This window comes from Maylandia zebra, linkage group LG7 (assembly GCF_041146795.1).
Source record: "Maylandia zebra isolate NMK-2024a linkage group LG7, Mzebra_GT3a, whole genome shotgun sequence".
In the NCBI taxonomy this organism is placed as follows: domain Eukaryota; kingdom Metazoa; phylum Chordata; class Actinopteri; order Cichliformes; family Cichlidae; genus Maylandia; species Maylandia zebra.
This window is the reverse complement of record NC_135173.1, coordinates 7395708-7467796: the sequence shown is the minus strand read 5'-3', so window position 1 is coordinate 7467796 and position 72089 is coordinate 7395708. Positions and strand designations below refer to the sequence as shown.

The window sequence follows — 72089 nt, the reverse complement described above, 5'->3', positions numbered from 1 at the left end:
CCCCAGTCTCCCTCGGAATGCTGTTGAAGCTCTGCCGGAGGTGTGCGTTGAAGATCTCACGGACTGGGGCCTCTGCTAGACGTTCCCAGCACACCCTCACTACGCGTTTAGGTGTACCAGGTCTGTCCAGTGTCCTCCCCCGCCACCTGATCCAACTCACCACCAGGTGGTGATCAGTTGACAGCTCAGCCCCTCTCTTTACCCGAGTGTCCAGAACATATGGTCGCAGGTCTGGTGATACGATTACAAAATCGATCATCGACCTACGGCCTAGAGCGTCCTGGTGCCACGTGCACTTATGGACACTCTTATGTTCGAACAGGGTGTTCGTTATGGACAAACTGTGATTGACTTAGGAGCAACTAAAGGCATAAAATACCAGGAATGTGCATCAGGAATAAGAAAATAAAGACCCATAAACACTAACGGTGTGTTCACACCGAACGCGATGGACGTGAACAAAACGCCCCAAACGCCCCTAATTTGACGCGTGCACATTCGCGTCTCAACGCGTGTCCAAGAAAAATCCATCGGCGTGAACCGGAAATGTGGGAGGAATGTGGGAGGAAGTTGTGCCAGACCGGTATCTTTGCAAGATGGCAGCTGTCGAGCTAGCGCTTGAAGAGAGAGTCTCCCTTCTCTATTTACTGTGGAGAGCAGAGCAGCAGCGTAAAAGACGTCCTCGCTGTACCTGGGTCCATCAGGTCCTCCAGAGGCGTGAGCAGTTTGGTGAGTTTCACCATTTGCTCCAGGAGCGCCTGGATGCTATCACCGTCGGCCAGTTTGAGGACCTGCTTTCCCACGTCGGTCCCAGCATCGCCCGCCTAGACACCTGTTACAGGCACTCAATCCCACCTGCAGAGCGCCTGTCCGTCTGCCTGAGGTTAGTAAAAGTGTTTTATTGATACCTGTGCTAATATGCTAAACCATCCATTTATACACTGCTAACATGGATGTGCTATGCTAACAGTGAATGCTGTCGGTGTTTACTGAAAGCAAACTGTTGTACAGAGACGACTGTTTATAATATTTCTAGTGATACTCAGAAGCTCTCATCAAGTCCCGATTTAATTCGATTAATGCTGTTATCAGTGTTTGCAATGATAGCATGGCTGTGGTGTCCTATCAATGTATGCGCTCGGTGTTTGCTGATATCAAACTGTAGCATTAGGACCACTGAGTTAACCTTTGTAGTGATACTCACTCCTTTTTATTTAGACCTGGTTTAATTCTGGGATAGTTGAATATTTGTATATAATCCCTGCAGCTGTCAGACTCTATAGCAGGGGTCACAGCCTTTATTAAAACAGAGTTAGATAAAACTGTGAACAGTTTGGTTCATCTCTAGTTACATGGTTCTATCTTGATAAGCTGTCTTATCACAGATTAATTTTTCAAAAATATTAATGATTTAAGCAAGGAAAGGGCTACATGTCAACATACAACTCTTTATTTCTATTAATGTCTTACTTCATTCCTACCTGATTGACATGTTTAGGAATTGTGAGTGATTGGCACACTGTAGTTGTAAAAGTTGCTACCAATCAAATTATGATATGTTAAAGTTAAAACAAAACACAACTGTTTTAGATATTATCTAATATACATTTTGTAATTATCCTTATAATTACAAAATGTTTTATGTAAGATTCATGTTTTGTAATTTAAATCTGACATCACAAAAGTGTTTTGGAGTTTGAATAATGTATTTTGTAACTGCAGTACACATAATACTGATTTTGAACAATTTTGTCCAGGTTCCTTGTCACCGGGGACTCCTTCACGACCAAGCGTTCAGTTACAGAGTCGGTGAGCCAGATCACCCCCCAGGCAGCGACGGCCATCTGGGACTGTCTAGTGGACGACTTCATGGATGTGCCTTCACCTGGAGACTGGCGGTCCATCACAGAGGGATTCCAGGAGCGCTGGAACTTCCCTCTGTGCTGTGCAGCTCTGGATGGGAAGCACGTCCAGACAAAGGCACCCCATATATCATATAGGAGACACACACATTGATATACACTAAATATTTATTTCATTTCTTTTTTGTGGTGCCCAAATTGATGCACCTGCTTGATTTTGTTTAAATAATTATTGCACACTTTCTGTAAATCCAGTAAACTTCTTTTCACTTCTCAAATATCACTGTGTGTGTCTCCTGTATGATATTTAACTAACATTTTTTATTGTAACAACCAACGATTTATACAGGAAAATGATGTCTATTAACAAGGTTGCCCAAACTTTTGCATCCCACTGTATCAGTATATTTTGTCATTAGTATAATATGAAATAAATTCTACATGTGTCAAGTCGTGTGCCAACATTTGCTGTGTAGTAGAACTGAGACATTAGTCATTATAAAAATGTATTTGAAATAATATTAAAATTCTCAAACAGAAAAACATTAAACATAAATATATAAAATATAAGAATTTACAGAGAGACAGGAATAAAAAGGACCAGCTGCTCTCCAGAGCAGGAACAAGGCTGAGGAGGAAATGCTCCATTGGAGACTGGTGTGGACTCTTCAGGGACACCAGGGTGGCCAGCTCCACCACCGATGGACCGTCCTGGGACCCTCATCTGCCTCGGAGCCGTCCTCCTCTGTGGGCCTGTAAAACAGCACAAAACACAAAGAAATGAGAAGGCTGCTACTGGATTTTAATTTCAACATTGAAAAGAAAAAAAAAACAGGATATAATCAGATTGGTTGTAGATTTTTTAGTCAAGCTGATCACAAGGCAATCCCACCGAGTAAAAAGCTATCAGTGCTTGCTGTACCTGTGGGACTGGGAAGCCAGGAGAAGCAACAGGGGATGCTCTGCTGCAGAATCAGTTGGTTCTATCAAGACAATATTAAATGTTAACAGGTTTAATACAATAATCATAGAGAAAGTATATACAGTGGTCCCTCATTTATTGCAGCAGGGGTTCTCAGAATAACTAGCCCCTGGCCACGCACTTTATACACTGTTTTCCACACACACACACACGAACATTGGTCACAGTTCTCACAATTGATTCTCAAAGTGCAAACCTTTGTAGATTGCAAAACGTAAAAGTATTAATATGCCGCGGTTTGTCTTCATCTGCCCGCCACTTTCGTGCGCCTTTTTCCCTCGCGGTGCAGGTGTGTATTTCCGAATGAGGGTCATAGTTATGGGTGTTTTTGTGCTGTTTTTTCTATTGAACGTGATGGTTATCAAAACCAAACGTGATAAATTTGGCAAGCGCAGGAGACACGGCACGGAGCAGATTTGTCAATCAGCCTGCAGAATGCAATGCTGTACGGTGCAATAAAAAATCAGTGAAAAAGCAAAGCAGTGACGGATGAACAGCGGGACCACTGTGTGCTTTGGCTGGATCTGCCCCCTTTGATCTAGGTAACAGCCACGTCACCAGGCTCCTGATTGGTTGTCGCGGCGCGATTTGACGCTGGAGTTCAGATTTTTCCAACTCGAGCGGTAGACGCAAAACGCGCATATGCACAAAATGCAACACAAAAACTGACGCACGTGTTTTTATTCGCGCGTCAAACGCGCCAGACGGGCTACACTGACGCGCGTTTCACGCGTTTTGGCGTTTTCCCGACGCAAATCTGCTTCCGAATTTTCGCGGGACCCGCAATCGCGTGTCATCGCGCCTTTCCATTGACTTTACATGTAAACCTGACGCTCTATTCCATCGCGTTCAGTGTGAACACACCGTTAGTTTGTTCTAAATGTCTGAGTCTGTCGGCGTTTTCAGTCAATAACAGAGCCTGACTTTAAATACTGACTACATCAGATTACATTTAAGCTTGAAATAAAGCTGAAAGTCTACTTTGAAGAACAGATCTGACTTTCAGTGGCTCACTCGACTCTGCGGTTTGTGGTGCATTCAAGAACCTCGGAGACCTCGCCCTCGGTTTGATTAAGCAATAGGCCCACGTGACCTGGTGACAGTCACAGTGTAACAGCTGCCTGCTCAGTGTAACCAAACATTGTGGTGTTATTTGTGTCTGATCTGTGATGAAGCTTCTGCTGTGGATATGTGATAAACATCAGGAGGCAGGTTCACTATAACCAAACCTCCAGACTCACAGTAAACATCATGGCAGTGTTATAAGATACAGCATCCACCGTGTAGAACAAACCTGATGACACCAACTAAAAAACTGAAAAACCAACCAGACATCAGGCTGACGTTGTCATGACGTCACAAAGACGTAATAAAATATCTGTGTTTTCGTGATGCTCTCACTTGTTATCTCCTGTATAACAGTGAGACAGCACTGCCACCATTAGCTCAAACTGGAGCATCGCAGTTAATAATTCTCAGCCTGAACACTGTTGGAACATCAGACCTCTTCGCACTTTGGACTCATTGTTATTCTGAATGTTTGTAGTTTCACTTTGATTCTGTTATGTTCTTCTCTCTGTGGTGATCCTTTGGTTTTCTTGGTGTTTCTGTGCCTCCATGTCTGTGTTTGCTTCAGTGTTTCCTCTGTGTGGCTTATGGAAGAAGCTTGATCTGTGTTTGGTGTTTCACTGACTGAACAGACAGCCTCAGGATTTGTAACACTGACAGCAAACACACGGGCAGGAAACTCAGGCTAAACTATCAGCAGCAACAAATGAGAACAATGTGAAGCTGTTGTGTCTCAGAAGATCCTCGTCTGTGCTTTCATGTGCCGTCCTTAGATTATTGACTATTATCAGTTTTCTTGTTTGACTAAAAAAAAATCTATTAATTCTGTCCAATATGCTGCTGCAATGTTTTTATGAATCTTTCAAAGCTTCTGCTTTGGCTCCCTGTCAGCTTCAGACTTCAGTTTAACGTCTTGGTTCTTATATTTATGGTCTTGTTTGTGTCATGTGTTCATTTTGATTTTTTCTGCTGGCTTTTTTTAAATTACTCTAAAGCAGGGGTCGGCAACCCACAGCTCCGGAGCCGCATGCGGCTCTTTAGTCTTTATTTTGCGGCTCCGGGTGGTTTGGGAAAATAAATTATAAGTATTTAGCTGAAGTGTATTTTATTTGTGTTTAGTTATTTTTTTTACTTGTAGTTCTAAATTGGAAGATTATTGTGATTTTGAAATATAAAAATAAAATTATATCTTATTATTTTTTCATTGCTCAAAATAAGCGTCACACTCGCGGAAGCCGGTGTACCGGCACAGACTTTAAGGCAGCGAGGCGTGATTGCGGGTCCCGCTCAGGTGCGTCCGACTCCCCTGCAGTGGCGCTGCAGACCACACCACGCCACACACATTAACCAGGTAAAATACATATTTAGGCAGAATTTTGCAAATATCTATTTTTTTTGGTCTTATATATATATATATATATATATATATATATATATATATATATATATATATATATATATATATATAAAGCTGACAAAACACAAGTTTGATTTTGCGCTCTCTACCAAAACCAGATTAACCCTTTCACACGTAGTGGTCACTACAGTGGGCAGCTATTCAAAGGCTGTTGTCTTGTATTTGTGTCAGTGTTGATGGTATAAACATCAGAATCAGAAGAATCAGAATCAGAAATCAGAATCAGAAAGGGTTTTATTGCCAAATGTTGAGCGGGTTTACAACATTAGGAAATTGCTGCGGTGCTTCAGTTCAAACATACTGTTATAAATACTGTTATAAATTTAGCTTAAATAGACATGAAAATAAAAATGAGAATAAGAATTAAAAGTGCTAAGTAGATAGATAGATATATACATGATATATACATGAGTGCAGGTGGTGATCAGTGCCAAACATGGAATGATGCAGTGAACACAGCGTAGGGTCATGTGTTAGTGGTGGGAACAGTCATACGGTTATTGTTCATGTGTCCAACAGCAGAGGGGAAGAAACTGTTCTTATGGCGAGAGGTTCTGGTGCGAATGGACCGGAGCCTCCTGCCTGAGGGGAGCAGGTCAAACAGACTATTGACATAAACCACTATTGGACACTGATGTGTGACTCCATACCCTGCCCCCATACCCGTCGTTTACTGTTACTATAGATGTATGGCGCATTTCATTTTAATTAATGTTATTTAACCCTGTCATGCATGAATTATGACAACCTCAATTAGGATTTAAGTATTTTTATTCATCTTTCCATGCCTAAAAGTATGAGTCCTTTGGATCTTTTTTATGTATTCTTGACTGAAGTCACTTAAAGCGCCCGCTCATGTTTGTAGCCTCATCATAACCTTGATCCCAGATGTTGTCAATCTTTAGATTATTTTCTTTCAGTAGAACCATTACTAGCTTTTCTAGAGCATCTCCACTTGTTGACTCCACATTACACACCTGAAGGAAGAGCTCCTTGATTTCCATGTCGTGCACATATCTGAACGAAACCTGCTTGGTGTGCAACACATCTGTGGTTTCATCCATCAGTATAGAAAAGATTTCACACTCTTGCATTTCTGTTTGAATGACACGTCTTACAGATGTGACCGAAGCTTTGATTATGTCGTTCAGACTTCTGTTTGAGAGGAGCGAGATGGGAGGTTGTTTTCCAGGTCCATGTTGATCTTTTATGTCATCAAGGTGTAATTTAATTACACTGGCATTCTTGCTGAACAACTCAACTAACTCTCAGAAATGTCATAGATTTTGGCTTTACAAGGTCCCATCATCTCCCCTGAAAGGCATACCCCGTCTTGCTAAAGAGTGATGTTATCAAATGAGACAAAATTTCCCTTTTTTTTTTCTTTTGCAGCTTGGGACACTTGGTCAGCTACTTCAAAAGCTGCAGATTTAACCCTTCTCTTTTCAAGGTTTTGGAACTTGTGCACTTTTCATTATTTAGGGAAAAAAGGACAGCTGAAACAATACATAACATCAGCACTTGGAAAATACTCTAGCCATGGATTATACTCATACCACTTCTTTTGAAATAATTCTCCCTCTTCATTCTTTGAATACGATGAGAGTTCTGGTTGTCAGGGTCCAATATTATCACACATTTGAATAAAGCCATTATCAAAATGTATGTGGATTATGCATGACATTGGCAGGATCAGTTGGGTATGCGAGTCCAAGTAGAGCTTTCAGAGCTAAGCCTGCGCTGTGAGGACCTGCAAGGAGGAGAGGAGGATGGCAGCAAAAAGGAAGAACCTGGATATAAGAAAGTATTTTTCAAAGAAATCTGTAAGTCACTTAAAGCCAAGTTCACTCATAAAATGTGTCCGTCTTAATAAAGTTACAGGCTATTCTAGGCTTTGGCCTACATCAGTCTAAAATTGTACCCATGAATAACGTGTTTTGGAAACTAACTGCACAACAGGCAGCACTATTAGTTCTCTCAGTCTCCCAGAGTAACATTTCTAATTTTGATTGAAACTGTCAGAGAAAACGGCAGCTTTGAACAGCCCGGATATTAGTTTACAGAGGCTGTTAAAATTATATGTCTAACGTTAAAATGTTGGTGACACAATAATTTCATCCTAATGGCACTGACATATTCATAGGGTTAATTTCTGAGACAAATATCATGAGGTAGTCATGATTTTGCAAATATCCCACCTTGTAGTGCAGTTTGCGCAAAGTGTTTTAAAAATGCACTCATCCTACAAACATTACCGATGAGTCAAGATCTGCACAAATTGACAGAAACACTGAAGCAGCTACTCATTTTATTCTTATTGTCATGTTCGTCCTATTTGTCAGGTGACAGAAGAACCAACACCAAGCTCAGAGAGTAATGGTGACTCAAGATCACAGGTGAAATTGGATGATAACTTGATGGTTCATGACTGTATTTGAAGCACATGTGTGACTGCATGTATGTGGAATGTCTCACTGTTATTTATCAGGTGACAGAGGCAGCTCTGCCATGTTGTAGCTCGGACAGAGGTGAAGAGGCAAGGTCACAGATGACTGACTGATGTTATGGTGCTATAGATTGACTAGTATTTATTATCATGACAATTGTTAGGCTGCTGATGTAAATTGAATCTGAATTGACACGTCTCACTTTTATATGGCACAAATCAATGTGTTATTTTATCAGGTGGCAATATGTGCTAGTGCAGTCGGAGGGTTAGGTAGTTCATGTTTAGAATAAAAAATCCCAACTCACTGATTTAATAGGGGCAATAGTGTGCCTAAAATGTTGCATAATTTTGCTGAGAGATCTTTTGTGATAATCTTAGATGAGTAGTTTTATGGACAAAAACCACCAGGTCACTCAGTGTTCCCCTAGTGCTAATGTAAGAGATGTTGGTGTATAAATGAACTAATGTTGTTAAGTCCTTAAAGTCATATTCTTTATGACAATATGGTCGAAGTAAACTAAAGTCTAAAATACTTAGTCATTTGTTTAATAAGAATTTAACATTTTATAATTCACATATAAAACTATGAATTGTAATTTTAAATGGTTTAAAAGCACGTAGAATAGCATATGTAGGCAAGTATATTTCTACTTTTCTTTTTTTTTTTTTTTTATCAAGAAGCAAAGACAAAAAGGAAAAAAGAAAGAAACAGGGCAGGGTTGAATCATCCGTCCCCACCAATGCCAAAACCAAATCTACACCCTTGGTCAGTAGAATCAGAGAAGTAGAAACAAATAAACACACAACTAGAACCCAACCATTCAGAGCGAGAGAGAGCAAGAAACTGATTCCAGCAGGTGATTTACTTCCTGCTTTGCTTCTAAAACTTGCTAAGCTCCGCCCACACAGGAAGTGTTGGAGCTGTCACACCTCTCACATGGTGAAAATCAGATGACCACTGAAGGTGTTATGATGATTTTGACTGTCATTTAGCCTTGCACCAGTATAGAGACGTACAGACACCTGATCTCCAACGTCTAGAAGCAGTGAGGCACCATTAGAGGTGCTCACACCACCAGATGTTTGATGTTCATATGCAATAAAAATGTGCTCTCCATTCCTGAACAACACACCACCTGCAGCAAGATTTCCATCTCCATATAAGCTCCAGTCAAAGTGGTAGACTCCTCTCACTGGTGCAGTGAAAATACCTGTGGGACATTTGTTTTTGTTAAATGGAAAATCAGCTGTCAGAAAATCTGGAACATCAGCCTGACATCAACATAGCTGAGAAGTGACATTCAGTGTTATTACCTGTGTGTGGATTGTAGGCATTTCCAATGTTTGTGACAACACGTTTGAAGACCAGAGTAATCTGAGTGTTAAAGGGTCCAGTTTCTCTATTGCCTTGATCGAGCAGAGAGGCTGAGAAAGCCACCTGTTTGACTGAGAGAGAGAGAAATGTCATTATTTTAACCTTTCTGTTTTAGAGTTAGACTCTTCCCAAAAAAAGTGACCATGACAAAAACTTGAATCTCCAATGAAAGAAATGTTTGACAGATGAAAGCATTTCATTGTCACAGAAGAAATAAAACTCTGTGACTGGAAACTGAAATTTGATTGAATCTATTTTTGAGGATCCCAAACTCGTCCGTTAGATCAGACAGGAAGTTATTTTATAGCTTCTGCCAAGTCAACAAACTGTGTTATTCAGTGTTTTAGTTGCATGTTGGTTTGTGCTTCAGATAAACATGAACTCAGTTTAATGTAATTCAGTAAATTAGATCCAGTAATGAACTTAATGTGTGTTCTGAAACTTGAAGTTTGAAGTGTGATGTTGAGCTGATCAGAGCAGTTTTTAGTTTGAGTGTCTAACATTAATCCATTCAGACATATATTTTAGAATTCAAGTCAATCATCCGTCCATTCTCTTCCACTTATCCTTGTCAGGGTTGCTGATCCCAGAAGTAGGCTACACCCTGGACAAGTCTGTCACAGGGCTAAGACATAAAGACGGACAGACAGACAGACATTTGCATTTACATTGCTTCCCACATTCACACATATGGGCAATTTAGAATTACCAGTTAACCTAACACCACTAACTGCATGTCTTTGGACTGTGGGACGAATCCGGAGTACCCTGAGAGAAGCGACACAAACACGGGGAAAACATGGAAATTCGGCACAGAAAGACAGAGCCAATCACCTCACCATGTCTGCAATATAAATGTCTGTTTTTCTATTTATATTTTCAGATTCCCTCACAGTACCTTGTAGCTGCTGCGTCAGCTTATCAGTCTGAATCTTCTGACTCTCCAGCTTTGCTGCTTGTTCTGAGAAAATGCAAAATGGAGGAAATCTTAGTGACAGCACACAGTGATTCACATGTTTTAATCTGTAAGAAACAAAGTAACTGACTTAGAGCTGGGCCATATCATACCGTTCAGGGTTTACCGGTATAATGTTAGGCAATTTGTTTTCATTGTTGTTTTCATACGCACATGACGGAAAAAGCATGGTGGCGACGGAGAATGACCAGGGCAAAAGCGGATCGTTAAATGAAACAGATGAACCAGAATTGGTTTGTAAAAATGGTGCAACTTCAGTGATGTGGAACTGGTTTGGCTTTTGTCCAGCATGACTAGTACAACTTTGATAAGCTATGAAGCCCCACCCTTGTCGGGCATTGCGGCTACCGTAGTCAGGAGCCTCGCGGACTCGGAGTAATCTGGGTCCTAAACTCCAATCATTCATGTCCCAAAGTCAAACGAACACCGCGGCATCACTGAAAGTTAAAAACACTCTAAATCCTTTCATATTTTTTAGAAAAAAAGTCGCTAAAGGGTCTGAAAACTCGCTAAATATAGCGACAAAGTCGCTAAGTTGGCAACACTGACTTTGATCACTGGAACATGTGCTCCATAGTGCAGCTGTGCTCTCTCGCCACAAGGGGGCTCCCCCCACACAGCTGACAGCCTTTCCAACATTTACAACTCCACAACTTTATTAGTTAAAAAAAAACATCAATGTATTTTGACTTAAACAAGCACCTTTTTATGTGCGGCAAAGCCATATAAAAATGTAACAGTGCAAATGCAAATTCCTTGCTGACAGTTTAACCAAAATCCTTTTTCAGTGGAAAGGGTGACATATCCTCAGCATAACCATGTATAATATCCACAAAATTTAAAAGGAGATTAAACACACACAATACGGTAATATTATGTTGAAGCACAGTACATATCACTCCACCAGGCTCCAGACTACGGCAGTCGTAATGCTCCGACAATCTATCAAGCGGTGCTGCTTCATAGCTTAGCAAAGTCGTACTAAAACATTTCTTTTTTTTTTTTTTTTTTTTTTTTAAGTTTCTTGACAGATTTTTGAGTGCCGTGTACCACATAAAATCGGTTTGGTAATAACGATGGCCCGCTTGCATGCTCTACCAAAAAATGTGCTCTGGTGTGTATCTGACAGATGAAAGCCAAACCAGTTCCACATCACTGAAGTTGCACCATTTTTACAAACCAATTCTGGTTCATCTGTTTCATTCAACAATCTGCTTTCGCCCTTCTCGTTCTCTGTCGCTGCTGTGCTTTTTCCTCCATGTGCGTATGAAAACAAAGGCACTGCGCATGTGCGTTTTACCCATATTCTATCACGATATATAATTTTCTTATCATTGCCTAATGATAAGAACGGTATGATATGGCCCAGCCCTACAGGCTAGATGAACTTTCTGTACATGAGTTAGTGAAACAACTGCATCAGTTGTGTTCTTGTATCTTGTAATACAACATACATCCTCTTTGCTGAACTAAGGCGTAACCATCAATATTAAGTCATGCTCATATACATATGTACTGTACTGGTCAGTTTTTGGTTTAAAAACTGGTTCATCCCAAAGACAGAACTCCTAAACACAAACTTAACAATGTGGTGTATGCTGTACAGTGTAGCGAGAAATGCTCAGACCTCTACATTGGAGAGACCAAACAGCCACTTCATAAATGAATGACACAACATAGAAGAGCCACCTCCATGGGACAAGATTCAGCAGTCCATCTGCATCTAAAGGTCAAAGGTCACTCTTTCGAGGATGCCAATGTTCACATTTTGGACAAAGAAGACAGATGGTTTGAAAGAGGAACGAAGCCATCTATGTCCACTGTGAACGACCATCTTTGAACAGAGGGTGGGGCTTATGACACCAACTGTCTGCCATCTACAGGGAGTGCAGAATTATTAGGCAAATGAGTATTTTGTCCACATCATCCTCTTCATGCATGTTGTCTTACTCCAAGCTGTATAGGCTCGAAAGCCTACTACCAATTAAGCATATTAGGTGATGTGCATCTCTGTAAAGAGAAGGGGTGTGGTCTAATGACATGAACACCCTATATCAGGTGTGTATAATTATTAGGCAACTTCCTTTCAGTTGGCAAAATGGGTCAAAAGAAGGACTTGACAGGCTCAGAAAAGTCAAAAATAGTGAGATATCTTGCAGAGGGATGCAGCAGTCTCAAAATTGCAAAGCTTCTGAAGCGTGATCATCAAACAATCAAGCGTTTCATTCAAAATAGTCAACAGGGTCGCAAGAAGCGTGTGGAAAAACCAAGGCGCAAAATAACTGCCCATGAACTGAGAAAAGTCAAGCGTGCAGCCGCCAAGATGCCACTTGCCACCAGTTTGGCCATATTTCAGAGCTGCAACATCACTGGAGTGCCCAAAAGCACAAGGTGTGCAATACTCAGAGACATGGCCAAGGTAAGAAAGGCTGAAAGACGACCACCACTGAACAAGACACACAAGCTGAAACGTCAAGACTGGGCCAAGAAATATCTCAAGACTGGTTTTTCTAAGGTTTTATGGACTGATGAAATGAGAGTGAGTCTTGATGGGCCAGATGGATGGGCCCGTGGCTGGATTGGTAAAGGGCAGAGAGCTCCAGTCCGACTCAGATGCCAGCAAGGTGGAGGTGGAGTACTGGTTTGGGCTGGTATCATCAAAGATGAGCTTGTGGGGCCTTTTCGGGTTGAGGATGGAGTCAAGATCAACTCCCAGTCCTACTGCCAGTTTCTGGAAGACACCTTCTTCAAGCAGTGGTACAGGAAGAAGTCTGCATCCTTCAAGAAAAACATGATTTTCATGCAGGACAATGCTCCATCACACGTGTCCAAGTACTCCACAGCGTGGCTGGCAAGAAAGGAAGAAAAACTAATGACATGGCCTCCTTGTTCACCTGATCTGAACCCCATTGAGAACCTGTGGTCCATCATCAAATGTGAGATTTACAAGGAGGGAAAACAGTACACCTCTCTGAACAGTGTCTGGGAGGCTGTGGTTGCTGCTGCACGCAATGTTGATGGTGAACAGATCAAAACACTGACAGAATCCATGGATGGCAGGCTTTTGAGTGTCCTTGCAAAGAAAGGTGGCTATATTGGTCGCTGATTTGTTTTTGTTTTGTTTTTGAATGTCAGAAATGTATATTTGTGAATGTGGAGATGTTATATTGGTTTCACTGGTAAAAATAAATAATTGAAATGGGTATATATTTGTTTTTTGTTAAGTTGCCTAATAATTATGCACAGTAATAGTCACCTGCACACACAGATATCCCCCTAAAATAGCTAAAACTAAAAACAAACTAAAAACTACTTCCAAAAACATTCAGCTTTGATATTAATGAGTTTTTTGAGTTCATTGAGAACATGGTTGTTGTTCAATAATAAAATTATTCCTCAAAAATACTACTTGCCTAATAATTCTGCACTCCCTGTATAATCCAGTTTTGAGATCTCTTCCCAGACGCCTTAACGCCCACTCACATCCTGGGCCATCTGACCTCAGGGAATCACATGATAGGGTGGGACTAGGTTTTACAGTGGGTTATCCCCAAACCTTGGCTGATTGTGACTTACACCCATTTTCACACCTTGGCTCATGTGAATAGGTAGAGGATCAACATGGGGTCCATGTCCCTCTTGGAGGGGGACACACCCACACACACCCAAATCTGAGACCCTCCACCATTTAATCCTAGAACTGAAGAAGCTTCTTGAATGAGAGGTGAAACGTCTTCAAGCAATGTACAGAAGTCCAGATGCTTTTCTTTCAAAGCCCTTTAGACTGTTTGGTTTGGAAGTGTTTGCCATGAAGAGGAGCTGTGAGCTGTTTCATTATAAACACATTCCAGTCAGTTCCTAATGTTGAGATGAAAAGAGATAGGTTTTTTTTTTTGGTTCTTCTAAAAAAATATTTAAATGTTTTGAAGTTTTATACTTTGGAATCAAACATGTAAAAAATCCCCAACATCTTTACATGCTCTTTAACAAATTTCATTTTTTTGAAGTCACATTGATGTATGAAACTGTACCTTGATTCTCTCTCTGTAGGACAGTGATCCGCTCATTCTGCACAGCCAATGAGGCGGTAAGCTCTCTCAGCACAGCATGGATGTCCTGAGGACAGGGTTGTTGGACTGCAGTCTCAGTCTCATCTGCTGAAAAAGAGCAGACCAGAAGCAAAAGTGGGAAAAACATGATGATCTTCATTCTGTCACGACAAAGCTGCTGTATAACTGTCATCTGTAAATCTGAGTGTTTTATAATGTGTGGGAAAGAGGCGTGAATGAGGAGGTTACTGCCCCACATGTCTCCTCATCCTCCACCTCACACACTGCATTCCACCAACAAGTACGAAGTGGACGACATCGATGAGGAGGGCAAAGAGCGGCACATGCTGAGCAGACGGCGGATCATCCCTCTGCCGCAGTGGAAAGCCAACCCGGAGACGGACCCTGAGGCGCTGTTCAGTAAGGACCAGCTGGTGCTGGCCCTTTACCCTCAGACCACCTGCTTCTACCGAGCGCTCATCCACACGCCGCCGCAAAGGCCTCAGGACGATTACTCGGTGCTGTTTGAGGACACGTCGTACCCTGACGGTTACTCACCGCCGCTCAACGTGGCGCAGCGCTACGTGGTCGCCTGCAAAGAGAACAAGAAGAAGTGAGCAGCAGCGGCGGGACCAAACGTCCATGTTTATAAGAACACATATTCCTCAGTCTGATGCTTGTATCCCTGGGACTGATGTTGTTTCTTGTCAGCTCTCATCAGAGTGGGATTTGTATTGATCAGCTGATCAGATGTTGAACAGCAAGAAGCACTCGAGGAAGAAGAAAAAAACATTTTTTTAATTTATTTTCAGCAAGTAAAAAAACTCATTCATGTTTTATTCAAACTGTCTTGTTTTTTACGTGTTCGTGTTTGTTGTTGTTTAAAGAAACTGTGCACAAAAAAAAAAAAAAAAAAAAAAGGAAGGGTATAGATAATGAAAGGTGTTAGATTGGCCAATTGGTCATGATCGACTCTGAGCTGGACCAATTACAGCCGAGGAGGTTGGATGCACCCTCCCCCTTGTTTAGCAATCACGTGATTGTCGCGCATTGCATGCCGGGAACTCGTGGCAAAACAATCCAAGTACCGCATCAAATGCAAGCGTTTGCAGCACCGCAAAACGTTCATTCTCCGGTTCCAATACCTTCTTGTTTTTTCTTTGCCGCACAAAAAGGAATGTACAAAACAAAAGGAGAGCAATGCCGGTCCGTACAAAGACAGACTCGACGAAAAGACAAAGAAAAGATACGAGGAAAAAATCAAAGGAGTGAAAGGGTCAGACCCTTACGAGCACACAGAGTGGACAAAAGATGTTAGCGTGCTGCCCAACTTTCACCACGCTCAGATTTATAATTACACGGTTCTTGGAGTGAGTGCACACACTCATGAAGTTTAGTAACTTCAGGTCACTGCAACAAGCCCAGGTACAGTTTACCGACGGATGGGTGCAGGACCTTGAAATGCACCGTGTAGAACGAAAGACCATCGTACGAACAAAGGTAAGTTTACCAGTCTCACAAATCGTCGTCATAAATACACATTCGTTAACCGTTTATTAATATAACCTTTGAGCTCAACGGTAATTAATTAGTAGTGGAAATAATTTCTGGTTCATCACAGAAATGTAGCAGTGACAATAATATTGTATGTTGTAATCGCACTGGACAATTAGTGATACAAAACAACTGTTTTACCCTGTGAATAAAAGTATATGTTTTTGTCAATGTACCATAATAACAGAAGCGAAACGCAATATTGTGTCAGTATTGTCCCAGTCCAGCCTTGGCCCCAGGTACATGTGTCTAACCGTTTTTCCCCACTCGGCGACACACCCGCCGGGGGTCAAACTCTGGTAATTGGTGATTCTGTTCTCAGACATGTGAAGCTAGAGACACCGGCAACCATAGTCAATTGTCTTCCAGTGGCCAGAGCAGGCGACAGTGAAGGAAATTTAAAACTGCTGGCTAAGGGTAAACGTAAATTCAGTAAAATCATAATTCACGTCGGCAGTAATGACACCCGGTTACGCCAATCGGAGGTCACTAAAATCAATATTGAATCGGTGTGTAACTTTGCCAAAACAATGTCGGACTCTGTAGTTTTCTCTGGTCCCCTCCCCAATCAGACCAGGAGTGACATGTTTAGCCGCATGTTCTCCTTAAATTGCTGGCTGTCTGAGTGGTGTCCCAGAAACGATGTGGGCTTCATAGATAATTGGCAAACCTTCTGGAGGAAACCTGGTCTTTTTAGGAGAGACGGCATCCATCCCACTTTGGATGGAGCAGCTCTCATTTCTAGAAATATGGACAAATTTATTAAACCCCCCAAAATATGACTATCCAGAGTTGGGACCAGGAAGCAGAGTTGCAGTCTTACAAGCTTCTCTGCAGCTTCTCTCCTCCTGCTACCCCCCCAAAAACCCATCTCCCTGTTAAGTTTTTTTATTTTAAAAGTTTAAAGTTTCAGTGACATCCTGACATGCTGAACATGTAAACTGATGTTGATGATTGCAGTTTAACTGCAGTCTGAAGCTGATGAGACATCTCACTGTATGTGTGCTGGTTGGTCTAATAATAGTGTTCATGCTGTGAGAACATTTGCTTATTGCTCTGTGGTGAAGTGTCAAAAAGCATAAGGCAGCTTTGTAGTCATCTGACTTATTTATCACTGAAACAAGTTCTTTGTGGTCACTCTGAGTTTCACAGCAGAGATGTGAAGATGAGGACATTTTCAAAAGCTGCTGTGGTTTATTAAAATGATCTCTTCATGAAAGTACCAATAACAGTTAAATAAATCAGCCTTTTTACAGCCATATTGCTAAGCTGATGAAAAAATTGACTTGATCCTGCTTGGTTGAGTCTAACTGATACACTCCTCTCTTCACTGCAGAAAACAACAAACATTAAACCACAGAAACAGCAGAGGGCATCGTTTAGTGTTGGAGAGAGAAGAGTTTCTGTCTTTGTCCTCTAAATTACTCAGAAACCAAATACCAACAACTGATGAAAAAAAAAAAATGTTCTTTTAGATTTTATATTAAAATATAATTTATTTATATTAAATAAAACATGACAAAATTGTCTTGAAACTCCAAAAGTTGATTCTGTTCATCTGGACGTAGCGTTTTGTGGGAGAAACATTTCGTCACTTGTCCAAGTAACTTCTTCAGTCTCAGCTGACTGCAGGTTTCCCCAAATCTTATAAACAGTAAATTTCCATAATGACTGAAACCAGCCCACTGAAGGAACAGGCTGGGAGGTCAGTTCCCTGATCATAAATATGCAAATTCTCATGACCATTGATCAACAACCACTGACTAAAACCCACTGATGAATGGCCATGAGTCCCATTCACAGAGAGTTGGGGAATGGCTGCAATCACAGCATTGTAAGATGGTGACAGATGTACCCTTAGGCCCCCTCCTCCATTCAGAGATGGTCTTTCCCTTTTCACGTATGAGTGACGAAATGTTTCTCCCACTGAAATCGCTACATCCAGATAAACAGAATCAACCTTTGGAGATTTACTTACCTGGATGATTGAGCATGCATCAAGAAATTGTCTTGAAGCTTTTCTTTCTTCTTCCTCTGTGAAACATTCATAGTGTCACACTTGATGTTGTCACACTCTGTTTCAGATGAAACAGAGCTGAAATGTTTTATTGTCTGAAACTACAAACTGATGTACTGGACTTCCTTCAGGATCCTGAACTCATCCTGCAAAACTACTCAGTGAAGTTAAAATGCACATGAATCACATTTAAAGTCTGCTGTCATCTACTGGTGAAACTGGGTATTACAGCACAGCTGATAACCTCTTTAACATCCAGCAGATCACCACTTAAAGATGGGTTAGAGTTTAACATCAGGTCAGGCTAATAGTTTGAAAAACTAGGACATGTCCCATTTCACATTTCTATTGTTGTACATTAAATAGACAAATTTCCATATAATAGATGAAACATGAGCCATAGCTACACCCACAACAGTCTGCTGGTGATGTTCAGAGGTTTACAGCCATGAACTGAAGTCACTTTATATCTCATCTGGTCCCAGGATCTCTCGGGAGGATGGAAAACATCACTGTGGTAAAGATCATGAGGAAAACTCTGCCACTGTGACCTGACTATGGATAAACAGAGTCAATACATCAATACATCCTCACTGTAGTGCTGGAGGCACTACAGTAAGCTTATAAAATTTATTATGTCTTTAAGACCTACCTGTGATTTAATTAATACACTGATATGTATCATCAGCTTTATACATAAATATAAAGATAATTACAAAATTGTGTAACTAATTAGATAATTAGTTAATCCAGAAAAGTTTGTTTATTTTACACACAAAGGTGGTTTCTAGGCAGTATTTTATAATTTAATGTATATTCAACTCTCAAATGATGAGCTATTATTGTCAAATTAATAACGTGTTTAGTGCCTTCATGAGGTTGCAAAAAGAGAACATTGCAAGGCAACATGATGATATCATGACCTCTAATAACAATCACAATCTTCAAGATGCTGAGATTTACCTCATGTTTAGTTTTGGTTGATCAACTCATGATTGCTCAAGAAGAGTGTGCTGAAAAAACAAACACAAACACACAGATGTCACAGCTGCCTGCCAGCAAGACATTTTCAAACCCAGCAACATAAATGTGATGAAGCTCGACAGAAGACAAGAGAAGTGTTAGCAAAAACAAAAACACAGACATAAACACTTTTCTCAGCTTCTCTCCCTCTCTGCTGCCTGAATGTCTTTTAGGTGGTTGATAAATATTCCCTGGACAAAATTCACTTGGTGGTGTTGTTGAACTTTCCTTTTTTGAACATCAAAGCTCCAGAGCTCTCTGTAGCCACACCCCCAGCGCTGTGTGTATTGCTGTTGTCTCTTGTCACATGAATGATAACACAGATCCTTTAAGGCATTTTTAGATCAAATGTTATTGAGAAAGTAGGTAAAAATATGCTGTCATATGCTATACCCATCCCAGATGGTGATATTTTAAACTATTACAATGTGGATCAAACATGCAGGCAAGAGCTGCTTGTTTTCAACAACACAGACATACACATGGTGAACTTTATTGAAATTCTTATAAAATATACTATAGTACTGAACTTTCCTGATTTAATTGAAAATAAATCAGATTTTTTACTTTCTGTTTCTGTTCACAACAGCTTTTCTGACCACACTGCTCAAAATTTACCTCGTGTCCACTTTTGGTTGCTTAACTCATGACACCACAAGAAGAATGCATGGACAAAACAAACACACGGACGTCTTTTTTGTGATGCCCTCTCACCACAGCCTGAGTCTACATGTGTAAAAATCCCTTGAAGACATTGCTGTTCAGCTTTATTTTCTATCACATGATGATTCCACAGTATTTTCTGGATTTTGTATTTGCTTCAGTATTTTGATAACCATAAAGTTTCTCTTCCCATTTTTACTTGCTTGCGGCAAAGAAAATAAAGGAAGTGATGTTTCTGTCTGTGCGGTTGCCTCACTGTGAGAAAAACTAAACATTTTTAAGGTACAGCAATGATGTTCCTGGGTGCATTGTTTTTATCTTATTATTAACTCCATTAATAACTATATCACATCATATTTAGTGCAGTGGTAATTTGTGCTTCTCACAGGTCATGGTTTAATCAAGATATTTTTTTTTTCATTAAAAAATATATACATTAAAGATTTTGTCATGGTCCTGGGTCTGCCACCCAGTGTTTTCAGTTTAAGTTTTAGTCTTTGAATTATAGTATTCTGTCACTTTACCTCGCCTCATGTTTCCATGTCTCAGTGATGATTCTGCATCTCATCATGCCTGCATTGTCCCAACTGTGTCTCCCTCCTGTCTTTCGTTCCCTGATCACGCCAGTATGTATTTAAGCCCTGTGTTTTTCCCTGCCAGTTGTTGCATCCTCCACGTTAGCTGTGTGTCCATCCCTCATCCTATGTTGTCAGGTTATGACCTGCCACGCCATGCATTCCCAGTTTAGTTAAATCCTCCTAATTTGAGTTTAGTTTTTGTTTTATATTATTCATCTATTGTGTTGCTAAATTTGTTTTGCCAGTAAATAAAGCTGCCGCCTTGAGTTAAATGTTCCATCTCTGAGTCCAGTGCTTGGGCCCGACCACTGCCTGCCACACAGCTCACCAGTGACCAGTGTTGGGAAGGTTACTTTTAAAATGTATTCCACTACAAATTAGAGAATAAAATGTATTTTGTAACATATTCCGCTACGCTACTCAATGAGAGTAACGTATTCTGAATACTTTGGATTAGTTATGTGAATGTACTATTGCTGTGTGATTTATTACTATTCCTGAAGGTTATTCACCATACCAATACCAACTAGATTTTTAAATCTTAATATAAAATGAGTAACAGTAGGGTGGACAGTAGGTTCCTCGTTAGATTGTCTGTTCATCATCTCCTGTATTTCTTTATCTGTGTTTCCATGCCTCCGGTTCTTTGTTCCCAGCTGTCAGGTTTTGCTTTTCAGTCAGATTAGATGGACAGTGTTTGTGAACAGCAGTTTTCAGATCTTGCCACAGATTCTCGATTGGATGTAGATCTGGACTTTGACTGGGCATTCTAACACATGGATATGTTTTAAACCCTTCCATTGGTGCCCTGGCTTTATGTTCAGGGTCGTTGTCCTGCTGGAAGGTGAACCTCCGCCCCAGTCTCAAGTCTTATGCAGACTCCAAGAGGCTTTCTTCCAAGATTGCCCTGTATTTGGCTCCATCCATCGTCCCATCAACTCTGACCAGCTTCCTGTCCCTGCTGAAGAGAAGCACCCCCAGAGCGTGATGCTGCCACCACCATACTTGACAGTGGGGATGGTGTGTTCAGAGTGATGTGCAGTGTTAGTTTTCTGCCACACATAGCGTTTTGCATTTTGGCCAAAAAGTTCCATTTTGGTCTCATCTGACCAGAGTGCCTTCTTCCACATGTTTGCTGTGTCCCCTACATGGCTTGTGGCAAACTGCAAATGGGACTTCTTATGGTTTTCTGTTAACAATGGCTTTCTTCTTGCCACTCTTCCATAAAGGCCAATTTTCTGCAGTGCATGACTAAGGCTACGTTCACACTGCAGGTCTTAATGCTCAATTCCGATTTTTTGATCAAATCCGATTTTTTTGTCTGCTCGTTCACACTACAAAAAAAATGCGACAGCAAACGCGCTCTAGTGTGAACGCTCAAAGAGGCCTGCATGCGCAAAAGAAGACGTCACACACAACTCGCTCTGTTTAGACCCAGAACAAACTATATTGTTTGACTGATGGCCTTAATATAAAGACTTCGGACTTCATGTTTCCCGATTTTTGCTTTAAGTTATTTTGTTATTTACATAATAATGTAAATTATCCTTATTTCTGTTTTAGAGGAGCGGTGCTTCAAAGCATAGTTGCAGATTTCTGTCAGAACCTGCAGGTTATGCAGTACAAATAAAATGTTAACGTTTCTCCAACGTTGTCTTCCCAACATTGTCACTGACATCTACACTGGATGGCCAGGAAGCGTTCACGATGTCTTCTCGGGCGCTTCTCCGGCGCTGATAATTGGCGTCTGTCTTGTGTCAGTGACGTAAAAGACGGATTTAATGCGACATGACCGTTCACACAACAGTCGCTTTCTGAAACATCGGATATGTATCGGATTCAGTACCACATACGAAAGTGACCCAGATCGGATTTGAAAATATCGGATTTGTGAGAATAATTACGTACAGCCCACTTTGCAGTTATTTATTTGTAAAAAAATCAGAATCAGAATCAGAATCAGAAAGGGGTTTATTGCCAAATGTTGAGCAGGTTTACAACATTAGGAAATTGCTGTGGTGCTTCAGTGCAAGCATAGTGTCATAAATAGCACTTAAATAGTGTCATAAATAGCACTTAAATAGTGTCATAAATAGCACTTAAATAGTGTCATAAATAGCACTTAAATAGACATGAAAAAATAAAAGTAGGGATAAGAATTAAAAGTGCTACGTAGAAAGGTATGTGCATGAGATATACATGAGATATATACATGAGAATAAGAATTAAGAGTGCTACGTTGAAAGATATATACATGAGTGCAGGTGGTGATCAGTGCCAAACATGGAATGATGCAGTGAACACAGCGTAGGGTCATGTGTTAGTGGCGGGGACAGTCATATGGTTATTGTTCATGTGTCCAACAGCAGAGGGGAAGAAACTGTTCTCATGGCGAGAGGCCCTGGTGCGAATGGACCGGAGCCTCCTGCCCGAGGGGAGCAGGTCAAACAGACCGTGTCCAGGGTGAGAAGGGTCAGCTGAGACCCGAGCCGCACGCCGCAATGTCCTGGAGGTGTACAGGTCCCGCAAAGATGGGAGTCCGCAGCCAATCACCTTCCCAGCAGAGCGCACAACACGCTGCAGTCTCTGTTTGTCCCCGACAGTGGCTCCAGCGCACCACACGGCGATGGAGGAGGTGAGGATGGACTCGATGATTGCAGTGTAGAATTGCATCATCGTCCGTGTTGGCAGGTTGAATTTCTTCAGCTGCCTCAGGAAGTACATCCTCTGCTGGGCTTTCTTGATGACGGAGGTGATGGTGGGCTCCCACTTCAGGTCCTGGGTGATGGTGGTACCCAGGAAGCGGAATGAGTCCACAGAGGTGATGGGGGTGTCAGTCAGGATGATGGGGGGGAGTGGGGCTGTGTGCTTCCTGAAGTCCACAATAATCTCCACTGTCTTCTGGGCATTCAGCACCAGGTTGCTGTGGCTGCACCAGGACACCAGACGCTCAACCTCCCTCCTGCAGGCAGACTCATCCCCGTCCGAGATGAGCCCAACAACGGTGGTGTCACCTGCAAACTCGATCAGCTTGACAGACTGGTGGGTGGAGGCGCAGCAGCTGGTGCACAGGGAGAAGAGCAGAGGAGAAAGAACACAGCCCCGAGGGGAGCCGGTGCCGATGGTCCGGGAGTCCGAGACACTCCCCCCCAGCCTCACATGCTGCTTCCTGTCCGTCAGGAAGTCAGCGATCCACCGGCAGATGGGATCAGGCACATTCATCTGGGAAAGCTTGCCTCGGAGATGGTCTGGAAGGATGGTGTTGAAGGCAGAGCTGAAGTCCACAAACAGGATCCTGGCGTAGGTTCCTGGGGAGTCCAGATGCTGCAGGATGAAGTGTAGGGCCATGTTGATGGCGTCGTCTACAGACCTGTTGGCTCTATATGCAAACTGCAGGGGTCCAGGAGGGGGGCCGTGAGGGTCTTGAGATAGGAGAGAACCAGGCGCTCAAATGACTTCATGACCACAGATGTCAGAGCCACAGGTCTGTAGTCATTTAGTCCAGTGATCCTAGGTTTCTTGGGGACAGGGATTATGGTGGAGGACTTGAAGCAGGCAGGCACATGACATGCCTGCAGTGAGGAGTTGAAAATGCCAGAAAACACTGGGGCCAGCTCGTTTGCACAGTGTCTGAGGGTGGCAGGAGACACACCGTCTGGGCCGGGAGCTTTCCGAGCATTCAGGTTCTTAAACTGCTTCCTCACATCTGCTTCATGAATATGAAGAGTTGTGGTGGGAGGAGGTGGTGTGAAATCCTCTTTTGTGTGGGGTGAGGAGGGGGGTGTTGTAGGTGAACAGTTTGAAGGTGGTGATGGCTCTATGGAGGGGGGAGAGGTGGGGGAATTAGTGTCCAAATTGCCTCTATTGTTGGGGCCGTTGGAGGTGTGAAGGCTGCCTGGTGGCTCGTCAAAACGGCAGTAGAAGTCGTTAAGGGTGTTGGCTAAGAGCAAGTCATCAGTGGAGTGGGGGGTTTTAGGCTTGTAGTTGGTGATATTCCTAAAACCTTTCCACACAGAGGCCGAGTCATTCTCTGAGATCTGCTGCTGCATCTTCTCAGAGTGCTGATGTTTAGCAATGTCCACTTCTTTAGTGAACCTGTACTTGGCCTCTCTGTAGCAGTCCCTGTCTCCGCTTCTGAACGCCTTTCTCTTTTCCAGCCACAGCTTTTTGAGTTTAGGAGTAAACCAGGGTTTGTCATTGTTATAACTCACCCTGGTGCGTGATGGCACAATGCTGTCCTCACAGAAGTGGATATAGGAGGTGACAGTGTCCGTAAACTCGTCCAAGCTGTTAGAAGCAGCCTTCAATGTGTCCCAGTCTGTGGTCTCCAAACACGTGCGAAGCTCCTCCACAGCCTCGTTGCTCCACAGTTTTTTAGTCCTCACGACAGGTTTGGAGAGCTTCAGCCTCTGTCTGTATGCGGGGATCAGGTAGATCATGACGTGGTCAGAAAGTCCGAGTGAAGCGCGGGGCACCGCGCGATAGGCCCCGCTGATCGTGCTGTAACAGTGGTCTAATGTCCTCTCCTCTCTGGTCGGGCATTTAATATACTGCTTATATTTCGGAAGCTCATGGCTCAGATTGGCTTTGTTAAAGTCCCCAAGAGCAATGATGAGAGAGTCCGGGAATGTCCGCTCCGTGTGCAGTATCTGCTCCGCGAGTGCGCACTGAGCTGCCTGCGCATCTGCGTCTGGCGGGATGTAAACAGTGGCCAGGATGAATGAAGCAAACTCCCGCGGAGAATAAAACGGTTTGCAGTGGATAAAAAGATATTCCAGAGAGGAAGAGCAGTGCTGAGCAATCACTGTTACATCTGTGCACCAGCCACTATTGATGTAGAAGCAGACACCTCCACCTTTGGACTTACCGGAGAGGGCGGCCTGCTGGTCCGCGCGCAGCAGATGGAAGCCCTCCAGCTTGAGCGCGCAGTCCGGGATGTCCTCACTGAGCCACGACTCCGTAAAACATAAGACACAGGAGGAGGCAAAGTCTCTGTTCATGCTTCTCATCAGGGCCAGTTCGTCAATCTTATTCCCGAGTGAGCGTACATTAGAAAGGAAGATCCCAGGAAGAGCAGTTCGCAGTCCGCGTCTCCTCAAACGCACGAGTGCGCCGGCTCGCTTCCCTCTCTCTCGGCGTCTCGCTTTCCTGGTCAGAGTCTGCAGTAAATCTGCCGCAGATGCGACAAATATTGGAAGTAAATCCACAGGTGTTGTAGTCCTGTAGTTAAGGAGCTCTTCTCTGGTGTAAGAGTATCCAGAGGAGTGCCCAGACACAGAAGAAATGCACAAAAACAAAACACAAGTAACGCACTGAAGCACCAGGGCATCCATACGCGGCGCCATCTTGGTATCAAAAAAAAAAAAAAAAAAAAAAAAAATGTTTGGAATCATGTATGATTTTCGTTCCACTTCTCACGTGTACACCACTTGGTGTTGGTCTTTCACGTGGAATTCCAATAAAATTGATTCATGTTTGTGGCTGTAATGTGACAAAATGTGGAAAAGTTCAAGGGGGCCGAATACTTTTGCAAGCCACTGTATGTATAATATTTAGTTAATCCTTTATGACTGATCAGAGCCGGCACAAATGTCTTACGGAACTATTTGATTACTATTTGAACTATTTGATTACTATATGAAACCAGAGGAGTTGTAATTATATCTTATACATTTAGCTTGTCCTAGGTCACAATTTCCTTCAACATATGGCTTTGGAATAAATTGCATAAGCATTTGCAGAAACAAAAATATAAAACAAACGAAACTTTCCACTTTGCTGATCTGATCAGCTGTTCATAACACTTCCTAAGTTGGAATAAACCTTAGCACGATCTATCTGATGTCCGCTATTACCTGCCTGACACCGGACGTGACATCATTTTCGCGGAAAACAGTTTTTTTTGTGTAGGGCATTTACAAACTTATGCTGGTGCTTTTAAAATTCATGTTTGAGTTTATGCCTTTCTGTATAGCTTCTGGGATGCTTAGAATTCAAATTACACTGTTGGAAATAGTTTATTTTGATGCACATTACGCTGTGCAAGGAGCATTACATCGGACTACCACCACTTTCACAGCATTCCGGAGGACATAATAAGAGCTCCAGGGTCTCCGTGGTTGGTTCTTCCCAGCGGCAAGACAAAGAGGAAACGTAAACAAAGGAGGCAAAAGCGTGGCTGCAGGGCGGGTCCACTAGCTCGGCTAAAGAAACAGCCATTTAAGCCACCGCTTCCGAGTATTTTCCTCTCCAACGTCAGGTCCATAACCAACAAAATCGACGAACTGAGATTACAAATTGCAGTCAATAAGTGTGTACGGGACAGCAGCATAATATTACTCACAGAGACTTGGCTGCAGCCATCAATTCCGGACTCGGCTATTGAGCTAGCAGGCCGCACGGTTCACCGTCACGACAGGAACGGCCACTCCGGTAAGATCAAAGGAGGGGGTTTATGCATCTACACCAATGACAGCTGGTGCAAAAACACAAAGACTGTAGACAGCCACTGTTCCCCGGATTTGGAATACTTGACTGTGAAGTGCAGACCTCGTCTACATACCTCGCGAGTTTACTGTTGTCATGGTAACGGCCGTGTATGTACCACCCGATGCTAATGCTAACTCTGCCATGGAGGAGCTGCACAAGACAATAAGCAACCAGCAGAACTCCCATCCAAACGCAGTGCACATTATAGCTGGGGACTTCAACCATGCTGATTTAAGGTCAGTATTCCCCAGATTTGAACAGCATATTAAATGTGCAACGAGGGGGAAAAACACATTGGATAAAGCCTACAGCAACATCCAAAAAGGCTACAGAGCAACCCCTCTACCACATCTAGGTTTGTCAGACCACATGTCCATGCTGTTGATCCCTGCATACACTCCCATTAGGAGAAGAGCCCCCCCAGTCACAAAAACTGTGAAAACCTGGCCAGAAGGTGCATCACATCAGCTGCAGGACTGTTTTGAAAACACGGACTGGAGCGTGTTCGAACATCAGGACCTTGAAGAGCACACAACATCAGTGCTCTCATATATTAACTTCTGTGTCAACAGTGTCACTGTGGACAAACGTCTCCGGGTGTATTCCAACCAGAAACCCGGGATGACTAAAGAGGTCCAGGTCCTGCTGAAGCAACGTGACGCCGCTTTTAGATCCGGTGATGGTATGCAGTACAGTGCAGCCAGATCTCAGTTGAAAAGAGGCATCAGAGAGGCCAAGGCAGCGTACAAGAGAAGGATCGAAGACCACTTCACCACCAACAACTCACGACAGGTATGGCAGGGAGTTCAGCACTTAACCAACTACAAACCTGGCAATACCACGTTGACTGAGGGTAACGCGGAGCTTGCAGAGGAGCTGAACCACTTCTTCGCACGCTTTGAGGTGAAGGGACCAGAGGCAGCAGCAGCAAAAACATCGGACAGCAGCAGCCCAAGCCTCATAGTGCAGGAATATGAGGTGAGGCGCACACTGAGGGCAGTGAACCCCAGGAAGGCCACCGGACCAGATGGGGTAACCGCAAAGGTCCTAAAAGAGTGTGCAGACCAGCTGGCTGGGGTCTTCACTAAGATCTTCAACACTTCACTGTCCCAGACCTGCATCCCGCCGTGCCTAAAGTCAGCCACAATTGTCCCACTGCCAAAGCGTACTAACATTAGCAGCCTCAACGACTACCGACCAGTTGCTCTAACACCTGTTATAATGAAGTGCTTTGAGAAACTGGTCCGTCGTCACATCATGTCCTGCCTGCCACCCACACTCGACCCGCTCCAGTTTGCATACAGAGCTAACAGATCAACTGAAGATGCCATTGCTACAACGCTCCACACCACCATCACTCACCTGGAAGTGCAGGGCCGTTACGCCAGGCTGCTCTTTGTTGACTTTAGCTCTGCTTTCAATACGATACTCCCGGACAGACTAATAGATAAACTGCTGGAAATTGGACTTCCTTCCACCACCTGCCGCTGGATCAGAGACTTCCTCTCAGACCGTGTACAGAGAGTTAGAGTGGGGCCTCATCTTTCCTCAGCCCTCAGCCTCAACACCGGCTCTCCACAAGGCTGTGTACTGAGTCCCCTACTGTACACTCTGTACACACATGACTGTGTTAGTTCCCACCCAGACAACACAGTCATCAAGTTTGCAGATGATACCACTGTGGTGGGGCTCATCTCAGGGGGAGATGAGACTGCATACAGAGCTGAAGTTCAGAGGCTGTCAGATTGGTGTGCAGACAACAACCTGGACCTCAATACCACCAAAACAAAAGAACTGGTAGTTGACTTCAGAAGGAGGAGGTCCGAGCTGCAGCCTGTCAGCATCAACGGGGAGTGCGTGGAAAGGGTCTCCAGTTTCAAGTTTCTGGGTGTGCACATAGACACAGACCTCCAATGGAGCTCTAACACCTCTGCGGTCTTAAAGAAGGCCCAACAGCGTCTCCACTTTCTGAGAATCCTCAGAAAAATGGACCTGAAGAAGGAGCTGCTGACCGTCTTCTACCGCTGCTCCATTGAAAGTGTGCTGACATATTGCATCGGTGTGTGGTTCTCCAGCTGCACCACAGCACACAGAAAGGCACTCCAGAGGGTCATCAACATGGCCCAAAAAATCATTGGACATCCTCTTCCCTCCCTGAAGGACCTGTACAGCACTCGCTGTCTCAAGAGGGCACGCAGCATCCTACGGGACTGCACACACCCAGGACACCGGGTGTTTAAGCTGCTGCCGTCTGGCAGGAGGTTCAGGCTGCTGAGGTCCCGAACAAATAGACTCAAGGACAGCTTTTACAACAGGGCAATAGCCCTGATCAATGTAAATAGCTGACCTGACTGGATACCTCCCTGGACTTTTTAGGGGGAGGTAACAATGTTTAAAACGATAACAATAATATTTATATTTATAACAAGGTGCAATAATAATTAATGTGCAATAATAACAGTGTGCAATACACATACACTTATTCTTCTTTTTTATACTAAGTTAATATACTGTGTTGTGTTGTTTGTTACGTTGTGATGTGTCATATCGTGTCGTGTTGTGTTATATGTAGTGCCGACGTAGGACAGTTTTTCCAATTTCATTGTACTACTGTACTATGTATGACTGTGCAATGACAATAAAGAGTTATCTTATCTTATCTTATCTTATCTTACATGCCCAAAAATAAAACTATGAAGACACTCAAAATAAATTTCATGTGACTGGAAACTATTTTGTGCAACTTTTTTGCATTTACAGTTTTGTGAGATAAACCTCTTAAATTTCTCTAACTAGAAATATGTGTAAAAAAACAAAAACAATTTAAAAATTTTTTAGTAGTCTATTGCACGTTTCTTGTAATTTATGTAGTTACTATGGACTTAATGCATACATATTATTAAAATTCTGGATAGAATGGTTCGTATTGATGTATAGCAACTTGAAATACTCTCAAAAATTGCACTACATACAGCATCTAAAATTTAAAGATTAACTCTGGCGAACTTGGTTCTATGGTAGATCTTAAAGGGTTAAAGCTTTGTCTTTGATTTACTTTTATTCATTAGACCAAGTTGAATAAATTCAGAGACTGAGCTGAATGGGACACTGTCTCTACACATCTACATGTTTTACTAGAACTAGTTCCGTCTGTTACTTGTTACACTTGTTAAGTTTGCATTGACAGCCGTTAACAAGCGGATTAGAAGGGAATGTGGTTTCTAAGGAATTAGTGTGGGCACTGATGTCACAATGGTCAAAGCTGCATCTTTACATAAAACAGCTGACACGGAAATACAGACCATTTTCTGTGGCTGTACCATCTGTCGCACTGCTCATTTATCTTCACTGTTGTTTAATCACTTGGGAAATTTATTTTCAATTTTTCCATCCTGGTGATCAAAAGAGTGTTTGGGGTTTTCAGAGATCCTTCCGAAAAACAGTAAGTGTTTAAAATTAAATCTCTTAGTATTTTAGGTAATCTGACAGGTTGGCTGAAGTCTTTGAGCTTCAGTGGATTCACAGATTTTTAATGTTAATCCAGCTGAACCAGAATTAAAACTTCACTTTACTGGTAACTGGTTACAGATGAATGTCATGTGGAGTTAGTGTGAAGAATTTGATTTACTGTTGGCTGGTTTCATCTGTGAAAACATTATTAAATGATTCAATGTGTTTTATCATCTGAAGAACCAAAAGCCTTCTTAAAAAAGAAAAAGGAGGAAATGTACTCAGTTACCCTCCTGTACTCAGATTACAGTCATGTGATTTCCAGAAAGTGCTGCAGCTGCATGCTCCCTCTCCCTGCAGACTATTTGCTGCTGCTCGTCTTTTCCATGTTTTCTCTGTCTTTTTCTCCAGCTTCTTTGTCCTCACTGTAAACAGATGTACTGAGAGACTCCTGCACTCATGTTTCATAGGAAAGTCCAAACATCTGTTGACTTTATTCATTATAACAAGTTTATCTCAATTCACTGACAGACAAAGTGGAAGGTTGTCTCTACACATAGACCAGTTTTTTGGAAATAAGGTCATTTCCTTTTATTGAAATGCCACTGTCACATTGTGTATGTGGTCGACTGTTGAATGGTTTTGCTATGAACACAATATAAGATGTGTCTGTAAAGTGGGACTTCAAAGCGAAAGAAGAGTCAGTTGGTTCAGCTGTTGGTACAGTGGTCAGTTCACCATGTTGCATTTCTCTTTTTTGAATTCAGTTATTTAAAAAAATAAAATTAAAAAAAGCCTTCCTTCTCTTGAATAAACCTGAAGTAGGTTTCTTTTGACATACAGAGACAGCAGATAGAGTATACCAACCTCAAACGTTTTATCTTTATATGGATTTTTTTTTTCGATAATCATAAGTGTTTGACGATTTAACACATTTCTTAAGAGCAACTGTAAGTTTTTGCTGTCTTTTTCTAAAATGGATATACATTTTCAGACAGTGATTCTGAAGTTTGTGTTTCACCTCTTTTCTCATGATGCACATGCTTCTGATAATCGTCCAGTGAGATTAGGATTCTTATTTTGAGTTTATGGTTTCTTTAAGAGTGAGTTTCTGTGTTTTAGCACTTAGTACAGCTTTTTCTTCTTTTCCTTTGAGTCTTTACTCTTCTGTTTTACTCTGTTGCTGGTAGTATGTGAATGCCAGGGTAGTGTGTCCTATAGTTCCTCAGGAAGCAATGATGGCAGGAACTAGAGTGTGTGTTTGTGTGTGTTTGTACGTGTGTGTGTCAAAATGTGTCAAACCATAAACTAATAAAAATAAATAAATAAATAAATAATAATAATAATAATAAAAAGGTTATTCTCAATTAACCTTAATTAACCAAAATTAACGTAAACCTTTCCATTTTTTATTTTATTTTATTTTAAGTTATTACAGACGGGACAGACATGATTGGGGGTAGGAAGAAAGAAAGAAAGAGAGGGAAAGAAATACTGAGGGACAGAGGGACTCTCAATGTCTCAATGACACCCGTTGAGAGAAAAAAAAGAAAACATGCAACATATATATATATACACATACATATATATATATACACATTTTATTATTATTATTAACCTTTATTTAATCAGGAAAAGTCCCATTGAGATTAAAAACCTCTTTTGCAAGGGAGTCCTATACACACATACATATACACATACATATATATATGTATATATATATATATATATATATATATATATATGTATATATATATATATATATATATATATATATATATATATATATATATATATATATATATATATATAATGACGGCGAAACAACTAGTAGCTCAGTGTTCCAACATTCGAAAGAAGGGACTGCTCTCACAGCTAGAGATTGACGAGGTACAACACAAATGCTACGGCAAGGAGGAGTCAGAACGCCAGGTCAGGGGGGAGATATCATCACCCCCACCCGAGATTGGGTACATAGCCCCAAGTGCGATAGGAGAAGGATCGTTGAGTGCGAGAGGAACTGACCTGAAAAATAGGATCATGGCCAAGCTTGAAACCTGGATCCCCCGTAGCCGGTTACCAAGATTACGTGAAGTACCCTCAGAAGGTCTGCTAGATGATGTTAATGCAGCACTACGGGCAATACCTACAACCACGATTACCGACACTAAAAAGCTGATCTACAATACGGCAACAGTGATCAGTGAGATGCTTGGCTACAAGTTGAACAGCGACAAGGGGCAGTACCCTCCATGGAGAAGGAGGCTAGAGGGCAAGATCAAAGTAGCATGGAGGGAGGTTAGCCAACTAACGGAGTTGCAGAAAGGTGCAACAAATAAGGTGCCTAAGAAATTCAGCAAGCTGTCCATACCTGAGGCCTTGGAAACTGCCAAGCAAAGACTCACAGCCTTGGCCAGCCGCTTGAGGAGGTACACCAGAGAGATAGAAGGCAGGAGAATAAACCAGCTGTTCTCCACAGAACCAGCAAAGGTGTACTCTCAGTGGCAAGGGATCAATAAGAGAACAGCACCACCAAGGCTGGAGATGGAGCAATACTGGAAGAGCATATGGGAGAAGGATGCAACCCATAACGGCAATGCTCAGTGGCTAGAGGATCTGAGGGCAGACCACAGCGACCTCCCTGAACAGGGTCCAGTAACCATCACAGTGGCAGATATCCAAGAAAGGGTCTCCAGTATGAAGAGTTGGAAAGCACCAGGGCCCGACATGGTTCACGCCTACTGGCTGAAGAAGCTGACTGCACTCCACGAGCGTCTGGCAGCACAAATGAACCAGCTGCTAGTTAACGAGAGACACCCAGAATGGCTAACTGAAGGCCAGACGGTCCTGATCCCCAAGGACCCCAAGAAAGGACCGGTCCCCTCCAACTACCGACCAATAACCTGCCTCAGTACTACATGGAAGCTCCTGTCAGGCATCATATCGGCTAAGATCAACAGGCACATGGGTCAATACATGAGCGGGACACAGAAAGGAATTGGCAAGAATACCAGAGGCGCAAAACACCAGCTACTGGTAGACAGAACAGTCAGCCGAGACTGCAAGACCAGACTGACCAACATGTGCACTGCCTGGATTGATTACAAGAAGGCCTATGACTCAATGCCCCACAGCTGGATACTGGAATGCCTAGAATTGTACAAGATCAATGGGACCCTAAGAGCCTTCATCAGGAACTCAATGGGGATGTGGCGTACAACACTGGAGGCCAACTCCAAGCCCAGAGCACAAGTCACCATCAAGTGCGGGATCTACCAAGGAGATGCTCTGTCCCCACTGCTGTTCTGCATAGGCCTGAACCCCCTCAGTGAGATCATTAACAAGACTGGCTACAACAACTTAGACATTCACATTATTCACACTCTCATTACACATACATATAGGATCTTGGGGGTGGGCACAATCACGGAGTCCAATTTACCATCAGGGTGTATACCTCACCCCTGACGTCGTTGCCCACCTCTCAATTTTAAATACACTTAGTCATTGAGGGCTAGCAGGAGGGACTATGCGCTTACCTGCTGCTCCATGGCAGGTAGCTCCATGCCCTCCTGGGTTTTAATTGCACCTTAGAACACATATGCATCAACACTACAATGAGCGGGTGGAGGGAGGTTTGGAGTCTTCTCCCACCCCCATTCTCTGCGGCCTGCTGGAGCGGGAGGGCTAGTAGGAGGAGTTGGCCGTCCGGCTGCGGTCTGGGGTGTGGGGCCTCCCTGCTGCTGCGGAGTCGGGGTGGTCTGCCTCTCCCCACCGCAGGGAAAAGGGTAACACCACCTGGGTCTGGGTGCAATTCCCCCCTCCAGGGACAAGGGTACCTAGACCCGGTTTGTAGAGTACGCTTGGGGAGTGTGATTGTGTGTACAGCGTCTCTTTATGTCTGTCTCCACGTTGGTTGAGTGTGGAGTGAGTGCATATGAGAGCATGAGGGTGGGAATGGATGTTTGTGTCTGTGTGTGCCTGTATGTCTGTGTCTATATGTCAGGTTGGGTATCAGACGCCACCTCTCTGGGGACACCTCAGGCCCTCCAAGGTTTGGAGGCCTATCTCCACCCACCACCACTTCCCCTGCCGGTGGCGGACTCCCTCAGGTGTCGGTGTGTTGGTGGTTCTTTGTGTCTGGGGGTGGGCGTCCGGGTACACACCGGCTCACTCCTTGGCGGCCGCTATATATATATATATATATATATAACACCCAGCACGCCCCTGCGGGCGGTTTATCCTTCAAGCTCGGGTCCTCTACCAGAGGCCTGGGAGCTTGAGGGTCCTGCGCAGTATCTTAGCTGTTCCCAGGACTGCGCTCTTCTGGACAGAGATCTCCGATGTTGTTCCCGGGATCTGCTGGAGCCACTCGCCTAGCTTGGGAGTCACCGCACCTAGTGCTCCGATTGCCACGGGGACCACCGTTACCTTCGCCCTCCACATCCTCTCGAGCTCTTCTCTGAGCCCTTGGTATTTCTCCAGCTTCTCATATTCCTTCTTCCTGATATTGCTGTCATTGGGAACCGCTACATCGATCACTACGGCCGTCTTCTTCTGTTTATCTACCACCACTATGTCCGGTTGGTTAGCCACCACCATTTTGTCCGTCTGTATCTGGAAGTCCCACAGGATCTTAGCTCGGTCATTCTCCACCACCCTTGGGGGCATCTCCCATTTTGACCTCGGGACTTCCAGGTTATACTCGGCACAGATGTTCCTGTACACTATGCCGGCCACTTGGTTATGGCGTTCCATGTATGCCTTGCCTGCTAGCATCTTGCACCCTGCTGGTATGTGCTGGATTGTCTCTGGGGCATCTTTACACAGCCTGCACCTGGGGTCTTGCCTGGTGTGATAGACCCCAGCCTCTATGGATCTTGTGCTCAGAGCTTGTTCTTGTGCTGCCATGATTAGTGCCTCTGTGCTGTCTTTCAGTCCAGCTTTGTCCAGCCACTGGTAGGATTTCTGGATATCAGCCACCTCCTCTATCTGCCGGTGGTACATACCGTGCAGGGGCCTGTCCTTCCATGATGGTTCCTCGTCTCCCTCATCTTTCTTGGGTTTCTGCTGCCTGAGGTATTCACTGAGCACTCGGTCAGTTGGGGCCATCTTCCCAATGTATTCTTGGATGTTCGTTGTCTCATCCTGGACTGTGGTGCTGACACTCACCAGTCCCCGGCCCCCTTCCTTCCGCTTAGCGTACAGCCTCAGGGTGCTGGATTTGGGGTGAAACCGTCCATGCATGGTAAGGAGCTTTCTTGTCTTTATGTCAGTGGCTTCTATCTCCTCCTTTGGCCAGCCTATTACCCCAGCAGGGTACCTGATCACGGGCAGGGTGTACGTGTTGATGGCCGGGATCTTGTTCTTACCATTCAGCTGACTCCTCAGGACTTGCCTGACCCTCTGCAGGTACTTGGTGGTTGCAGCTTTTCTAGCGGCCTCTTCATGGTTCCCTTTCGCCTGTGGGATCCCCAAGTACTTGTAACTGTCCTCTATGTCTGCAATGTTGCCTTCTGGTAGTTCAATCCCCTCAGTTCTGACTACCTTCCCTCTCTTTGTTACCATCCGACTACACTTCTCCAGTCCGAACGACATTCCAATGTCATTGCTGTATAGCCTGGTAGTGTGGATCAGTGAATCGATGTCTCGTTCACTCTTGGCATACAGCTTGATGTCATCCATGTACAGGAGGTGGCTGACAACTGCTCCGTTCCGTAGTTGGTATCCGTAGCCAGTCTTGTTAATGATCTCACTGAGGGGGTTCAGGCCTATGCAGAACAGCAGTGGGGACAGTGCATCTCCTTGGTAGATCCCGCACTTGATGGTGACTTGTGCTATGGGCTTGGAGTTGGCCTCCAGTGTTGTACGCCACATCCCCATTGAGTTCCTGATGACGGCTCTTAGGGTCCCATTGATCTTGTACAATTCTAGGCATTCCAGTATCCAGCTGTGGGGCATTGAGTCATAGGCCTTCTTGTAATCAATCCAGGCAGTGCACATGTTGGTCAGTCTGGTCTTGCAGTCTCGGCTGATTGTTCTGTCTACCAGTAGCTGGTGTTTTGCGCCTCTGGTGTTCTTGCCAATTCCCTTCTGTGTCTCACTCATGTATTGACCCATGTGCCTGTTGATCTTAGCCGATATGATGCCTGACAGGAGCTTCCATGTAGTACTGAGGCAGGTTATTGGAGGGGACCGGTCCCTTCTTGGGGTCCTTGGGGATCAGGACCGTCCGACCTTCAATTAGCCATTCCGGGTGTCTCTCGTTAACTAGCAGCTGATTCATTTGTGCTGCCAGACGCTCGTGGAGTGCAGTCAGCTTCTTCAGCCAGTAGGTGTGAACCATGTCGGGCCCTTGTGCTGTCCAATTCTTCATACTGGAGACTAGGGATGGGTATTGATAAGATTTTCACGATTCCGATTCCATTTTCGATTCTGTTTAACGATTCGATTCTTTATCGATTCTCTTATCGATTCTTATTTTTAAAAAAGGAGAACACTAAGGTCGATTAGCTTAGAACTTTGTTTTATATCTTCTCTTTGAACAAGATAGAAATTTAGGAGTAACATGGCCTTACAAACCAAACAGTGAGATCTTAAGAGATCCACAGCCTCCGGCTCTTCAATGGGGTGTCACAGGGTCCCCAGGAAAAAAAAATGTAAATGTAAAATAATAAAATAAATATTCTTCTGTAGCAATAACAAAGTATAACATAAATTATTCTGTAACAATTACACAAGAATATCCAGTAATGTCCCTGTCTACAATTAAACACATTCAATTACCGCAAATCGGGGAATCTGCTGTGGCAAATGGGTGCAAGCCTTTTACCACAAACTTAGTCACTGCTCTGTGACATTCATCTATCCTGGCCTAAAAGGAGACGCTACCGGTAGACTGCAGCGAGAACTCCCAGCATCTGAGCCAGCCAGACTCTTTCTGTCTCTCTCATCATGGTCACCTAAATGCACAGTAATGGCAGGTTTTGTAATAAGGCAGATCGCGCTAACATAATATGCACTGTTAGTTGATTATTTACCTGCCGCATTAACCGGAGAGGACGTGCAAACGTTACCGCTGCTGCTGGGTTGAGATTCACGAGTCCGGAGCAGAATTAAAAACATGACATTCATTATCTACTTTGCAAGTATTGCAAGTTGCCCGGTTGTCATCCGTTCTCGTAAAGTATAATCAAACTTTTGAGCGTTTGAGCCGCTTCGGCGCCGTGTTTCCTGCCAGGTAAATGACGCTCCGCAATGTGGTGACGTCATTCGGGGCGACTGGAATCGATAAGGGAATCGTTTGCAAAAATGGCAAACAATTCCAAGGAATTGAAACAGTGGGAACCGGTTCTCAACAAGAACCGGTTTTCGATACCCATCCCTACTGGAGACCCTTTCTTGGATATCTGCCACTGTGATGGTTACTGGACCCTGTTCAGGGAGGTTGCTGTGGTCTGCCCTCAGATCCACTAGCCACTGAGCATTGCCGTTATGGGTTGCGTCCTTCTCCCATATGCTCTCCCAGTATTGCTCCGTCTCCAGGCTTGGTGGTGCTGCATATATATACATATATATAAAGAAGAGTGTTAGAGAGTTATCTCTGGGATGTTGGGATGATGGCTCCCTCAGGACTTAAACTCCGGTCAGAGAGTGGGGCACAATGGAAGTTAACAGCAGCTCAACAGTACAGCAGTAGGCATACTTAACGAATGTGGGAGGGGTGGACAGACGTGTGGTTCTGAATAACAAGAAACAAGGAGAAACAATTTTCACATGTAAATATAACAATCGTCACTTCCCAACATCATGCCAATATAATGAACTGTAACACAAATAATCAGCTGAATGCTCTGGCATAAGAAAGTCCCACAATCCCATTTGAACAGGCAGGAAACAAGAATATCTGCATATCTCAGGCAACAGAAATGACCTAATGCCCCCAAATTAGGAAAGGTCCGCAATTATGTGGTCTTTAGTGCCCTCTAGTGGCTAAATAACCCAACTGCGGTGCACAGATCCAACCCGCAACAAATGCTACGGTGGTAAGTCACATGCATCTACCAATCTCGATAAATCTCCTAGCATAAACCTCCTGTAATTAACGTCAAAGTACAACCCGTGCTATAAGTGGAAATGGACTCGTAGAACTAGAGGGATTTTGACTCACATTTGCACAGGAACGCACACGGCTGGAGATCGCTATTCCCCCGCACTCATGGAGAAAAACATGCCTAATGCTCCTCCGACTTGTGATATGGCAGCACCGTCGTAAAAGCATGTGACGTCATCACCGCAGCAAACAGTAAGAACAAAGTGGAACTTATCGGCAGAAATTAACATTGCACTTATAGCGATGCGATTGAAATATAAGGAGACTTTCGGACAAAGTGACTGCTCTCACAGCTAGAGATTGACGAGGTACAACATAAATGCTACGGCAAGGGGGAGCCAGCAAGTCCTGAGGAGTCAGCTGAACGGTAAGAACAAGATCCGGGCCATCAACACCTACACCCTGCCCGTGATCAGGTACCCTGCTGGGGTAATAGGCTGGCCAAAGGAGGAGGTAGAAGCCACTGACATCAAGACAAGAAAGCTCCTTACCATGCATGGAGGGTTTCACCCCAAGTCCAGCACCCTGAGGCTGTACGCTAAGCGGAAGGAAGGGGGCCGGGGACTGGTGAGTGTCAGCACCACAGTCCAGGATGAGACAACGAACATCCAAGAATACATTGGGAAGATGGCCCCAACTGACCGAGTGCTCAGTGAATACCTCAGGCAGCAGAAACCCAAGAAAGATGAGGGAGACAAGGAACCATCATGGAAGGACAGGCCCCTGTACGGTATGTACCACCGGCAGATAGAGGAGGTGGCTGATATCCAGAAATCCTACCAGTGGCTGGACAAAGCTGGACTGAAAGACAGCACAGAGGCACTAATCATGGCAGCACAAGAACAAGCTCTGAGTACAAGATCCATAGAGGCTGGGGTCTATCACACCAGGCAAGACCCCATGTGCAGGCTGTGTAAAGATGCCACTGGAACAATCCAGCACATACCAGCAGGGTGCAAGATGCTAGCAGGCAAGGCATACATGGAACGCCATAACCAAGTGGCCGGCATAGTGTACAGGAACATCTGTGCCGAGTATAACCTGGAAGTCCCGAGGTCAAAATGGGAGATGCCCCCAAGGGTGGTGGAGAATGACCGAGCTAAGATCCTGTGGGACTTCCAGATACAGACGGACAAAATGGTGGTGGCTAACCAACCGGACATAGTGGTGGTAGATAAACAGAAGAAGACGGCCGTAGTGATCGATGTAGCGGTTCCCAATGACAGCAATATCAGGAAGAAGGAACACGAGAAGCTGGAGAAATACCAAGGGCTCAGAGAAGAGCTCGAGAGGATGTGGAGGGTGAAGGTAACGGTGGTCCCCGTGGTAATCGGAGCACTAGGTGCGGTGACTCCCAAGCTAGGCGAGTGGCTCCAGCAGATCCCGGGAACAACATCGGAGATCTCTGTCCAGAAGAGCGCAGTCCTGGGAACAGCTAAGATACTGCGCAGGACCCTCAAGCTCCCAGGCCTCTGGTAGAGGACCCGAGCTTGAAGGATAAACCGCCTACAGGGGCGAGTTGGGAATTTATATATATATATGCTGGAACATGCAGAAAATAGGTTTAAATGTTTAACACATTTCTTCAAGTCAAAGACTGTTGCATATAATTTAATTTCTGATTAATGTACATGTACATAAAATAAAAGATTAAAAGTAATAAAACAAATTTTAAAAAGTGACTTTTTCCTATTTTATATGGTGAATTATGCATAAAAAATAGAATTGGGATGAAAGCTCTACTGCTTTATTACGTATTCAGCGTGTGTATCATATTTTTTTAAAGTAACTAAGTAATAAAGTAACTAATTATTTTTGAAAATAAGTAATCAATAAAGTAACAGAATTATTTTCTTGGAGAAGTAATCAGTAATTATAAACTAATTACTTTTTTTCAAGTAACTTGACCAATGCTGGTCCCTTGCAGTAGTAGTACTAGTATTGTGCAATAAACGTGCACGCAGGCTTGAAAAACCATCACTCTTCTGGCTTTCAAATGATGAAAATATATTACATGCGCATCATCCCTCCCACACAGCTCTTTCGCATGGATCAGGTGAAATACCTGACTACTCACTCTTTCATATGTCAAAGTAAGAGCCTGTCTCTCCTAAATTGCTTTATTGATAAGCAGTTTTAGTCATTTGTAAACGGTAGTGCCACCTCTATTTAAAAGTGCTTTATCTGTGGATCAGAGAGGGGCCCCAGCTCGGCACACCCTCATTATATGTTTAGGTGCACCAGCTCTGTCCAGCATCCTCCCCTAATACTTGATCCAACTCATCACCTGAGTGTCTAGAACATATGGCTGAAGATCTGATGCTAGAATTACAAAATCGATCATCAACCTGCAGCACATGCCATATTCAAACATGGTGTTTGTTATGGTAACCTTGGCTTTGGAGTCCAGTAACAGAACACCACTTAGGCTCACATCGGGGAGACAGTTTCTCCCAATCACGCCCCTCCAGGTGTCAATGTCATTGAATATATAAACAAACAAACACACACACACAGGTTCCTCCCTCTACTGTGGGCTCAGAGCAGTGGCGGACGATGAAGGCGGATTCAGACCACAGGAACAGCTGGATAAACTGTGGAAGTGAAGACTTCCTGTGTTTGTGCTCATTTTAATCTTTGTGTCTGTGGTGGGTGTGACTGATGCCCAAGAGGCACCGCACGGGCATTAAATGACCTGCGGATGTGCAAACCTCTAAAATCAGTCTGACAGGAACACAGCACTCACTGATGGTAAGCTTAGATAGTTCCTGAATTTATATTTAATCTATATTTAGCGCTAACAAAAGTGGTTTGTTTAGTTTCAGGTCTTTGCTTTTACAGTGTTTTTTTTTCTGTTTTGTTTGTTTTATATCATTAAAATATTTCCTCTGTTATTTAATGATTTTATTGGTCCTGATATGAATTTCTAACAAACTTCTTCTGTAGTTCCTGGGAGCTCATATTTCTATGGGAGCTTTAAAGATTTATGCAATCTGTTTAGTGACTTAATTTATTTATGGGGATGTGATTTAAATATAACTCACATTGGGCAGTGCTTAGATTCATTTATTTTGGAAATGTGACTTTTTGTAGAAAACAAAACCAAAAACCTCAGCCCAGTTTAGAACACACACATTAAGCTGATATTTGTATTTAATCTGAGTATGAATACAAGAAAACCAAAATATGTGGAGGAGCATGGTAGTGTTTTCTGTTGACTTTAAAGTGTGTTTGTTACTCACGTCAAACATTACTGCAGAAGCAGAGCTGGTCTTCATATCCTGCTGTGTAGACCATGACGGAATCGCAGGGTGGACTCTCACCACTGGTAAGTTGCAACACTGGGTACGGCACCCTGAGCTTTTCTGACACATATAGCACCAGTGAATCAAACTAAAATGACAGGTTGAGTAAGAAAAACTGCAGGGGTTGATATCCTGATGGTAAAAGTACTTATCTGTTGGCCCAGAAACTAATCCAAAATGTGAGCATTTAGATGTTGTATGGTCATGACTAATAAAATGTTTTAGGCTTAACTTTGGTGATCGTGTCTTCAGAGATCCACAGTCTCAGATTATGAGAACATTTAATTTGTGCAGGACTGGGTATAATTTGGTATAATTGTATCTATACTGAGGGAATTCATACTGTTAAATATTTGAGTAGAGACAACTATTCTAGTTTTGGTCAGGTACATGTGTACCATGAAATGTACATAAAACAGTGCAGACTTACAACTTTAATTCTGTGGGTTGGACAGAAAGCTGCATAAAAATGTAAACTAAAGCATTTTTGTTAAAACAATCCTTTTATTTCAGGGGTTCAAAATTAATTGGACAAATTAAATAACTGAAAATAAAATGTTCATTTCGACTACTTAATTGAAAACAGTTTGCTGGCAATGACAGCTTGAAGTCTTGAATTCATGGATGTCACCAGATACTGAGTTTCGTCTTTTTAAATGCTCTGCCAGACCTTTACTGGAGGAGCATTTAAGTTGTTGCTTTATTTGGGCCTTTCTGTCTGGAGTTTAGTGTTCAGCAAGTGAAATGCCCTACTGGGTTAAGATCAGGTGACTGACTTGGACATTCAGAAATATTCCACTTCTTTGCTTTAATAAACTCCTGGATTGCATTGACTTCATGTTTTGGGTCATTGTCCATCTGTATGATGAAACTTAACTGGGTTTGAGCAGACAGTATGTCTCCGAATGCCTCACAATTCATGCGGCAGCTTCTGTCCTGTGTCACATTTGTTTTGGATAATGAGCTGTTCCACACCATAGTTTTTTTCTTGGCATCAATCTGCTAGAGGTTGATCTTGATTTTATCTGTCCAAAGAATGTTTTTCCCAAATTGCGCTGGCTTCCTTTTTTTTTTTTTTTTTTTAGAGAGAATCCATTCTAGCCTTTTTATTCTTGAAGCTTATGTGTGGCTTGTACCTTGCAGTGAACCCTCTTTCAATCAATGTTGTCTTCATGGTAAACTTGGATATTGATACTCCTACCTCTTTGAGAGTGTTTCTCACTTGGTTGGCTGTCTTCACCATGGAAATGATTCTGCGATCGTCCACCACTGTTGTCTTCCCTGTCCAGGTGTTTAATGTGTTGCTGAGTTCACCAGTGTTTTCTTTCTTTCTGAGGATGTACCAAACTGTAGATTTTGCCACTCCTAATATTGTAGCAATTTCTTTGATGGGTCTTTTCTGTTTTTGCAACTTAAATGATGGCTTATTTCACCTGCATGGAGAGCTCCTTTGACTGCATGTTGTCTGTTTACGACAAAAATATTTCAATGAAAGCACCATACCTCAAATCAACTCCAGGCCTTTTATCTGCTTCACCGATAATGACATAATGAAGGAATTGCCCACACCTACCCATTAAAATACCTTTTGAGTCATTTGTCCAATTAACTTTGGACCCTTTATAACAGAGTACAAAGTAATTTTTAAGATATCAGGGCCCACTGTTTTGTTTTGTTTTTTAAGGTCCTGTGATTTGCACCTAACCCAGCCCTTTTCTAAAGACCAATTTGACGGCATAGTTCCTGATATTACAAGGACATTCAAACCCCTGTACCACAACAAAGTCATTCACGGAGCGATAAATCAGGAAAAATACATCAGTAAAACTGACAGCAAAAGATAAAAAAGGAAAGGCAATCTTCATGTGAAAAATGATCCTCTTCTAGAACTGCTACACTTTGCAAAGCCATACGGCTTTAATAGTAGCTTTTAATTGTGCACTCTGGTCCTGACAGGTCAACAGGATTCATGTAAATTAGCTTTTGTGAACTGATGTAATCCACTGTTTCTCTCTCTGTCCCAACAGGATTTACAGGGTTATAAGTGGGTGAGTTGGCGAGTGTGGTTGTGTCGTCTGGGTTTCGTGCTCTCCCTGGGTCTCCTGTGGATTGCATTTTACTGGTGGCCACGGTTTGCTGTCCTTGTCCGCTGCAGTTCCTGCCCTCCAGCTTTGGCAGATGTTCTAATATTAAAAGTGAGGACACCCAGAATTTTCACAGACACTGGATTTTTTTTTTTTTTTACAAATTTTAATTTACCTGCTTACAATTTTATTCCACATTATTCCTCCATGTGCTAACATGCAAAAGAAGGTTTACCATCTATGCTTTGTTACTTTCACATTCATTTAACATGAAATCAGATCAATCCATTCAATTCAGTTTTGTTTTATATAGAACCAAATATAAAAATTTACTCAAGACAGGTGAAGACCCTACAATAATACAATTAAAACCCCAACAATCATATAACCTTCTATGAGCAAGCACTTTATGACACTGGGAAGAAAAAACTTCCTTTTACCAGGAAGAAAGCTCCAGCAGAGCCAGGTTCAGGGAGGGGCGGCTATCTGTCTGATCCTACTCTAGGAACCACAAGTTTGTGATGTAATGGGGTGAAATGGTATTATAAGGTCATTAAGATAAGATGGGGCCTGATTTTTTTAAGACTTTGTATGTGAGGAGCAGGATTTTAAATTTCTTTCATTTAAAGCTCTCAATTAAATGTCCTCTCTGTTATAGTTCTGCCACTTGCTTTGTTTTTTATGGTTGTTTTGATCCCACATCATACGTGAACATGTTCTGACATGGAAAATTGGAATATATAGAGTAAATTTGCACAGGGAATTTTAAACCTTGACAGTTGCTTTTAGTTTTTCTTCTTGACCACATTGTAGATTGAGCTGTATGTTCAAAAAAACAACAACAACATTCTTTTGTAGTTTCCAAGAACACAAAACCTTTATCAAAATAATTTATGTTTAAAAAAATATATATGTTTTTTTCCCAGGACTCTTCTGGCCAGCAGTCTGTGGTGGAGGTCCTCACTGAGGAGGTAGAGGAGGGCAGGTCAGCTCTGTCACCTGTAACCTGTCAGCTCTTACATATTTAGAAGAACACTGAAGTAAAACTATGTGTCTAGTATAGCTAACTTTGCTGATTCCTCACAGTTTGGAGCTGCTGGGAGAGCTAGAGGAGCCAGACTGCAGAGATACTGTTCATCTGTACACGGGGGAGGTAATGTGAGCTGTCTTTAGTAAATTATTTTCTGCTGACTGATTTCTGTCAAGCCTGTGGAAAAAGTGAGCTTTACTTGTTTACAGAAAACGCTGCTGCGGTACTACCTGTTTGAAGAGCTGCGATACATCTGGGTGGAGAGGAAGGGTGCTTTCTGTCGTGTTAGGTACTGGAAAAAGAAAAAAAACTGTGAGATTTAACTGTTAAATTCAAAAGGAGAAAATACCTCAGAGCCCACTGACATATTACTACAATTTCTCATCTCCGGTCTTAGTTCTCTTCATGAAGACTGGACCTGCAGTAAACTGTATGACTTCCAAAGCGGACTGAGTCCTCAGGAGCAGAGCTCAAGGTAGGAGAGGATATATGAATGGAGAAATGATCAGATTGTTTTTAATCCAACAGGATGACTGTAATTACTTATATGACTTTTTCAGGAGAAGCATATATGGAGCCAACCTCATCAATGTACCAGTAAAGCCTTGGATAAGGTTGTTGTTTGAGGAGGTGGGATTATAATGACATTATTATTATATTTCTATTACTATTATTATGTACATGTATTTTTTAAATCACAGTGCTTCTAAATATTTGAAGTATTAATGTCAAGGGCCGAAAGGCCAGTATGTGGGAGCTGAACCAAAAAGCAGACTCAAGGGACAATAAGACTGAGAATTTAACAAAGCTTTATTGAACACAGCAGTGGAAACGTAGAAGTGCAGTGTGGGTCTCTGGTGTGCAAACACTTAATTTATAGAAATGTCACATGACCTCTTAAACTATTTCTATCTTTTTCTGTTTTCGTAGATCCTCAACCCATTCTATGTGTTCCAGCTGTTTGGCATTGTCCTTTGGATAAGTGATAACTATTATTATTATGCCACAGTGGTCCTTGTACTCTCTGCCGGCTCCATTGTTTACTCACTTTATGAGACCCGCAGAGTGAGCATGTCATGTGACACAGTATTAAATTACAGTTTATTTGGTTTGTCTTTGAAAATGAATGTTAATAATTAATTACAGTTCTTCTTTTTCTTTTTTTTTTACATTACTTCAAAGCAATCTATCACTTTGCATAACATGGCCAGGTTGGTCACAGACGTCACGATCCGCAGAAAGTCAGGAGGTGAGTTTTAAGTGCATTCATACATCCATCACTACTATTCACAGCTACTGATGACACAGATAGAGGGGTAGGGCTGTGCGATATGACCAAGAGCTCATAATCCGAGATAAGACATTTCTCATCCCGATAACAAAATATATTGCAAAAAATGTACATTTTCTGTAAATTCTTTGGTTCTTGGGCAGCCCGACTTGCGTGAAGTGTTTTCAGCTGGACATCTTTTACCTGGAGTCGAGTGTTTTCACCGATGCATGACACTATACACTTTAGATATAAGTAGTAACGGCTGCCATTTTCTTTGTGAGTATTTACTATATGGCTCGCTGCGGGTAAAAGCCTGTTCAAACCTTTGAGTCTAAACTTTATTTTGAGCACCTGATGGGTTTTTTTGCTTTTCATGCATAAACATTCTCATGATGTTTGTATTTTGTATTGTATTTGTATGCATGTTTCTATGTATTTTGTCATCATTTTATTTATTTTGAAAAATCTGAACAGGATCTTCAACTTTATCGTGAAAGGTTTATGTGGACTATTAATTATTATGTTAATTAATTATTCATGACCGCATGTAACTAGAACTGTGTAATAACTTGGTCAGTTTCAGTCCATCACATAAAATCATTTGGTTCACAGCACCTACATCCAATGTGACCATATTTCTTTCCAAGTCCAACAAAAGCTTTCTGTACTACCTTAAACGTGTACGGCACATTCGGACTGGGGCCTTCGTCCCCGAGGTGATCTCCTACCACGGACCTATCGCCTAGTGAAGCTCACTCCAGGCACCCTGCTCATGCCATATCATATCATGGTGGTGGACAATACCTTCAGCTCATCCTTGAAACACCCACAACCGTTTCCTGAAAATGCCGTCATACCCAAATACGGGCATGTTTTTAACACCATCCTACTCAGTGGAATTTTCCACTGCCGTGCAGCTATCCTATACATATAACCCAGATAGGATAGGATAGGATAAAAGACATTTAAGCCTAATCAAGTCGAATTATAAACACCACCTATTGTGCTACAATTTCTTAGTCTAAAAACTCCCAAATTACAATCGAAAATATACAGGACACTCTCCAAAATAGATGAATCATTATCCCTTCCTATTGCAAAATGCGAGGAGGATCTATCAGTCAGCTTAGACCAAAATGTTCTGTCCATCAGTTCAGAGGTTTTGGTGCCAGATATGTGATATATCAGCTATAGCTTTAAGTCATCCATTTTAGTGAGGATAGAAATGTAGATTGACTCCCTCTTCACTAAAATATACTGTTACGGTGTCCACGTCAGTCCAGATGCTTCACCAATCAGTCATTCTGTCTCCCACTCCCGTCTGCCTTCAGTCATAAATAAGACCCTGAGATACTTGAGCTCTTCCACATGGATCAGCAACTCATCCCCAATCCATGGTCTCAGACTTCGAAGTACTAATTTTCATCCCAGTCCCTTCGTCCTTGGATGGAAACTGCCCCACTGCAAGTTTTTCTCTACTTGGCCAAAAAAAGCCAGGCTACCTTTATCTGTTTGTTGTTTTCTGTATTAAACCCATAAATGTAATTATATATAGTTATTCTGAGTTCTATGTTTTCCCAGCAAAGGAATGTGTGAGTTCGATAGACCTGGTCCCCGGTGACTGTCTCATCATCCCACAGAAAGGTCTGCTGCTTCCATGTGATGCTGTGCTGCTGGTTGGGGAGTGCCTTGTTGATGAGAGCATGCTCACAGGTACATAGTACACCTCAAAAGGAAAACCAGAAAGAGTTTATTGCTGCCCTAACGGAATAATAACTCACTACAAATGGGTCAAGGTCAAGGTCAAATTTATTTATATAGCACATTTCAAACAGCTGATGCTGCACAAAGTGCTTAACAATATAAAAATTAAATTAAAACAATAACTAAAACTAATTCAAATAAGACCAAAATGCTTGGGTCATAGTGTGTTAAAAGCCAGGGCATAGAAATGTGTCTTTAGTAATGATTTAGATTGCTCAAGTGTTTATGAAGATCTAATATTTAAGGGGAGACTATTCCAAAGTCTGGGACCTGCCACAGAGAAGGATCTATCACCACGGGTCAAAGCAGCAAAAGCAAGTCAGTCTGAAAATGTAAGGAGAAGAAAGCACAGATATTTGCTGAAAAATGTAGGGAGTGAGAGTAAAAAGTAGTCAGAAAAAAACTACTCAAGTAAGGCAGACAGAGTTAAACTGAAGTGAGTTTATTGTCTGTTGGTGGTAAAGAAGCCCACAAACCAAAAGGAACACTACAAAACTATAAGCTACTGAAACCTATAGTTAGAAAAAACACAATGGGAGGACAACATTTATATGCACACACAGAAGGGTAATCAGGAAAGTGGAGACAGCTGGGGAGAATGAGACAGAGCTGAACTAAATCACAGAGGACAAGACAAGGGAACCAAAACTTTCCAGGAGATTTTTTTTCTTCTTTCTCTTTTTAAGTGCCCTTTCTCACTGTCCCTCTCCCCTTCTGTTTTTCTTTTCCTTCCTCTTTCTTTCTCCCTTTCCTATCCCTCAGTCATGTCTGTCCCGTCTGTAACAACTGAAAATAAAATAAAATAAATAATAACAACAAAGGTCGATCAAATGGACCAATACGGCAATGCCACGATGATCCATTTGGCAAAGTAAATCCATTGGGTATCCTTGTTGGTCTTCAGACAACAATTCTGACGGCTAAAGAACCAAATGGGACAGGCCAAAAAAAAATGTTACCCTCATATATCAAATTGTTTTCAATATACCCTATTTTCCACACTATAAGGCACTGTTGAAATCCTTTAATTTTCTCAAAAATCGACAGTGTGCCTTATGTATAAATTCTGGTTTTGCTTACTGACCTCGAACCAATTTTATGTGGTACACGCCGCTCAAAGATCTGTCAAAAATGTTTTAGTACGACTTTGGTAAGCTACAAAGCTGCTCCACTTGATGGATTGTCGAAGCATTATGGCTACCATAGTCAGGAGCCTCGCAGAGTAATCTGGGTCCAAAGCTCCTTCCCCATTCAGGTCCCAAAGTCAAACGATCACTGCGGCATCATAACTGAGAGTTAAAAGCTGTCTTTCATCTTTATTTAAAATGATTTGCTGCTTTACCAGGTGTAACAAATTAAGTTTAACATCCAGGCATCCATGTCAAGAACCATAGTTCTAGCACGCAAGCTGGACCCAGAAGCAAACACAATACGCCTGGATGCACGCAGAATAACACGCAGTGTTAATGTTAGAACCAAGGGACCGGGAGATAACAACTCGGAAACTCCGTTATCGGGACCGTGGGAGGCTGCAACACAAAAGGGAAGGGAGTTACTGGGGACCAGGGAGATAACAGCATACAACGGGGTAGAGCTATTTATCTTACAATCAGGGCTGGGCTGTGGGAACTGGATGGAGGGGTGAGGGTCTGCGGGAGAGGGCTCCAGGAAGACGGAGAAGATGATTACTGGTGGCTAATCTGAGCTCCAGGCGGGCAGGAGGACGGGCAGGTGTAGACTCAAACACTCCGAACGACAACCTGAGCACACAGTAAAAGGATTAACATAGTTCAAAAGAAACCAGAAATTCCACATCCACCTTCACGTGGGGGCCAAGTTACCGCTGAATGGTGACTAACGGACTGGCGTGGAGCAGCCGGCCGTGCGGGGTTAAATAGTCCTCCTGATGAACGCCCGTAGGCGTGGGCATCCCCTCTGCTCCTCAGACACCAGGCCATGGACCATGACAATCCATGAAAACAGTATTTATTAAATTTATTGGAGTTAGAAGTTAGCAGGAAGTTAGCTTGTTAGTTTCCACCTAAACATGATATACCATGTTCTGAGATAGAGTGACCCTAAGTACATAAGCTGATAAAAATTATCAAAATTTGAAAGAAATCAAAAAACAAAACGCTGTATTGGGTGAGTTTCCCGGCCTGTCAGTATGCTAACCTCTTCCAGTTAATTTCAAATTTTCCTTTGAATAATTTTTTAATAGAAGTTATTTTGTTATCTCTGCCCAGGTGAAAGTGTCCCAGAGCTGAAAACTCCACTGCAGGCAGGTGACAGGCAGTACAGGTCAGACACAGAGCACAGACACACCCTGTTCTCTGGTACTAAGATCATTCAGGCCAAATGCGGGAAGTCGGGAGATGATGGTGCTGTTGCTGTTGTCACAAACACTGGTAAGGAGAGTAACTGATGAGCTCAGTGCCTCTAAGCACAGATATTACTGAGTGGTCAAGGTACCCTTAGTCAAGTCATGTCAAAAACTTCCTGTTACCCTTTTTTTTTTAATCTAGTGTGTGGTTACCTGTGTTGACATCATCATTAAAGATTAGTGTTTGCAGAATAAATAAGAATAAAACATCTGTCCTAACATCGGAGGACTGGGTCCTCCCACAGTTTTACTCCTGTTCTTACTGTATTCTTACACATATCCTAATAATTATGCATAACATTTAATAAAAGAAATCTCAAGTTTCTACTTATAAAAGGAAAGATATGTTTTTCAGTTGTGATTAAAAACCTGATGTTACCTGGAGGTTCAGTAGTTAGTGCCATCGCCTCATGAAGATGACACTTGTTATTCTGCTTGTGTCTGTGTGGCTTCCTACCAAAGTCCAAACAGATGTTATGTTAAAATGGAATTGTTCTTTCAGTTTAACACTTAGATAATCCAAGTCTGAGAAACTGATTGTTAAAATAACAAAATGTCTAAGCCACCCTACAGTTTCTGTATGTTCACCAATTTTCTTCCACAGGGTTTTTTACAGCCAAAGGTCACCTAGTCAGCTCCATTCTGCACCCTCAGCCAATCAACTTCCGCTTTCACCAAGATGCTTTCAAATTTCTACTCCTGCTGGGCATTGTTGGTAAGAAAAAAGGCAACTTGACAGATTTTGAACCTTTAAACCATTAAAAGTTGCTCCAACATCTCCAACATCATCTTTCTGCAGCTCTCTGTGGCTCTATTTACATTTTTGTGGCCCTCTACAAACAGAATGTAAGTGCCGGTTTTAATTTAGACAGTGTATTTTATGTCCTGTTATATCTTCTCATCTTGCCTCTGTCATCCCCCCAAGACCCCATCCCCACAAAGACTATGTCTGCTCCAAGATTGGTTGATTGATTATTGGATCAACCACAACCACAGATTTTAATCCAATTCAGTTCAATTCTATTTAATTTATATAGTGCCAAGTCATACTGGTAGGTCCCTCAATGTGCTTTTGATTGCAAGATAAAGACCCTAAAATAATACAGAGAAAACTCAGAAAGAAGTCCTAGACAGAGTTATAATTCACTTTTAAGCGTGATATTTACCTAAACCCATGAGTAATCTGTGGTTTGATGTGTCTAGGCAACCTGGCAGGAGCTGATTGTTAGGACCTTGGATATTGTGACCATTGCAGTGCCACCTGCCCTGCCTCTTGCCATGACTGCTGGCGCTATCTATGCCCAGAAAAGGTTGAAGAAACAGGGTATATACTGCATCGATCCACCACGCATCAACGTCTGTGGGAAGGTCTCTCTCTTCTGCTTTGACAAGGTCAGGAGGGAATATGCTACCAGAAGCTCAGTGTGCATGTGGAGATGAGTTACAGTTCCTTTACATGTAAGTATTTCTTTTAATGAGAGTTCATTTGATTTCCCAGACCGGAACTCTGACAGAGGGGGGTATGAATGTGGAAGGAGTGATTGAGGGAGGACCTGGTGGTTTCTCTGAGCTTGTCCATGACCCCAGCCTCCTCCTTCCAAAGCCCCTCCTGTTCAGCCTGGCCTGCTGTCACACTCTTACCCTGCTAGAAGGTCAGCCCCAAGGAGACCCTTTGGAGCTCAAAATGGTTGAGTCCACTGGTTGGGTATGAATGAATAGATATTTTAATTAACTAATTCCAAGGCATTTCATTTTGCATGTCTGTCATTTCATTACTTTTGATGTGGTTTTTTTAAGGCAATTAAGTTCAGTTCAGTTGTGTATAGTGCCAAATCACAGCAACAATTGCTTCAATGTGCTTGGTTAGGTTAGCTTAGATTAGTTTTGATCAGTATATTTTTTTGTAACTTTCTAGACTCTCCATGAGCCTGAGGGAGATGGGAATGTGGTGCCTGCAACATTTGGAAGGCACAAAGTTTTGGCATTGATGAGACCTCCAACTCAGTCTCTCCAAAATCGAGAAATAGTGAGTCTTGCTATCATTATTCGTATAATGAGTTCATGTTTTTGTAGAATGAGTAATCTCTTTTTAAGTCTGCTTTCTGGAGCTATGCATTTATTGTTCGCTTTCATGTTGCTCTCAGTCTGCAGTTGCGCTTGTGCAAAGGTTTCCCTTTTCCTCTGGCCTGCAGAGGATGAGTGTAGTGACTGTGGCACATGGATGGGACTCAGCTCTCGCTTTCATGAAAGGATCACCAGAGATGGTGATAAGCCTCTGTCGGCCTGAAACAGGTTTGGTCACAAATTCTATATAATAATGTGCAAACGTCCTGATCCAGACTTTCATATAATTTTTAAGTTGTTCTTCACCAATATCCCAAAAGCTTGATTCTGTTCATCTGGACGCAGCATTTTCAATGGGAGAAACCTTCAGCATTAAAAGAGTGTCCACTGGCCTGTAGGTGTTTATAAGATTGGGGAAACCTGCAGTCAGCTGAGACTGAAGAAGTCACCTGGATGAGTGAAGAAACGTTTCTCTTACTGAAAATTCTAAATCCAGATGAACAGAATCAACTTTTGGGATTCACATACCTGGATGACTGAGCATGCATCAAGACACTCTTCACCATTAGTCTTCCAACTTTCTGAAGGTTTTTTAATCTGACCATTTTCAGATGACTGTTACAGTTTGTTAAGCCTCTGACCCATCATGCATAAATTAATTATAAAGTTTCTAACAAAGACAGTTTACATTACATAGTATGTTTCCACCAACAATATGATTTCCAAAGAGCTGTTATCTGAAACCTTGGCATATGTCAGCATGGTAAGTGATGTGTTCTTAAAAATCTGAAGAAATTGGACAAAAGAAGTGTGAAGTCTAAAAACATTATAGCAGCTGAAGAGCCATTTCCTTAAAAAAAGAGGAAACAATCCAGCAGCCCTGACACAGGACCTGAGAGATGATCTGGACCTTCACCTGATCATTCACTGTTCACTAAAGCTTATTCAGAGATGATCTCAGTGAAGGATGGCTGTCAGGAAGACATAATTAATGAAGGGAACCAGGAGGAAAGGCTGAGGTATGAAAATTCAATTCAGTTTTATTTATATAGCGCCAAATCACAACAAAAGTCGCCTCAAGGCGCTTCATAGATACAGACAAAAACCCAACAATCATATGATCCCCTATAAGCAAGCACTTTGGCGACAGTGGGAAGGAAAAACTCTCTTTTAACAGGAAGAAACCTCCGGCAGAACCAGGCTCAGGGAGGGGAGGGGCCATCAGCTGCGACTGGATGGGGTGAGAGAAGGAAGACAGGATAAAAGACATGCTGTTGAAGAGAGACAGAGGTTAATAACAGATATGATTCAGCGCAGAGAGGTCTATTAAGACATAGTGAGTGGAAAGGAAAAACTCAATGCATCATGGGAATCCCCGGCAGCCTACATCTATTGCAGCATAACTAAGGGAGGATTCAGGGTCACCTGGTCCAGCCCTAACTATATGCTTTAGCAAAAAGGAAAGTTTTAAGTCTAATCTTAAAAGTAGAGATAGTGTCTGTCTCCTGAATCCAAACTGGAAGCTGGTTCCACAGAAGAGGGGCCTGAAAACTGAAGGCTCTTCCTCCCATTCTACTTTTAAATACTCTAGGAACAACAAGTAGGCCTGCAGAGCAAGAGCGAAGTGCTCTAATAAGGTGATATGGTACTACAAGGTCATTAAGATAAGATGGGGCCTGATTATTTAAGACCTTGTATGTGAGGAGCAGGATTTTGAATTCAATTCTGGATTTAACAGGAAGCCAATGAAGGGAAGCCAAAACAGGAGAAATCTGCTCTCTCTTTCTAGTCCCTGTCAGGACTCTTGCTGCAGCATTTTGGATTAGCTGAAGGCTTTTCAGTGAGTTTTTTGGACATCCTGATAATAATGAATTACAGTAGTCCAGCCTGGAAGTAATAAATGCATGAACTAGTTTTTCAGCGTCACTCTGAGACAGGATATTTCTAATTTTAGAGATGTTGCGCAAATGGAAGAAAGCAGTCTTACATATTTGTTTAATATGTGCATTGAAGGACATATCCTGGTCAAAAATGACTCCAAGGTTCCTCACAGCGTTACTGGAGGCCAAGGTAATGCCATCCAGGGTAAGAATCTGGTTAGATACCATATTTCTAAGATTTTCAGGGCCGAGTACAATAACCTCAGTTTTATCTGAATTAAGAAGCAGAAAGTTAGCAGCCATCCAGGTCTTTATGTCTTTAAGACATTCCTGCAGTTTAACTAATTGGTGTGTGTTATCTGGCTTCATGGACAGATAGAGCTGGGTGTCATCTGCATAATGACACTAGTGATGTGTTGGTCGTGAATGAAACGGCTCTTAGAGCCAGCTCTTTGAAATAAACGATGGGAAGGAGCCGTGTTTTTTTATTTTTTTATTTCTCTCACCCTCTCACTCTCTCACTTTGCTTCACTTCACACCACACAAGAGCCTTGTGTTTGCACCAAGCAGATGGAGGAGGGGCGTAAAGAAAATGAGTGACATGGAGAGAAGAAGCAAAATCTGGAACCAGAGTGTAGAGTCTGCAAGAAAAGGATATCATATAGAGTCGGCTCCACAAACAACCTGCACAGGCACCTGAGAACTGTCCACCCATCAGTGCAATGGGAAGATAAAACACAGTCAGTTGAGTGTGATATTAATGAAGGTGCCAGTGCATCTACGGATGATCTGATATCCTCGTGTTGGTGTTGTTCCCAGACCATCATGAAAATGTTGTTCCAGGTTCAACATTGCAAGTGACCAATCACATTGTTGTGACGTTATTCTTTTGGCGCCAAGCCATTCGTGCATTTATGAAATTCCAATGTTGCAAGGACAATATCAATTCTGCTTACTGTTTATTAAAGGGTTACGGTTAGGGTTAGGGTCAGGGTCCGTTGATCGGCGGACAGAGGCGGTTTCACGCAGCTTTAGTACAGTTTTTTGTTTTACACCGGTTTTTCCCGAAGTCGCAAAAGTATGACGTCACAACATTCTGATTGGTCACTTGCAATGTTGATCCTGGAACAACATTTATTATGATGATCTGGGAACAACACCAACACGAGGATATCAGATCAACCGTGCATCTACTGCTGCTGTTGCTGCTGCACCTACAGGATCATGCAGTATACCACCACAACCACCTAAACCAACCCAGAGCTCTATTAGACAGTTTTTGCATAAGTCTGTGACCCCAGCAAGACAGAACTCAATTGATAAAGACCTGGCAAAAATGATTGCACCTTCAAGAAGCCAGAGGAGCTATTCCTGAAGATGCATAAAGAAATTACAGAGGGGTTCCTCAGAGAGTTCAGTCTCTATAATGAAGAATAAAGATGCTTAAACCAAATATTGACCTTTAACCGTATGTACTGTAGTTCTGTGTATGTGTGAATTATTCCGTAAACACTGCACATATTCCTTTTTTTCTTGCAAATGATCAAAAAATTAGGGGTGGCTAACAACTTTTGCAAAGTTGTTATTTTTGGTTACTAAAACTTTAAAGTAAAATTCACTAAGATGTTTTAGACATATTTAAGTAATTCCTTCTTCTTTCAAATGTGTAGGTGTAGTTCATTTGCAGTGATTTGGATTTTTTATTTTTTTATTTTTGCTTAAATTCATGTCTTTTGCATTCACTGCTTTTACATGACAGTGCCGGCACAATTCTCCAGCAAACTGCGCAAATACACCAGTGAAGGCCTCCGTGTGCTTGCACTGGCTTATAAACAAGTAGATGTGGACTCTGATTTGAACAACATTGAACGGTGAGAACAGTTCAGCGATGTGAATAAGTTAATTTTCTCTTTCTTTTGCTTAAATAAGCTGCAACAGCTCTGGCTTTGTGTCCACAGAGAGGAAGTAGAAAAGGAAATGTATTTCCTTGGGTTCCTGATGATGAAGAACCTATTAAAGCCTGAGAGTGCAGGAGTCATTGACGTCCTGAGAAACGTAAACATTCGCAGTGTGATGGTCACTGGTGAGGAATTTTGTGAACGTCTCTTGGTGTAAAGCATGACGTTTCAGACACAATCACAGTTTCTCTGATCTTTGGTCTTTGACATAAATATCAAAATTAAATATTTCAGTGGATGATCATGAGGCTTTGTCTGTTTTGTCCTCATTCACACAGGAGACAACCTTATGACAGCTGTTAATGTCGCAAAAAGCTGTAAGATGGTGGGATCTGATGAAAATGTGATATTTGTCACAGCGACTGCCCACACTGACCAGGCTGCCCCCACCCTGAAATTCAGATTGGAAAACCAAGGAACCAATCCTGACCAGTGTCCAGCAGAGGTTATTACTCAGATTCTTATTCATGCAGCAGTCTAGTCTTCAGTCTGGATTGTACTCTATTACCGACAGGTGGTCTCTGTTCTGAGGTTAAAGTTAAACCAAAGTTAAAAAACATCCAACCATACATCATCACTGATATCATCCCAGGACATCTGTGTGTCTACACATATGAGAGCAAATGATTGCTCAATGCATCACTGGGTGATTGGAGCATTTTATACTAAACTAAACTCTTTCACTGTGACATGGATAACCATACAACCATGAGATGAATTTTTCAAATGTCAGGATAGAGTGTGGATACTGTCGCTGATGTTTCGTTTTTCCTCTCTGATCTGCGTCAGGGTCCTTTTGACTATCACTTGGCTATTGATGGCAAGTCGTTTGCTGCCCTCTGTGACCATTTCCCTGAATATCTCCCGAAGGTAAAGTGAGCTGTGTATTCTCTGTGAGAATAATGTGATTTTGGAAAACTAGAGGAATGAATGTAAGTCCACACCAGGTGAAAAAAAAGCTTTGCTTGAATTGTCATAATATTTGTAAAAATCTCCAAAAGTTGATTCTGTTCATCTGGACGTAGCGTTTTCAGTGCCAGAAACATTTCGTCACTCATCCAAGTGACTTCTTCAGTCTCAGCTGACTGCAGGTTTCCCCAAATCTTATAAACAGTACATTTGCATAATGACAGAAACCAGCTCACTGAAGGAACAATGGGCTGGGAGGTCAGTTCCTTCATCATAATCATTCAAATTCTCATGACCATTGATCAACAACCCCTGATCAAAGCTTATTGATCAATGGCCATGAGCAGTAGCGGTTTTTGATACGGGCGACATGGGCGGTTGCCCGGGGCGGCATCATGGTGGGGGGCGGCATCACGGGCATCGGCAAGCAAAGAAAAATTGCTCGTACTCATGCTGCCCCGACATCATGCCAGCGCATATCGGGAATGTCACAGGCATCGATCGGTTTTCTGCCGCACAATTGCTGGGAGTAAGGGCGCCCTCCGTTTGCGAGGTGCGCCTGCTGCTTGCGGCACAGGGAGGAGAGGGCAGGGCGGCAGGGGATTCTCTGGCTGGCTGGAGCAGCATCTAATAACCAAATTGCAAAATAGAAACAAAATAAAAACAAAACAACAAACACGAAAACACCGGACATTATGATACAGACTTATAATTTGCACCGATGTTTTTTCGAAACGTCAAAAGTGAGCACGAGAGCCCTCGGTGCACCTGCTCGCTGTTGAAGTCAAAGTAAACTTTATTGTCGTCTCCGGCACCAGAGGGAGTGTTCACCCGGGGCGCCAAACAGGCTAGGACCGCCACTGCCCATGAGTACCATTTACAGAGAGTTGGGGAATGGCTTCAATCACAGCATTGTAAGATGATGGCAGATGTACCCTTAGGCCCCATTCTTGATTCAGAGAGGGTCCTTCCCTTTTCACGTAAATTTGTAATTTTTTTTTTGTATTTGTAAAAATACAAAACTGGATCCCTGCTGACAGTGAACCTTACTAATGAGCTTACGACTTACCTGCTGTCACTACAGGTTTTGATGCGTGCCACAATATTTGCACGAATGGTCCCTGAGCAGAAAACCCAGCTAGTAAAGGAGCTACAGAACCTGGGGTGAGTGTTTTTTTTGTTTGTGTTTTTTTTTATTTCAGACACTAAACATGAAAGATGAACAAGAAAGGAGTAAGAAATAAAACACCAGGAGTATCCACAATCAGGTCCTCATTACTGTGAGGTTATGTGTTTGTTTGTGTGTGTGTGTGTGTGTGTGTGTGTGTGTGTGTGTGTGTGTGTGTGTGTGTGTGTGTGTGTGTGTGTGTGTGTCTGTATTAGTGATGTGTCAGTCACGAACGAGATGGCTCTTAGAGCCGGATGTTTGACATGAACGACGCGAGCCGGCTCCTTATCGCGGGCCGTTGGTTTTTTTACTTTCTCTCACCCTCTCTCTCGAACTTTTTTTCCGCTTCACTCCGCACACGAGCCTTGTGCTTTGCGCTGGGAAGAGGGGGGAGGGGAAGTAGTTACGCTTGCAGTAGCACAGGAACAGAGCGGATAGGGAGAGACAGAGAAAGAGAGCCAGGGACAACAATGTCACATTAGAAAGGTATAGCAATCATCCACAACTATTTTCAGTTGCGGATGATAAAGGATTCAGAAAGTTTATTCATGCAGGTCCATATGACAGAGAATATGCATCTTCTTTTTGTTTTCATATTTTAATTTATAGTTAATTGTGTTGTGGTTCGCAGTGTTTTGTATTCTTTCACTTTAAATTTGTTATAAATACACAAACAATACACATATGCTGTCAATTGTGTAATGTAAGTGATCTAGGTGATCTAGGTCTGCGGTCCCCAACCTTTTTTGTGCCACGGACCGGTTTGTGCCCGACAATATTTTCACGGACCGGCCTTTAAGGTGTCACGGATAAATACAACAAAATAAAACTAGTACCGGTACCGAAAAAAATAAGATTTATTCATAGCACATGTGAAAAGACCCAGGAAAACCGAGTTAAAGAAAAAAAACGATAACATAATAACGCTAAAAACCGATAAAAACCCTGAAAACCATACATTTCACACCCGAGTCTCACTCTCGCGGCCCGGTACCAAATGACTCACGGACCGGTACCGGTCCGTGGCCCGGGGGTTGGGGATTGCTGATCTAGGTAGTTCTGTTTTGGAAGTTCAGTTAATGCTAGAAATGTGTTTTGGAGTTTGTACGTGCTTTGGAATTTGTACGTGTTCTGTCTCTAGGGGCCACCGCATATAATATATTATTGTTAATTATAAATTAATTAAAGCAACAAAACAACCTGAAGAGCCGAAAGAGCCGTCTCTTTTTAGTGAGCTGAGCCAAAAGAGCCAATTCTCTAAAAAGAGCCAGAAATCCCATCACTAACATACACACTAGTGATGGGATTTCCGGCTCTTTTTAGGGAACCGGCTCTTTCGGCTTGGCTCACTAAAAAGAGACGACTCTTTCGGCTCCCAACCGGCTCTTCAGGTTGTTTTGTTGCTTTAATTAATTAATTATCAACAACAATATAAAATTATGCACAAAAGGAATAAGTAATGTAAAAAAAAAACGTGGTTTTCTTTATGTATGTTTATATATAAATATTTATAGGGGCCCCTAGAGACGGAACACATACAAACTCCAAAACACATTTCTAGCGTTAACTGAACTTCCAAAACAGAGCTACCTAGATCACTTAGATTACACAATCAAATTCATATGTCTATTGTTTTTGTATTATTACATAAACACTCATATATATATATATTCAAATGCTTAAAAAAAAAAAAGACTTCATTTACCTGTTACTACCACACACCCAATCCGATTGTTGGTACTTCCTGGCTTGTGTAGCCACTAGGTAACAAAAGCTCAACACGGCCCCGAGCATCCTGGAGCAAACACAAGGCTCTGTTTGCCATCTCTGCTCAGCGCAAACACAAGGGTGACTTGCAGCGTGAAACAAAACAAAGTGAAAGAGAGGGCAGGAGAAAGAAAAAAACAAACAAACCCACGGCTCCCAATAAGGAGCCAGCTCGCATCGTTCACTTCAAAGATCCGGCTCTAAGAGCCATTTCATTCGCGACCGACCCATCACTAGTGTATGTGGACAAAAAAAAACTGTTGATGTCCAAACTGACAGATTTTTTTTTATATAAGTGTTTAGTGAAAAATTCCAATTGCAGTTATATAACAGACATGGAATAAATGTGTAGACTCTCAGCTTCATTTGAAGGTATCCACATTCAAATTGGATGAAGGATTTAGGAGTTTCAGCTCCTTAGCATGCATAATTTCAATTCAGTTTTACTTATGCAGCATCAAATCACATCAACAGTCCCCTTAAGGCACTTGTCCCACCCTATTTTTAAAGTGACCAAAGGTCATTGGACAATTGACTTGAGGGAGTGTTCGCCCAGGGCGCCAAACAGGCTAGGACCACCACTGATAGCAAGAATTAAGTGTGGAGAAGGAGTGGTCCAATGATCCAATACCACATCATCTGTAAAACATGCCAGAGGCAGTTTTATGGCTTGGGTATGCATGGCTGCCAGTGGCACTAGGACACTAGTGTTTATTGATCCTGTGACACAGGACTGAAGCAGCTGAATGAATTCTGAGGTGTTCAGAGACATACTGTCTGCTCAAAACCAGCTAAATGCAGTCAAACTGATTGAATGGTGTTTGATAACATAGATGGACAATGACAAAACATACAGCCAACTCAACCCAGAAGTATATTTACGCAAAGAAGTGGAATATTCTTTAATGGGCAAGTCAGTCACCTGATCTTAGCCCATCTGAGCATTTCACTTGTTGAACACTAAACTTAGGACAGAAAGGCCCACAAACAGCAAGAGATTTAGCAACAGATTAGATCAGATTAGATTTGCAACAAAAGACATCAGATTCACATCTTGAAGAGAGGGGGATGAACTCTGCCATGTCAGGTGTGATAAAACAGGTGGGTGATATGGTAATAATAATAAAGGCCACCAATTGTTTTTACTATTGCAGATACCGTGTAGGCATGTGTGGGGATGGGGCCAATGACTGCGGGGCACTGAGAGCTGCTGATGTCGGGATTTCTCTGTCTGAAGCGGAAGCCTCAGTTGCTGCACCTTTTACTTCCAAAACTGAAAACATCACTTGTGTGCCTCAGCTTATCAGGTTAGAAACCAGAATGATTTAAAAGCCCAAACAACAATAAAATAAACAACCTAGCAAATAAGGTAACACTTTATCATATAGCCCACTACTAAGGGCATATTTATTAATAAAGGTAATTTAAACATTTTAAATCGCATGTAATATTTACCAAGAAATACTTAAAGGTATGTACACTAGCATCCAGACAGGTGTGGAAACACCTTTAAGGTATCGGTGTGAATGACTGAGAAGTCCTATCCACGAGTAGGGATGGGTACCGGTATCTGGTGCCATAATGGCACCGGTTCTGACATAAACGGTAGTAACCAGACCGAAAAGCAGCGCACATTAAGGTACTTTTTTTTTCCTGAGATGTCATACACTTTGGATACTAGCCAATCATTTTACCTTTCCAAAGATAGTAGGCGGGCCAAGGTACGTACGTTCTTTTAGAGCAGAGCTACAGATTAAAAATGCCCAAGGCGAAGTGGTCAAAAGTCTGGCTGTACTTAACAGCAAAATATGCAAACTCAGCAGCCTGCAACAAGTGCTTTAAGCTGATACTGTGATACTGTGCAAAGGAAGTAACACCTCGAATCTGATGAAACACCTGGCGACACATAGCGTTTTTTTAAAAGTCGAGATATGCACCGTATTTCACAGCTTGCTGCGAGACCTCACACCGAGCACATCTACTGCGGATATGGTGCCTGTTATCAGACCCGGAGTTAGCAACATCCTCCAAGAACCCGAAGAGGAGAGTCCTGGCCCCTAGCCCTGCCAGTGTAGCAGAAATGATGACAGATGATGATGGCAGCAGCAGCTGTTCTTCTCTGGGCATGTAGCTTAATGTTGTTCGTGTGTAATTTACATTGAGTAAGCTAACCACGTTATTAATTTGATGCATGTAAGGTGAACTAGTGAACACCGTCGTAGTTACATGCGGCTGTCTTCTTGTTTGATGGCAGGTACAACCTTCACCCTGGCCAAAAAGGCTAAAATGACCAAAGTAAAGTGGGAAACAGCTAAACATGAGAGTTTTTTGGACAAAGTTTGTGTTTTTCCATTGTTTAAGCACTGCTTCCAGCCAAGAATGATACCATATAGGCCCCATAGCTGCAGAAAAGGCTAACATTGTTATCTTTTTACAAAAACCAGCTGAACATGAGAGGTTTTTGGACAAGGTTTGTGTTCTCCATTCTTTAAGCACCGGCACCATTTCAAAAGTACCGGTTTGGCACCGGTATCGGATAAAACCTAAACGATAGCCATCCCTATCCATGAGTGGCAGTCTTGATCACAAATTGTGTAGACAAATGGAGACGCCTACTGAGGTTGGTAAGGGCTAGTTGCCTTCCTTCTGGGTCTCTTTTCAGAGTTGTGTACAGTCCTTTTTTCCCCCATGCTATCTCCACTCCACTCCTAACAGAGAGGAAAGAAAAGCTTCTGGACTTATTTAAGTTTCTAGAAGAAGTTTTACCTCTCATCTGAAAAGCTTCTTCAGTTCTAAGAGGAATTTGTGGAGAGTCCTAGATTTTAAGCCCTGTTTGGAGCACATGGGCTAAGGAGTAAAAGTGGGTGTCAGTCACTATCAGCAAGGTTTCAGGTGAAACCATTGAGAGACATTGCCCCATCCTGTCATCATGGGGCAATTTTATAGAAGTTCAGAGTTCATAGAAGGGGCCAGCAAAAATTTCAGGATGGGCCGAAATTACTTCTGACCAATGCATGTGGCTAGTTTCACCATACAAGAGGTGTCTTGACGCTGCCATTACCAACATGTAATGGCAGCTTTGTACAACGTAGTTAATACAGTTCAGTAGCGTGTTCAACTTTGTCCCTGTACTATTTCTCATTATCATATATAACTTATCTATGGACATCTATGGTTTGATTTCTTTACATGTGTGAATTGGACAGTTTGTGACCAACATTTGGTGATAATATCATGGCAATAACACCCTTTAGAAATATATTTACGTAGAAAATTAGTGATGTCTTTATTACATATTTTGCCCACTACATACATATATATAAAAATAAAAAAATTCCCTCTTACTCTGAGGGACGGTCTTTGTCATTCAAGCTCAGGTTCTCTACCCCAGACCTGAGAGCTTGATAGTCCTGCGCAGTATCTTAGCTGTTCCTAGGACTAAGCTCTTCTGGAAGGAGATCTCCAGTGCTGTTCCTGGGATCTGCTGGACCCATTCACCTAGCATGGAGCTCACTGCACTGAGTGCTCTGATTACCATGGGGACCGCTGTTACCTTCACCCTCCACATATTCTCAAGTTCTCTTCTCAGCTCTTGGTACTTCTCCAGCTTCGCATGTTCCTTTTTGCTGATGTTGCTTTCACTCAGCTTAGATCCGCTAGCCACTGAGCATCGTTGTTATGGGTTACCTCTTTCTCCAATATGCTTATATGTTATCTACTTATAATTAAAATAAATTTCCAACAACAGTGAAAAACAAAGTTTATCAGAACAGAATAAACTGTATTAAGTCCCTACTATACAGTATGTCAAATATAAAGTTGAATGACTAATAGGGCATCCATCATGCACATTAACAAAACAATTAACAAACAAACATTCCTTAACAAACAAAAAATAATCAATAATTTTTCCTGCTTATCCATTCAGAGAGGGCCGATGTTCTCTGGTCACCTCCTTCAGTCTTTTCAGATACATGTCTCTATACAGCCTGGTTCAGTTCTGCTCTGTCATCATCCTCTGCACGGTGAGTAGCAGGAAAGAAGAACATCATTCCTTCACATTTAACTTTTTCAACATTCATCTTTGATTTTTTTCATCTGAAATGCTTTAGTGTAAAGTTGCACTAACATGTTGTTACTTTGATTCATTTTTTAATCCAGATGTGCCCCCTATCTTCAGAGTGTTTTAATGCAAAATAAACCAAAATATTCTAGAATAAGCAACATTTGACTGTCTATTTTCTGCTGCTTATACACATTTAGGTCGCAGGGGTAGCAGCCTAAGCAGAGCAGCCACTGTCAGCCTCCCATGTTCCTCTTTCAGTTTTTCCAGGGGGATGTTGAGTCATTTCCCAGCTTTCTGAGAGCTATAATCTCTCAAGCTCTACAACAGAGCAGTTGCTCATTTACCTCCGTGACCTCATCCCCAGTGATAGACAAATTGCCTCCCTTATCCCTAGATTCTATTTGCATTACAGGTTTAATGCGTGAGTTACGAGATCCTCGATTTGAGCCCAAACAAAAGTCTTGTTTCACATCCTCACTGAACTCATATACCTGAATTTTTACTTCAGCCACTGTCAGAGTTGCAGTCCAACATGCCAGTACCCATCAGCTGCCTCTAGAGTTTAACCAAGCCCAATAAGAGTCCTTTTTCAGCTTGATTTAAATACATTTTATTTAACTTAAAGTCATTTATTTTATTTATATGGCTCCAAACCACAACAGCAGTCACCTCAAGGTTTATATTTTAAGTTTAAGACCCTAAATAATAGAGAGAAAACCCAAACAATCAGATGACCCCCTTTAACCCTTTATAACTGGTCAGAGCGGGCACGCTCCTTTTGCGTTTTGCTTAACTATTTTTAAATCCCTGTAGAACCGGAACCACGTAAGCTAGCGCAATCATTTTTTTGCATATGAAACCGGAGGAGTTGTACTTACATGTTAGCTTGTACCAGGTCACAGTCTCCTTCCACATATAGCTTTGCAAAAATTGCATAAAAAGCACTTGCAGCAGCAAAAACATTATATTTTTGCCGATCCAATCAGCTGTTCGTAACACTTCCTACGTTGGAATAAACGTCAGCGTGAACTATCGCATGTCTGGCATTACCTGTCCGAAACCGGAAGTGACGTCATTTTCGCGGGAAATGTAGTTTTTTACCATCAGGGTTTTAAAAGCCTACACTGGTGTTTTTTACAGTCATGTTTGACTTTATGCTTTTCTGTATAGTTTCTGGGATACTTAGAACTCAAATTGCACTGCTGGAAATAGTTTATTTTGATGCACATGCTGCTTTTTTTTGCAAATTCGCATTATAATATTTATTTTCGTTTTTCCTGCAGTATATAAAAATTGGTGTATCTCAAAAGTAAAACTATGAAGAAACTCAAAATAAATTTCCTGTTGTTGTAAACTATTTTGTGCAACTTTTTTGTATTTACAGTTTTGAGGGATAAACCTCTTAAATTTCTCTAACTAGAAATATATGTTAAAAAACAAAAAACCAAAACGATTTTCAATTTTTTCGTAGTTTATTGCACTTTTTTGCAATTTTTGTAGTTATTATGCACTTAATTCATACATATTATTAAACTTTGGGCTATAATGGTTGTATTGATTTATAGCAACTTGAAATGCTCCCAAAAATGCCACTACAGCATGTAAAAATATAAAGATAAGGTCTGGCGGAGCTGGTTCTATGGTAGGTCTTAAAGGGTTAAGCAAGCACTTGGTGAGAGTGGGAATGAAAAACTCCCTTTTTACAGGAAGAGACCTCTGGTAGAATCAAACTCTGGGAGGTGTGGCCATCTGCTGCAAGTGGAAGGTAGAAATTCAGGACAAAGACATGCTTAACAGCTCCCTTCATTTTTGGTGTCTACCATTTGGTTCGGGCATTACCGCCACTGCAGGCACCAACAAATTTGCAGCTACAGCTCTTTGTGGCAAACTGTGATTTACACAGAAGTCCAAAACAGAACACCACTCAAGTTTAGATCAGGCAGGCTGTTCCAATCACACCCCTCCAGCTCACGGAGTCATCAGATGGAGCATGATTAAGCAACTCACTCAGTGATGAAGGCTGGGTACTCTGAAGTGTTTGTTGCATAGGTGAAATAACAGTCAGAACCTGTTCCCTGACCCAAAGGCACAGGGAAACTTTTCCATCCACTGGGGAAAACCCCAGAGTACAACCAGCTAGCTGAGGAGAATACAGGTGTACCCATTCCTGCCTGCCGCCTCTCACCTAGAATTTAACTCACCAAAAGTGGAGCTTTGACTTCTTAGATACTCTGTAAGTGTCTAAGAAGTCAAAAAAAGTGCTGACTCAAAGAAGTGCAGATAAGGCTTGGCAGACACTGGTTGTCTTCAGCTGTTTCTTTCTGAACACCTGTATGGTGTTCATGTTGTTTATCCAGTAATGGTGCTCTATTCAGGTCCATACTGATTGCACTCAGTACAATCTTCCAACTTCGACAAATCAGTTTCTCAACAAATGCTGTTAATGTGTTCATTAGGTTAAGACGACTTTAGGTGATTTCCAATTCCTGTATTTTGACTTCATTCTCGTGACTCTGCTGGCCATTGTAATGGGGAGAGGAGGTCCAAGTGAGGAACTGCACACCTTCAGACCCCCAGCTAATCTGCTAAATTTACCGATCCTAGTCAGCCTGTTCATTCACACATGCATGATCATCCTTGGACAGGTGGCTGCTCTCCTCATCACCACTTCACAGAAATGGTCTGTAAACAGAAAAAGTCAGATTTTTGTTCATATTGTTGTTAAGAAATATTTTCATATTTCCTTCTTTGTTCACCAAACCATGAATAAAAATAAGTCACCCCTTTTGTTTTTAGGTATATTCCACTCAATTCAACTGTTTTTGAGACAGACAATCTGCCAAACATGGAGGACACCAGTGTGTTTGACCTGTCAGGTTTCCAGTACATCATCATGGCAGTGGTGGTGACGAAGGGCTACCCTCACAAAAAGCCAATCTGCCAAAATCGTGAGTCAGAAATATCTAGGGTTGGTTTGGTAAAAGGCTGTACATCAGTCACATGATGAAGGATGTGTCATCACAGTGAAGTCAGTGAATTTTCTCTCTGGTTTTCAGGGTTGTTCCTTCTTGTGCTGTTCAGCCAGCTCTGCCTGATGCTTTGGCTGGTTTTGCATCCGCTGCCTGCATTTTTCCTTCAGCTGTACGACATTTCCGATATGGTCTTTAAAGTGGTGCTAGTTGGTGTAGCTGCGATCAACTTTTTAATTTGTTTTCTTGTGGAGGTGAGTGACATAAACCATCAACTTCCCTCTTCGTGACATTGTTGGTTTACATCAGCATGGACAAAAAAAAGTTCAACCACAGTCTTCAGCTAAATGTGACTTACAGTTCTGGTCAGAAGTTTCCATCCTCTCAACATTTGGATGAATGTTATTGTAATTTGGGGTTTGTAATGATTGAATTGTTCTTGTTCCATTGTGGAATGATTGTACAGCATACATGTTTAATGACTTTAAAAAGCAAGTTTGGATTTAATTTGAAGAAGCGCTTTTGACCACTTTTCTTGGCATAATTAGTCGACTTCATTTAAATTGGTTGGTTTGACCTAACTATTAAGCATAGTCAGCAAAATTTTCAAGAGCATTGAGTTTGGAGGTTTGAGAAGTCCATTCTAGAAGATTAATATTTCCAAACAGCTGCAGATTACAAAATAATCAGTTCAAACGACTGTATGTAATAAAATGTTATTCAGATTTGTCACCACTTCGCTGAGGTCTGGAAAAAGACCCAAACTATCAGCCTCAGATCAGGGGAAATGAATTAGGATGTTTAGGAAGAACCAAGGAACCACCATGGCTCAAATCTGCCCTCAACTGGAAACTGCTGGAATACCTGTGTCATGGTCTAAAGTGAAGCCAGTTTTAAATCACCTTGGAATTTGAGTGTAAAACTAAAAAAGAAGCCTCTGATCTGTAATAAAAGCAGCTGCCCACATAGACGAGCCACATGTCTTCTGGAGAAAAGTTTGATGGTCAGATGAGACAAATATTGAACTGTCTGGTGACAATGACAAGAGGCATGTTTAGGTAAAGTTTAGGCTTCCAAACCTGTGAACACTACCAGCTGTCAAGCATGGTCCTGTTAGCAGCATGTTCTTGGCTCTTTTGCTGGCAGTGATACTGGTACACTGTGCAAAATGGTTGGAACAGTGAAGAAAGAGGACTATCTCTAAATTGTTCAACTTCACATATGAAAAGAATTGAAAAAAAAAGAGTGTTTGGACACTGCTAGCATAATGTACAGGTTTTTGATGGGGCTCCCACACAAACGCAAAGCAGGAGATGAAGCATCGCCAAATATGTTTCCAAACCAACTTCCTTCCAAGACAAAGACTAGAAAATATGGTGAAGCATATCTTTCCTTTGGCTTCACCTGCACAAGTGCCAAGGTAGGTCTCTGCGATAGAATAATTAGTTTCCCCTGAGTCTGGAGCACGCACTGGGCTGTCCAAATCACAGACAAACACTTTCCCACAGTTGTTTATGTTTTTGAACCCATTTTGCACAGAGAGCCGTTTTTGAAAAATGTATTGATAGCAATGTTGAATATTGTTACACAGAAAAAGAACAACTACACGTAAAATAATTACACTATGATGCCTCTACCTTTCTATATGGAGGGACAGTAACTGTGTGTGTATATGTAAGCGTGTAAAAACTGAAGATGGTAAGATTAACAGTATTTTGTCTCTATTTGCCATTGTAGAAATTCATCTCGTATAAACAATAACGTGGCACACACGCAACATGAAAAAAGGCACATACCTTTGACGTTGCGTGACGAACTCTGTATTCCTCGTCCACACATAAACGCAAGAACTGAGTTTTTAAAAAATCTCAGTTTTCGGTGATTTGAAATACCGTTTACGTGTGGATGAAAGGCCCAAACGCATAGAAACGGCTGCATTTTCAAAAATACCCGTGAAGGTGTGGATGTAAATGGCCTGTATTTGTATAGCACTTTTACTAGTCCCTAAGGACCCCAAAGCGCTTTACACATTCAGTCATCCACCCATTCACACACTGGTGATGGCAGCTACATTGTAGCCACAATGTAGCCTGGGGCGCACTGACAGAGGCAAGGCTGCCGGACACTGGCGCCACTCGGCCCTCTGACCACCACCAGTAGGCAACGGGTGAAGTGTCTTGCCCAAGGACACAACGACCGAGACTGTCCGAGCCAGGGGCTCGAACCGGCAACCGATCACCCCAACGTAGTGTAAAAGAGTTAATAGTTTCATTTCATTGCTACCTGTAATTTATTGCAGTTTACTTTTAGTTGTTTAATTGTTTACTAAATGTGTGCAAACCGCAATGTAGTTTGAAAACAAACCATGGGTGTGTGTTGTTGGAGGATGTGTTTGTGCTGCGGGGGGGTGTGAACATTTTTCTTGTAATACAAAGGAGGGCTCAGCAAACAAAGTTTGGGAACCACTGACTTAATGTATCTGATGCGCAGTTCACTTAGACATCTAAATAAATATTAATGGGAATGTATGTGTACTTTTAACCTTGTGTGGATCGGAGAGAAAATTCAAAATAAAATTAAACCTGTTTTTTTTTTAAGTTATTCAAGATGTATAGTGTACACTAATTCCACCCAGGAGAACAGTTCAAGGAAATAATTATAAGCCCCAAATTCCCTTGACTGTCTTGCCCATAATGCGTGAATAGGAATCTCTGACCACAGCTTTACTACAGTGGTTATTTTACAGAACTATTAATATTCTCCAGGCAAAACTTCTGCTCTAAAAAGCCCATGTTATCAGTGTCCATTTTCACTTGCATGTGTGGTGTATTCCTAGAAGCCCTGTTTTATCAGACTATTGTTATTTTTCCCCAGATACTGATAGACTGTGGCTGTTTAAACTGCTTTCGTCGATTGTGGAACAGAGGTCCATCCAAGAAACAGTATAAACGCCTCCTGCCTGACCTCAGATTTTGGCAGCCCCTTGATGAGAATGTGATAATCAGTGAAGCGGAAAACTGAATCCTGAACATTTGCAGGTTGTCCAGGCTTGATAAACTACTTCTCATAAAGAAAAAGTGGGGTGTTACCTGCATATACTTCCTAATACGCCACTAAGCGTGTTGTTTGCTGATGTTTGGAACTCGTGTAAGGCTTGTAACTATGAAGCAAATTAATGGGTTATTAAACTACACAGAGCCTCAAGTGACAGTTTTCTGTCTCTCTTTTTACCAGTCAGATCAACATGTTAATGCTGGTCAGCAGGTTCTGTTCAGAGTTTCAATTTAAATAAATCTGGATATGTTTCACTGATTTTTTTTTTTAACTTTTAGTCTTGTTTAAGTTAGATATGAATCTTAATGATATCATAAATGAATAACAACTGTGATGTTACAGCAGTTCAGTGATACCCACTGCTTTGATGTCCTTACCTCTGACATTTTATGTTTTTTCTGAGCTAGCTAATGAAGCATGGATATGTTCAACTTGTTTTGTAGTTACAGCCATCCGATCTTTACATACTATACATATACTGTTTTTATGGTTTCTTTTTTTTATTCCATTGACGATGGTTTATAACTGAAACATCTTCATCTTGTCCAAAACAATGAAGACATATATTCATCAGTGATGCTTGTACTCTGTTTTTTTTTTTTGTATTTTTGGGTTTTATTGTTATTCTCGTGTTTTTGAAGTGAGATTCTTGTGTTTCACAGTTTGGTCTTTTGATGATACTGTCACAGTCATGGGTCATTTGACCAAGTGTTTTGAGTTTTCTTATATTTTGATGTTTATTGTTTGTGTTTAAGTCTCATTTGGTTATCTTATGCCCATTTTGCCTAGGTTGCTGTTATAGTTCATTGTTTTTGAAATTCCCCTTGTGCCCCGATGTTTACGCCCCCCTCGCGCTTCATGCGTTTCAGTAATGTTTTTGTCTCCTGTCTCCTCTTGTTTACATGTTTTACCCTTGTGACCCATTCCTTCTGTCACGTGTGTTTCCCCCAGCCATCATGCTCTGTTTGTATGTAGTTATGTCCATGTCTCATCTCCAGTCCCCTTTTCCCTCTGTACCCATACACACTATAAATACATGTATTTGTTTATTTATGTGTATGTTCCTCATCAGTTTGTCATATTGAGTCTCCATGTCTTAGTCTGTTATGTTTCATGTATGTGTGTCCTATGTTGTCAAGCTTGTGTTGTCATGTCTGCATGTCATTATGTTTCCTGTTTTATTGTGAAGTCTGACGTGTCCATGTCCACTGTGTTTAGTTTCACTTCCCCTGTAGTGTCATTATGTTCATTCATATCAGCTGTTTCTCCATGTGTCCCCTGATCACCTCATGTGTGTGTTTAGTCTGAGTTTTCATTCATTCTCCGATCGTCCTGCTTTGTCTGTTATGTTCATGTCGTGTTTCCAGGTCTTCATGTTCACCTTCAGGGTTTTTTCATGTTTTAATCTTAGTTCACCCAGTCTAGGTTATTGTTTAATTTCGTCTTTGCCCTTTTATTTTGTACTGTTCATGATACTGTCTAAGGGAAGCATGTATAATCAGAAGGCATAGCGTACATTTTTCTTGCTATGCAGATGACATGCAACTGTATCTGTTCATGAAGTCAGATAACACACACCAATTAATTGAACTGCAGGAATGTCTTGGAGACAAAGACCTGGAGGACCTCTAATTGTATTATTCTAAATTCAGATGAAACTGAGGTTATAGTACACAGCCCCTAAAATTCCTAGAAATATGGTATCTAATCAGATTCTTACTCTCCGTAGCATTAGCTTGGCCTCCAGTAACACTGTAAGGAAAAATGAAAATATGCAGGGCTGCTTTCTTCAATTTGAGCAATATCTCTAAAATTAGAGAATTATGTAGAAATATCCTGCAGCACTTGTTTCTTTTCTGTTTCTGCTTGCAACAAGTTGAGTGACCACATTGATTTTGTCTTAAACACTCACTGAAATAAAAAAAATCAATAAAGATTAAAATATCATTAAAGTTTTGCTAAATGCATAAATTCATTCATTTATTTGTTCTTTCTTCTTAACTAATACAGTCCAACAATAGTGTTTGGCCTCTATAAAGGTGTAATGGAGACCAGGGGTTCCATTACCTTGTTGGCATTGTTAGTGATTAATTGTTGGATTGGGAATTTAAAATAGGGTAATAAAGAAAACACATTAGTTCTTATGGAGTCTTTTATTAGGTTATTTGACATACGATTAAATTGACAGCTTGTAACAGAAAAGTAGTGATGGGACGTTCTGTATCGAGGCTTCGGAGCGTGTGTCGAGTAATGGAGGGGGCGTTTCCGCGAAGCGCGTATCGAGGCTTGCTTCATTTATGGGAGGAGCTGAAAATGATGACGTCCGAAGCCTCGCTGCCCGGCTGTACCA

General features: G+C 42.1%; 2 protein-coding genes and 1 pseudogene across 2 annotated transcripts; 2 read left to right on the top strand and 1 right to left on the bottom strand.

Annotated features, from left to right (window-relative positions):
• Positions 1 to 7401: 7401 nt before the first annotated feature.
• Positions 7402 to 14392, bottom strand: LOC143419327 (complement C1q tumor necrosis factor-related protein 3-like). Its single transcript, XM_076885641.1, has 4 exons — positions 14161 to 14392; positions 10052 to 10114; positions 9093 to 9224; positions 7402 to 8989 (listed from the first exon to the last, which is right to left on the bottom strand). Exons 1-4 carry the CDS (start codon positions 14369 to 14371, stop codon positions 8712 to 8714), a joined length of 684 nt encoding a protein of 227 aa, XP_076741756.1. The 5' UTR covers positions 14372 to 14392; the 3' UTR covers positions 7402 to 8711.
• A 43-nt stretch (positions 14393 to 14435) lies between these two features.
• Positions 14436 to 14996, top strand: LOC143419717 (SAGA-associated factor 29 pseudogene; annotated as a pseudogene).
• An 11599-nt stretch (positions 14997 to 26595) lies between these two features.
• LOC143419712 (polyamine-transporting ATPase 13A2-like) lies at positions 26596 to 69891 on the top strand. Its single transcript, XM_076887079.1, has 29 exons — positions 26596 to 26738; positions 27075 to 27405; positions 43398 to 43565; positions 44381 to 44439; positions 44541 to 44607; positions 44694 to 44773; positions 44882 to 44959; positions 45045 to 45114; positions 45415 to 45549; positions 45667 to 45733; positions 47339 to 47470; positions 49768 to 49929; positions 50509 to 50619; positions 50704 to 50750; positions 51108 to 51296; positions 51403 to 51609; positions 51820 to 51930; positions 52049 to 52196; positions 55608 to 55719; positions 55807 to 55931; positions 56085 to 56275; positions 56596 to 56676; positions 57800 to 57879; positions 60805 to 60957; positions 63579 to 63675; positions 66173 to 66396; positions 66513 to 66664; positions 66773 to 66939; positions 69560 to 69891. The coding sequence occupies exons 1-29, from the start codon at positions 26596 to 26598 to the stop codon at positions 69704 to 69706; spliced, it is 3834 nt and encodes a 1277-aa protein (XP_076743194.1). The 3' UTR covers positions 69707 to 69891.
• Positions 69892 to 72089: the final 2198 nt, after the last annotated feature.

Coding starts and splice junctions, on each gene's coding strand:
- LOC143419327 (XM_076885641.1), bottom strand. CDS start 14,371: ATGACAGTTATACAGCAGCTTTGTCGTGACAGAATGAAGATCATCATG. Junction 9,225..10,051: donor GCTGACGCAGCAGCTACAAG/GTACTGTGAGGG, acceptor TCTCTCTCTCAG/TCAAACAGGTGGCTTTCTCA. Junction 8,990..9,092: donor TGCCTACAATCCACACACAG/GTAATAACACTG, acceptor AATGTCCCACAG/GTATTTTCACTGCACCAGTG.
- LOC143419712 (XM_076887079.1), top strand. CDS start 26,596: ATGGTAACGGCCGTGTATGTACCACCCGATGCTAATGCTAACTCTGCC. Junction 57,880..60,804: donor AAGGAGCTACAGAACCTGGG/GTGAGTGTTTTT, acceptor TTACTATTGCAG/ATACCGTGTAGGCATGTGTG. Junction 63,676..66,172: donor CTGTCATCATCCTCTGCACG/GTGAGTAGCAGG, acceptor TGTGTTCATTAG/GTTAAGACGACTTTAGGTGA.